The sequence below is a fragment of the Acipenser ruthenus genome, chromosome 1 (genome assembly GCF_902713425.1).
Source record: "Acipenser ruthenus chromosome 1, fAciRut3.2 maternal haplotype, whole genome shotgun sequence".
NCBI lineage: Eukaryota > Metazoa > Chordata > Actinopteri > Acipenseriformes > Acipenseridae > Acipenser > Acipenser ruthenus.
In genome coordinates, this window is record NC_081189.1 from 68,212,333 (window position 1) to 68,284,421 (window position 72,089).

Genomic DNA, 72,089 nt, shown 5'->3' on the forward strand with positions numbered 1-72,089 from the left:
TATTTTCAATGAGAAATAAAGTAAAGTATTTATGTACAAGTTTCCAGAATCTTTTCTGCTACTGCACCCTCCTCACAACACTGTCAGTAGGTCAGTTTTTTGTAAAATAAAAAAAAACAACAGATGACGTTTAAAACGGCCGATCCACACTAGACGCGACCGAGCTGCTGCTTAATTTACAGAGGGGACACCAAATATTCCAGTGACTGCAAAAAACTGTGCCCCTGGAGGAAAAGGTGCCCCTTGTTTACAGAGTGCAAATGCACACCAGAGTGACACAAACCTATTTAGAATGCAGGTGAGAGAGAAAGACACTAACAGTATAAGTTTGGTATTTTTGGCAAGCTCCTGCTTAATTTACGGAGGGGACACCAAATATTCCAGTGACTGCAAAAAACTGTGCCCCTGGAGGAAATGGTGCCCCCTTGTTTATTGAAAGCAAATGCACAGCAGTTACACAAACCTGTTTAGAATGCAGGTGAGAGAGAGACACACTAACAGTATAAGTTTGGTATTTTTGGCAAGCTCCTGCTTAATTTACAGAGGGGACACCAAATATTCCAGGGACTGCTAAAAACGGTGCCCCTGGAGGAAATGGTGCCCCCTTGTTTATTGAAAGCAAATGCACAGCAGAGTTACACAAACCTGTTTAGAATGCAGGTGAGAGAAAGACACACTAACAGTATAAGTTTGGTATTTTTGGCAAGCTCCTGCTTAATTTACAGAGGGGTCACCAAATATTCCAGGGACTGCAAAAAACTGTGCCCCTGGAAAAAATGGTGCCCCCTTGTTTACAGAGTGCAAATGCACAGCAGAGTGACAAAATATGTTGAGTATGCATTCAGATGGCAAATAAAAAATAATTATAATCTCCTTTCAAGTTCAACATTTCTGTTATTGGTTTATCAGTGTGTGTGCGTGTGCGTGTGCGTGTGTGTGTGTGTGTGTGGGGGGGGGGGGGTGACAGTTGTGAAAAGCTGTCAGGAATTAAATTACTTACAAATAAATAAGTAAATAAACATTTAGAAGATTGTACTGCATTTAAATGAATTATAAAATAACTGGGTTAATTTACACGTAGTAGATTACATCTGTAGTAATAATAATAAATAAATATAAACGAGAGTGTTTAATGTGTTTATTGTGCTCTGTGAAACATACTGGTACAATTCGTCACAAGACTTCATTTAATTACCGTTGCGTGTTGTTGTTGTTGTTGTTGTTGTTGTTGTTGTTGTTGTTGTTGTTGTTGTTGTTGTTGTTGTTGTTGTTGTTGTTTTTCTTCTTTTTCTTAATTTTCTTAGCAGACGCCCTCACTCAGGGCGACTTACAGTTGTCACAAAATATACATATTTCACAATGCAGTAAGAGCAGATAAAATATACAATAACTTCAGAGCAACTTTTACTAAAATATATACATGTACAGTTCGATAATCACAATATAGTAAGAGTACATACAATACTTCCGTCCTAATAGTAACTAGCTCATTTATACACATTTGAAGAAACACAATATATAGTTGCTGTTGTTGTTGTTGTTACTGTATTTAAACAATCTATTCTGGATGTAGAATCGCCGAAATCACAAGCTTATACAAACATTTTCCGTCCAGAAGCAATAAACTCGCTCCCGTTTGCAGCAGACCGCACGTTCACGTTGCAGCAGGCGCTGCTCTATCTAGTGGATTACAATGACAGGTTACGCGCTTTGCGTTGTGAGCGAGGAATCACACGCTCCCGTTGGCAGATCGCAAGGTTTGTTGCAAGCGCATGCGCACATCCACCGGGGACACATGAATCCTAGGGGGCACTGAATTCGTCGTAACACCTGTAACCGGCATAATGCCCCTAGATTGTAAACCAGCAATAGATCATCTGCGGACTAAACGACTTAGTGCTGCGGTTCTTCTCGTCCGCAACGAGCATAAATAGAATTGTAGCCGAACCAGACCTTGTTTAAAAGCCCAACGGTTGTGTCAGAAGAGAGCAGGAGAGATTTTAATTTTGTTTTGAATTTGTACTGAAATCGGAAGGTAGTGGTGAGATGTATCTGTCTAATTTAAACATTGCATACTCACTAGTCAGTTTTATAAGACGTGGTGATTTCTCAGATGGCGTTTGAATAAAGTGTTACTGTTCACTGCTTACTGAGTTTTCTTTGTTTTGTTCTCTGACTAAATGCCACAGTATATTTGCCATTTTTTTCTGTAATTCTTAGTGACAGAGATGGAAAAAACATTGTTTGTTGGGTGATTTAAATGCTGTTTTAGTTGTATGTTGACATTTTTACCTACAGAAACACTGTTTAGATAATTCTTGCTATTAAGGTGCAGTAATATTAATAGAACACGTAAGTTGGTCTATGATGTCATAGCCCTGAAGACAATGCTTACCGCATGGTAATGTGATCTTGTTAAGCCCATCACAACACTTAATTTATCCAAGCCTTTTTTATTATAACTAATTTTACTTCATAAAGTCAAATGAAACCTGTTGAATAATGTTAACTGACAAAAAATGTTAAATGTGACTATTCAAAATCTAACGCGACATACTGTACGACTATTACTGCTTCCGGTAGACTTTTGCGATATCATTGCTTTGTTTATTTGATTACATGATGTTAAATAAAATATCTAAGTTATATTTAGGGCTTTTGATTTTCTATTTGAACCGATAAAAAACGATAAAACACCCCATACAAAAAATAAGTACATAAATAGCTGGTGCATAGCCAATAAACACCAGAAAAACGCTGGAACTACTCAGTTTGTTGACTTTACCCTTCCACATGAAAAGAAAATAAAATAAAATACAATAACCTACAAAAAACAAACAAACAAACAAAAACTACACTATTTAACACAATTTTTGTTCCTGGGTAGTAAGTGTTATTTCCTAATTGCTTATGCCTCAAAAATATAGAAAATGGCTATTATTCCCCACAAACTTTGCTTTTGTGACCAGGACAGTGATATTTTGAAATTTACCTATTTCCAATGAGAAAACGGGCGAATTTGTGTCTTTTCGTTCACATAAAGTCAGAAAAAAACAACATATGAATCCAAATTAACATGTATTTATACTAAAGTAATACAAAAATGACTACAAAAGATTTAGAAGTGAGTAGTTTTTCGAGATTTACGATTATACTGTAAATCGCTTTCACAAATCAGCCCCCAAATGTAGTCTCCCATCATGTTCTCGTTATACTGTCCTTGGTAGAGGCGTTCAAAGTCCAGTATATCCTGGTGGAAGCGCTTGCCTTGCTCCTCCGAGTACGCGAGTATGTTCTCCTTGAATTTATCAAGATGAGCATCAAGGATATGGACTTTGAGGGACATCCTACAGCCCATTGTGCCGTAGTTCTTCACCAGAGTCTCAACCAGCTCCACATAGTTTTCGGCCTTGTGATTGCCCAGGAAGCCCCGAACCACTGCGACAAAGCTGTTCCAAGCCGCTTTCTCCTTACTAGTGAGCTTCTTGGGGAATTCATTGCACTCCAGGATCTTCTTTATCTGTGGTCCGACGAAGACACCAGCTTTGACCTTTGCCTCAGACAGCTTAGGGAAGAAGTCTTGAAGGTACTTGAAGGCTGCCGACTCCTTATCTAGAGCTCTGACAAATTGTTTCATAAGGCCCAATTTGATGTGCAGTGGTGGCATCAGCACCTTCCGGGGGTCCACCAGTGGCTCCCACTTGACGTTGTTCCTCCCCACAGAGAACTCGGTCCGCTGTGGCCAGTCCTGCCTGTGGTAGTGCGCCTTGGTGTCCCTGCTGTCCCAAAGGCAAAGATAGCAGGGAAACTTGGTAAAACCGCCTTGGAGACCCATCAGGAATGCCACCATTTTGAAGTCTCCTATGACCTTGATGCCATCTCAGAAAAATGCAGATATGTATCCACTTAGGCAGCTGGAACTAAACTGAACTGGTGGGCTTAAGGCCCATGTATTTATACTACTATTTATATTACTGGAAAGTTCTAGAAAGTTCTAGAAGTTACTCCAAGTTTACTCAGCACTGAATCTATCTGGAATGTTCTGGAAAATAGGTAAATTTCAAAATATCACTGTCCTGGTCACAAAAGCAAAGTTTGTGGGGAATAATAGCCATTTTCTATACTTTTGAGGCATAAGCAATTAGGAAATAACACTTACTACCCAGGAACCAAAAAAAAATAATAATAATTGTTACACAGTGGGCAATGTCCCCCTTCCTGACTTGTCTCGCATTGATTTGTTCTGAATACTTTAAACCCACCTACTGAGTGGCAGCACATTCGTATTGGAGAATTGTAACAAGCTTGCAATATTTAAAAGGAGATGTTCTTGCTCACGAGATTTAAAAAAATATATATTACAGTATGACAATATGGAGTATTTGCAAGCTCGAGGAATTTAAAACAGAACTGCAAATCATGGCGAAATGTAAAAAAATGCCTAGACACACACACACACACACACAAACTCCAGAATGATATGGCAGTTACCATACGGATTTCGTTGTAGGTACAATTAAGTGTGCACGTACTGTCGAGTTACTATACATATTGTGCCAAAAAAAAAATTAACCGAAAACAATGATTGTATTACAGTATATAAAAATCGAAAGCCCAGAAAAAAAAAATCTTTGAGCTAATATATATATATATATATATATATATATATATATATATATATATATATATATATATATAATGTCTTCATCCAAAAATTCTAGGTGGTGCAAAACGTGTGGACAAAAATTGTAAAAAATATAGTTTACAATATGGATATCTTATTAATGAATTTTTTTCATCAATTTAAGCCTATTTTTAACATATGTATAAAATATAACCTTCTGCTGGTCTACGTGTGCAGTTAATGGAAGTTCACCACAGTATATAGCAGCAGTGTGGAGTAGTGGAACGGAGGGTCGTGGGTTCAGTCACCACCTGGAAGTTGGTTACTTATTCCCGGTTCCTTATTTGCGATGTAGTTGACAGAGCAGTGTGTCCTTTTTCTGTGTGTATTAACTCACTTACACATCTTGATCAATTAATATATTGCTACTATTTAAAAAATAATCGCTCCTTCTTTAAATAAAAAAACGAAAATATTAATAACAAATCTGTATCAGCAGCATAGCGGTACCCTATATTACCTTAGACGCCTTGCTCACTAAATATCGAGGTATCCCTAGATAGGTTATAACCCCCTCTTTGCAAAAACACTAAAGATTTTAGTGAGCAAGCCGTACCCCACGAACAGCAGCACCCCAAAATGTAGCCGATTATAACCTATACAGAACGCATGGGGGCACGTCTTTTGATGCCACATTTACCCTCCTTAGACGGCTTGCTCACTAAATATCGAGGTATCCCTAGATAAGTTATCGTCTCCTCTTTGCAAAAAACACTAAAGATTTTAGTGAGCAAGGCGTCTAAGGGGGTAAATGTGGCATCAAAAGACGTGCCCCCATGCGTTCTGTATAGGTTTTAATCGGCTACATTTTGGGGTGCTGCTGTTCGTGGCGTACGGCTTGCTGCGGATACAGATTTGTTATTAATATTTTCGTTTTTTTATTTAAAGAAGGAGCGATTATTTTTTAAATAGTAGCAATGTATTAATTAATCAAGATGTGTAAGGGAGTTAAAACACACAGAAAAAGGACACACTGCGTTGTCACCTACATCGCAAATAAGGAACCGGGAATAAGTAACCAACTTCCAGGTGGTGGTTCATTCCGAGGTGGGGGGACACTGCTGCTGTACCCTTGAGCAATGTACTTTACCTAGATTGCTCCAGTAAAAACCCAACTGTATATCTGGGCAATTGTATGTAAAAAATAACGTAATATCATGTAACAATTGTAAGTCTGCTAATAAATAAATAAATAAATAGAGAGAGAGAGAGAGAGAGAGAGAGAGAGAGAGAGAGAGAGAGAGAGAGAGAGAGATCTAGATAGATAGCAGCCAATAAGAAAATAGGAGAGACAGTTACCCCTATACGATCCATAGACTGGACTGTGTTGACAGCATTGTATTTTTTCGAGGAGAATGCTGCCTTTCTATTCGCGATTATACGGTTAAACTAAGTTACAGCAACAGCAGAGGCGGCTCTGAACTCCCAAATAAAAAAAAAGTTACAGAGATCATTGTTCGCTACTGCGTTGGATTAGGGAGAACGTTCAGTTCAGTGAGTAACCCGGAAGGTTATAGGGAACGATTACATATTGTGGTCCGGTTAAGAGTTACAATCACGATTTGCAACGATGCATTTTGTAAAATAATTACTATTCTGATCTACGACAATGCTGGATATTACTAGTGAAACAAATTGTAGATATGCGTTGACCTGGTGAGGTGAACAAGACGGGTCGGATGAGCACTTTCGTGCTACTCATCACTATCGCGTTCATTAAATTTCATCTTCGGCACCGGAATTCCAGAAAGGTAAACTTTTTTTTTTTTTTTTTTTTAATGCAAATAGCATTTTATTTAATGAAGATTTTCCAGAATGCTGTATCTGTTACAACTCTACAGTTAGTAATACAGTGCGGACCAGAGAGAATTTTGAGAACAGATATCGTAACGAATCTGTGCAACTGTTAATTATGTAACCATATATCCAGTGGTGCAGTGCTATATTTAGAAGTGAGGGGTAGCTAGTATGATCTATCCTCAGCCCCACCACGCCGCTTGCCGCCCCCCGTTTTCACATGCACTCAACACAACCGCAGTTTATCAGTCTACAGTAGTTACAGTATTTGAAAAAGCAGCAAGTGTATCAATTCATTACAGTGACCGATTGTCTGAATTAAACCAAACGTACTGTATAGTGAATGATTTGGTCCAGAACCAGCTCGTCTCACTGTCCTATTGCAGCCGCTTGAGAACGAGTGAGACTGAGGTTTTGAAACAGTGCATCCTTTTGCAAAAAAATATTTGTGTAAGGCAGGTACCCTTTATTTTTTGTTGCGATTGAGTTTTAGCTATTAAATAAATGTTAGCTTATTTGATCTACTTGATTCCTAATATATGGGTCTAAAAATAAGAACTGTTCCAATTGTTACATCTAAATTGTAAAACGCTGGCAACCTTAGCACAGTGTTGGCTTCACAAATGTGTTTGTTTGGTTCACTTGCAACTTCTTCCAGACAAGAGTTCTATTGGTTTCACATTGCACTTTTCCAAACACAGTCTGCTCTCTTGCTGATTACTAGAGCGGAAGTTATCTCTGTAAAAACTGTTTCCCTCATGTTATCGTGATAACAAAGTCATTGCTGAAGAAATACGCCCGAAAGAGAGTCAAGAAGTATTTGTCAGAAAAACACTGTTATTGGAGGAAATGCTTGAGACAATCATGATTATGAAAAGAATGTACTGTACATGTAATCAACTGCAATGTAGCTGTTATTGATGATGGTAATAATAATAATAATAATAATAATAATAATAATAATAATAATAATAATAACAACAACAATGTGACCAGACGTCACGTTTTGGAAGGGACAGTCCCACTTTTGGAACACTGGTCCCAGTGTCCCCATAACCTTTCTTGGGACACTCATTTTCTCTCGTTTTTTTCAACAAGCATTGCCGAACAGGTAACAATATTGTATTTTATTGTATTTTCATGCAGGCTGCTGTGTTTATATAACATTGCAGTACAATAATACTTGATGTGACTAAAGGGAAAGTTGAACGACCAGTAGCATTAAGCGTCTGTACTCACCGATAGAGTTGCCAGTTCCGCTTAAACAAGCGAAACTGGTTTTGCCCGTGCAGGCAGTCGCTTACAATTTTCCTTACTTGCTTAGAGCACATATATTCAAAAGTAAAAAAAAACAAAAAACATAACAAATGTTTGTGGTCAATACATGCATAATAAACACTGTAGGTTCCCGGTCTCAGTGCGTAACACAGTATTATATTCTTCCACATCTGCACACTTATCAGCCTTAAATGGGCCATGGAATTTTCTTACTTTTATACATTTTCTGTTGTTTTTAGCAGTAATTTGATTTATTAAAAAATGTACTTACGGGCCCCCGAATGGCGCATCCAGTAAAGACGCTCCGCGTGGAGTGCAAGATGCACCCTATAACCTGGACATCACAGGTTCGAATCCAGGCTATGTCATTGCCGACCATGACCGGGGGTTCTTAGGGTGCGGCACACAATTGTCTGAGTATTTACATTGATAGTTAAGTACTGTATTATGATATAAAACCATAAAAAAGAATGACATCGTCATTTAATTTGACCTTTCTTCTTTAAAAATATATAAATAAACTGCCTTGGAGGCAGGATACATATCTTGTTAATTTGGTGACCCCTTATTTTTATTTCTGTGTTAAATGTATTATCGAAGTAGTATATTTTATCCTGCAAAGTAAAAAAAAGAGACAATCAAGTACTCTTATTTAAGATTAATGCTATCTGTTGTATTAGCCTAAGAATGAATGAAAATGATGGGACCGCTAACCTAATATTTTGTTGCACAACCTTTAGAGGCAATCACTGCAATCAAATGTTTTCTGTAGCTCTCAATGAGACTTCTGCACCTGTTAACAGGTAGTTTGGCCCACTCTTCCTGAGCAAACTGCTCCAGCTGTCTCAGGTTTGATGGGTGCCTTCTCCAGACTGCAAGTTTCAGCTCTTTCCATAGATGTTCAATAGGATTCAGATCAGGACTCATAGAAGGCCACTTCAGAATAGTCCAATGTTTTGTTCTTATCCATTCTTGGGTGCTTTTAGCTGTGAGTTTTGGGTCATTATCCTGTTGGAGGACCCATGACCTGCGACTGAGACAGAGCTTTCTGACACTGGGCAGTACGTTTCACTCCAGAATGCCTTGATAGTCTTGAGATTTCATTGTGCCCTGCACAGATTCAAGGCACCCTGTGCCAGGCGCAGCAAAGCAGCCCCAAAACATAACCGAGCCTCCTCCATGTTTCACTGTAGGTATGGTGTTCTTTTCTTTGAAAGCTTCATTTTTTCGTCTGTGAACATAGAGCTGATGTGACTTGCCAAAAAGCTCCAGTTTTGACTCATCTGTCCAAAGGACATTCTCCCAGAAGGATTGTGGCTTGTCAATATGCATTTTAGCAAATTCCAGTCTGGCTTTTTTTATGTTTTTCTGTCAAAAGTGGAGTCCTCCTGGGTCTTCTTCCATGGAGCCCACTTTCGCTCAAAAAGCAACAGATGGTGTGATCAGAAACTGACGTACCTTCACCTTGGAGTTCAGCTTGTATCTCTTTGGCAGTTATCCTTGGTTCTTTTTCTACCATTCGCGCTATCCTTCTGTTCAATCTGGGGTCGATTTTCCTCTTGCGGCCGCACCCAGGGAGGTTGGCTACAGTTCCATGGACCTTAAACTTCTTAATAATATTTGCAACTGTTGTCACATGAACATCAAGCTGCTTGGAGATGGTCTTGTAGCCTTTACCTTTACCATGCTTGTCTATTATTTTCTTTCTGATCTCCTCAGACAACTCTCTCCTTTGCTTTCTCTGGTCCATGTTCAGTGTGGTGCACACAATGATACCAAACAGCACAGTGACTACTTTTCTCTATTTAAATAGGCTGAAAGACTGATTACAAGATTGGAGACATGTGTGATACTAATAAAATAAACTAATTAGTTTGAAATATCACTATAATCCAATTATTTATTATCTTTTCTAAGGGGTACCAACAAATGTGTCCAGGCCATTTTAGAATATCTTTGTAGAATAAGCAATAATTCATCTCTTTTCACAGCTTCTTTGCTTTATTCTATGACATACCAAAGGCATGCAAGTACACATGATAAAATAGCTTTTAATTTCATCACTTTTCAGGAGGAATGAAGCATTATTTCAATGAGCTATAAGGGTACCAACAAATTTGAGCACGTCTGTGTATATATATATATATATAATCTTTCTTTCTCTATCTGGAGGAGCACAAGAAACAGGAACACTAAGGTATGTACTGCTTAATGGCGGATTCTCCATCGCTCTCTGATTCTCTGACTTACTGTTATTATGGTCTGCAAACTACGGGAATCCCACTAGTGTAAACTCCAAAGTCCTAACTCAAACCTAAAATGAACGACACATTTCTGTCTTGCACTAATTGTGCTTGCGAACGTGACAGAGTCACGTTGGCCAAATTAAACAAACGAGGACAATAAAGCAGACTGAAATAAAGTTCAGGGTAATTTACCCTTTCTCGGCTACCATAAACTGCAGTGACTGTCGTTCAATACTGAAAGTACTGTACTGCACTCTGTACATATTTTCTTTTCCCATTTGTAATATAGTAGGTGACGTACTCTGATGCTTTAATGTACAGTGATACAGTGTTCCCTGCTGGCACCTAGAAATTAAAAAGTAATTTAACTGTTAATTATTGTGTTTTTTTCATTACGAGTTAAATGTGACTTGCATTCGGGGTCATTTTTCTTTTGGTGTCCGTATTTGAGGTGCGACTTGAATTCAGAAGTGTCTCAAGTTTGAGTAAACACGGTATATATATATAAATATGCATTTAAATGAGGATTTTCTTCCACTTATCTACACACCATATGCCACACTGTTAAGGGGAAAAAGTTTTTATTGAGAAAAATATTATATATTAAAAATACAAAACTGAAAGATCATAATTGGATAAGTCTCCACCCCCCTGAATTAATACTTGGTGGAAGCACCTTTGGCAGCAATTACAGCTGTGAGTCTGTTGGGATACGTCTCTACCAACTTTGCATACCTCTGATTTGGCAATATTTGATCATTCTTCTTTACAAAACTGTTCAAGCTCTGTCAAGTTCCTTGGGGAGCGTTGATGGACAGCAATCTTCATGCCACAAATTTTCGTTTGGATTTAGGTTGGGGCTCTGACTAGGCCACTCAAGGACATTTACCTTTTTGTTCCTTAGCCGCTCCAGTGTAGCTTTGGCTGTGTGCTTTGGGTCGTTGTCATGCTGAAAGGTGAACTTCCGTCCCAGTCTCAAGGACTTCTCTGTACTTTGCTTCATTCATTTTCCCTTCTATCCTGACAAGTGCCCCAGTCCCTGCCGATGAGAAACATCCCCATAACATGATGCTGCCACCACCATGCTTCACAGTAGGGATGGTGTTCTTTGGGTGATGCGCTGTGTTGGGTTTGCGCCAAACTTAACGCTTTGCATTTAGGCCAAAAAGTTCCATTTTAGTTTTGTCAGACCACAAAACTTTTTGCCACATGGCTACAGAATCTTTTTGCCACATGGCTACAGAGTGTTTTTTTGCATACTTCAAATGGGATTCAAGGTGGGCTTTCTTGAGTAATGGCTTCCTTCTTGCCACCCTACCATACAGGTCAGATTTGTGGAGTGCTTGGAATATTGTTGTCACATGCACACTTTGACCAGTCTTTGACAGTCATGTTGGACAAATTAAACAAACGAGGACAATAAAGCAGACTGAAATAAAGTTCAAGGTAATTGACCCTTTCCCAGCTACCATAAACTGCAATGACTGTCGTTCAAAACTGAAAGTACTGTACTGTTTTTTTGCATACTTCAAATGGGATTCAAGGTGGGCTTTCTTGAGTAATGGCTTCCTTCTTGCCACCTTACCATATAGGCCAGATTTGTGGAGTGCTTGGAATATTGTTGTCACATGCACATAAAAGCCTGTAGCTCTTGCAAAGTTGCCATTGGCCTCTTGGTAGCCTCTCTGGTCAGTCTCCTTCTTGCTCGGTCATCCAGTTTGGAGGGACGGCCTGATCTAGGCAGGGTCTTGGTGGTGCCATACACCTTCCACTTCTTAATAATCGTCTTGACTGTGCTCCAAGGGATATTCAAGGCCTTTGATATTTTTTTATACCCATCCCCTGATCTGTGCCTTTCAACAACTTTGTCCCAGAGTTCTTTTGAAAGCGCCTTGGTGCTCATGGTTGAGTCTTTGCTGTGAAATGCACTACCCAGCAGAGGGAACCTACAGGAACTGCTGAATTTATCCTGAAATCATGTGAATCACTACAATTTAACACAGGTGGTGGCCACTTAACTTGGTGTGTGATTTTGAAGGCGATTGGTTATACCTGAGCTAATTTAGGATTGCTATTACAAGGGGGGTGGACACTTATCAAACCAAGCTATTTCAGTTTTTATTTGTAATTAATTTTCTACAAATTTCTAGAATATTTTTTTCACTTGGAAGTTGTGTGGCAGGATGTGTAGATAAATGAAAAAAAAGCTATTTTAATGCATTGTAAATCCAGGCTATAAAGGCAACAAAAGGTGAACATTTTGAAAGGGGGTGTAGACTTTCTATAGGCACTGTATATATATATATAATATAGTGCACGCGTTCCTGCGCCCCCGCACATTATTTAGCTCAACCCACCTTATTCTCCCTTTGCGCAGTTTTCTAAAAAGGCGTTGCCTTATTTTTAGCTAATAATATTAAAAATTTATGGTTTGCATTTACATGGACCAATCAGAGTCCAGAGTACTTTTGGATAACAACCATTTACGGTTATCTTTTAAATAAAACCCCTGGTCCCATAAAGTTTTAGGAGACAGCGACTAACAGATCTAGTGAATAACGGTTCATAATTTGTTTTGTCAGTTTTGACAGAGACTCTTAAGAGAACCCGTTTATTATTTAGAACAGCTTACATTTATGCTTCTATAAATTCCTTTATGGATATTAATTCCAGTTTTTGTTTTCTGAAAAATATAACCAGGTTTTGTCCATCTGGCTGATTTTATTTTCTGTAGCGAACAGACTCGTATATTTAGTAGAATGGTTTAATGTGGGCACGAAACGGGATCTTGACATTACAGTTAAAAGCCTGCTTTGAGATAACTACAAAAGGACTGTCATCTGCTGGAAACCTGGAAATAATAACGCTGGGATTCTTCATCTGTTTGAAGAGGATTTCATCATCGTTCCAGTTAACATGGGATTTCTCTAAGGAGTTAAAATCTTGCTGTATCTGGGCCTGCTTTCTGTATTCTGTGTTGGGCAGTGTCTGCGTCTCTGTTCCTGGCTGGGATGGGAGCAGTGAAGTCATCGGCTGCTCCAGTCAGAGACAGAGAGAGAGAAGGGATTGCTTGCAGAGTGAGTTAACAGGGTTTTTGAAGTTGATGTTTTTGTACATGGAGTTAAATTTAGTTAACTAGTCCCTGTTGAACTGTAAAATCATGCAGTATGGGGTGAAGAAGTATTATTTAGTTAGCTTAATATCCGCCGAGGCAAGTTTAAAAAAAAAAAAAAAAAAGTTTCAGAAGAAGAAAAAACAGTTTCACTTTTATTTTCTCAGTATTACTATTAACCACTTCAGCTCCAGATGTAAAAATGAAACCCCTTCCCAGGTACCAGATTTTGAAAATAATAATAATGTTTTCAAACCTGTAATTGCTATAAAATGTTAACATATGATGAATAAAACACAAATAAATGACTTAAACTGTGTTTTTCATTAACTCTTTATGCTGCTGTGTACTACATACCCATATTCAATATAGAGATAAAAACGTTTTTTTTTAACAATGAAAACAAAAACGTTTCTAATAACGATAATAACAATAATAATCAGTAAACAGTAATTATCAAATAAAAATCAAACAACATCAAAACATGTGCCATTATCGACTTGCTCTGTACCATTTATTGAAATGTTCAATACAACAGAACCCGGGGTTGCCTTCGCAACCACTGCACGTTTTTCTTGTGTCTTGTTTTCATTTTCGTAGCAGACCCTGTACCTTTTTTACGGTCTCTGCTTCGCTTGTGTTGGAGGGATAGTCACAAATGCGTGTACACAGCTACTTTGCACAGGCATTGTGATGGATCTGGCTGCCGCATTGCCTGTACCCAGTGCTGTGTTTTGATAGTATTTCGTCACAGCACTGCCATTTCAAACCAAACAGCTTCCCGTTTGCTGCTGGCTTACCTGTAAAGTAGCTGCATGCTCTTCTGTTTGTGCAGTTTGTACTGTTCTTGGCTCCACATCCTCTTCATCATCATCACTGAGTGATAAGTTAGCATCACTGTCGCTGGTATTGAAATTTTCCAAACCAACATCATTCCCGTTGCTCATTATAGAAAGACCACGTACGTTGCCATGTTTAGCTTTCGCTAAAAACTATATAAACTATAACTAAACAAGTAAAAATAATAATAAATACAAAAATAATAATTTAAAACACTATATATATACTTGTAAAATGGTGAATGGCTTCCTGCAATATATCTCAGCCTTCTAAACGCCCACAGTTAGATTGGAATCGCTACATGACACACAATTGGATAAAAATGTCACCTGACCCTCCGCCAACTTTCACTGCACATTCCACAGTACTAGCACTGCTTTAGAGAATGAAACCTGAAACACTAGACTGAAAAACCGATCATAGAATAGAATGGGAAACTTGACGTACGCAGGTACGGCATGGTACTGTAAGTGGGTTTCCAATTGACGTACGTGTGTACGTCATGGTGTTGAAGTAGTTAAAGTAATTTCATTAAGCCCTCTTGAGAACTTTGTCTAACTGCAAGAGCCAGACTGTTTTTTTTATTTTTTTTAGGGGACATTAGTTTTTTCTTGAACACTAAAATGGAGTCAGCTAAATTATGTTTTCTTTCTTTGACATTTCTTTGGATTACAATTGATTTAAGTTAAATTGAGATCTCCAACAGTTGAGTTTCTACATTTTTAAGTGCACCAACGATAAAACTGAAAAGCTTTATTTGAATTTGAAAAAAGGAAAAAGAAAAAGGACTCTGGACTTTTATTGTTACCTGTGTTTAAGTTTCCTTTATTTTTATTGTGTTTTTTTGTTTTCCATAAAAAGTATTGCGGTGCTAATATCATCTGAGTATTGGGTTTTGATTTGTCTGTTTAAATATTGAAAGTGCAAGTTTTTTCCCCCTTTTATTGCTAAAGCTGTTTGCTTGGGTTTTTTTTTCACACTGGCTTAAAGTAGTAAGGCTTTAAATCTGGTCTAATATTTTATTGGGTATAAAATATAAAGCGCTTTGATAAACTGCCTGTTTAATTTGGTGACGTTTTTTAATTGCTATTTTTAATTGCTATTTTTTTTTAAAAGCAGAATAAAAGGTTTTATTTTTATTTTTTATTTTTTTAAACTCCACATTTTGTGTGTTTGCTTTATTATTAGTTAGTGCTGGGACAAATATCCGAATATTCAAACGAATATTTTTTTTTACATGTATTTGGATACAAAAATCAGATGTTCGTATTCGCTACAAATGTACAAAAATACCTTGCAGTTATTTACGCCTCACCAGAATTTGCACAACAGTTTAAAAAAATGGCAAATGAAAAAGCGCTCTGTGTGATATGTGAGATTAATATATGTATATATAAAAAAAAACATCAGCTCTTGAGCCTCTATTTAAGTTTTAGACAGCAAGAAGTAAACAAACCAGATTCGGGAATGCACTCATAGTGATCTCTCTGGAAAGCCATCTGGGAAAAAAAAAGCATTGTGCTGGGCGAGCCAGAATCTCATTCTGAAATGCCTCGCTTACAATACCCAATAAACGTTGTGTAGTGATTTTTATATAGATTGTATATATTATCAAGGCTCGAAGTTAACGTATATTTGGTAGCATGTTGCTACCCCAAACTCTTCGTTTGCTACTAGTTTTTTTTTTTATGCAGCAGCATTTTTCTGATACCTTACGCTGCAGTGTATATGACGACCCTGAGTGAACACGTACATATACAGCTATTCATTTTTTTTTAATGGTACATTATTAGTATCTTTCATAAAGAAGGAAAACATTTCTAATAGAGCTTCCCGATAGATAACTGAGGTTTGTACCATCCCATCCAGATAGATGGAAAGACCAGTTCCACAGACTGGTTCATGTGGAAGGCTGATATCACCTTAGGAAGGAAAGCAGGGTTTGTACGTAGTGACACCCTGCTCCCATCATCCCAAATGCACATACAGGAGCTGTACACCGACAGCGCCTGTAGCTCATTGACCAGCTTTGCGGAGGTGATAGCCAAGAGGAAGACTGTCTTCATAGACAGATACTTCAACTCTATGGAGTGTATGGGCTCAAACAGGGCCTTCATGAGAGCCTCCATCACAATATCAAGGCTTCATTCGGGGAGAATGTCCCTCCATGGAGGGCGTAATCACCGAGCACCCTTGAGAAAACGGGTTGCCAAGAAATGCGCACCAGGAGATACAGAATCAACGGGGGCATGGCATGCAGAAATGGCTGCCAAATAAACCGTCAATGTAGAAGGTGACCTACTGGCATCCAGCAGTTCTTGCAGAAACTGCAAGATAACTGGCATAGGGCAAGATACTGGGTCATGACCTTGTGACAGAGATCGAATGATTCTTGGTGTTAGATCTCCCTCTCGACCTGTGAGGGCACGGTGCAAGAGGAACAGAGTACCCTTAATTAAATGGCACGACAGTTTATTCCGTAGGGTAGGTGGAAGTCTGTCATTTAGGAGAGGAACGGAGCTACGGTATCCAAACTCAGTGACCCTGACGGTAAACTGTGTGGCATCCGAGGATTGGAGGAGCGGATGCGCTCGTTAACTTAGGGGTCATGAGCGAGGATATAAATAGGGGGGTAGCGTACGTGATCGGTTCCTTTTTTGCATATGGTTAGGAACAACCTAGAAAAGGAGACTGTATATTGAATACCGTGAGTGTTATTTGTGAGTCTGTGTGTTAACACTGTTTGTCTTGGGTTTGTTGTATTCAAAGAATACTAACCCACACGATCCGGAGCTGCAGCCGCAGGCCAGCGTAAAAACCGGACATCACTGCTCACCTTTTCCACTACAGGAACCGTCTTTGCACCACTAACGAAATCACGCACTGTCTGTGTATATGTGTTTTGTGTGGGTGAAAGAACTGGACTTTGGGTTACGGGTCAAACCCGCTGGATTATAAACAGAAGTGTTACACGCCGCTGTACCACTTCTTTCATTATTGTTTACAGGTTTTGTCTTGAGGCTCTGGACATTTAATAATTTAAATAAACACCCTTGCACCTGTACAACATTGTCTGTGTGATTAATCCGCTCTGCACTGCACTCACCTGCACGTATTCACCACTTTGCCACAGACCTCTAGTCAGTTTTGAAAATATCTCCACTTATAGGCGTATAACGATCTAGTGGAGCCTGCCCTAGCATTCTGCAACATACCCACGACTGTCAGACTGACCAGCGGTTCCGTTCAGGGGCCAGACCCATAATTGGAACCTGCCTGGCTCTGGATGCCAGAGAGCACCTTTCGCCTGACTGAGGAGATCCAGGCAAAGCGGGATCTCCCATGGCTGGCCTTGTAGGAGCTGGCTAGGACGTTGATGCCGAGTGGACTGCCTAAGCGGTGGAGGGAGTATCACAGGGGGCAATGTGTCGTCCCTGCCGAGGGGAAGAGATCTACCTGCACCTTTCCGAACCATTTCCAAATGCACTCCACCACCTGCGGGTGGAGCCGCCACTCTGACGGAGGTCTCCCTCGACAGGAGGTCCGCTGCCCAGTTCGCTACTCCGGGAAGATGCTTCGCCTGTAGGGACAGCAGATTTCGTTGTGCCCAAGTCAGGAGCCGGGGACCGAAGGCCACCCTGGTGGTTGACATACGTCACCGCTGATGTGTTGTCCGTCCAGACCAACACATGTGCCCCTTGGAGCACTGGGAGAAAGTGCTGGAGAGCAAAGTAAACCGCCTGCAACTCCATCATGTTTATGTGCAGGGATGTCCAACTGCCCGACCAGGTGCCACGGATTCCTCTGCCTTCCCAGACCGCCCCCCAACCCAGTTTTGTAGCACAAATTGTAGCGCGTAACCGGTGTACACAGTGGCGAGCACCCAGGTGTCTGAGGTACAAGCGCGGCAAATATTGCAGCTGGTGTGTTGTGAAAGGATGGGTCCCTGCTGAGGCTGCTGAGGTTGGGGCGGAGCACGCTGAGGCAGCTGCCTAGAGCGATGGCCCTGGAACTTCCTTCTGGAATGCTGTTGCGTGGTGCGCCACACCCTGCTTTCCCCTGCCTGCGGGAGGGCCCGGTTGCCTGCTGCCATGGTGGAGTACAGGCGGTGCCTCAGGTCACCCAGCGGAGCCGTAGGGACCGGGACTGTCTGGGTTATAATGTGCGCCTGGGGAGACGGCCAACGGCTCGACCTGCCCCACGCCAGAATGCGGGGAGAACATAAGAACATAAGAACATAAGAAAGTTTACAAACGAGAGGAGGCCATTCAGCCCATCTTGCTCGTTTAGTTGTTAGTAGCTTATTGATCCCAGAATCTCATCAAGCATCTTCTTGAAGGATCCCAGGGTGTCAGCTTCAACAACATTACTGGGGAGTTGGTTCCAGACCCTCACAATTCTCTGTGTAAAAAAGTGCCTCCTATTTTCTGTTCTGAATGCCCCTTTCTCTAATCTCCATTTATGACCCCTGGTCCTTTTTTCTTTTTTCAAGTCAAAGAAGTCCCCCGGGTTGACATTGTCTATACCTTTTAGGATTTTGAATGTTTGAATCAGATCGCCGCGTAGTCTTCTTTGTTCAAGACTGAATAGATTCAATTCTTTTAGCCTGTCTGCATACGACATGCCTTTTAAATCTGGGATAATTCTGGTTGCTCTTCTTTGCACTCTTTCTACAGCAGCAATATCCTTTTTGTAACGAGGTGACCAGAACTGAACACAGTATTCTAGGTGAGGTCTTACTAATGCATTGTAGAGTTTTAACATTACTTCCTTTGATTTAAATTCAACACTTCTCACAATATATCCGAGCATCTTGTTTGCCTTTTTTATAGCTTCCCCACATTGTCTAGATGAAGACATTTCTGAGTCAACATAAACTCCTAGGTCTTTTTCATAGTTCCCTTCTTCAATTTCAGTATCTCCCATATGATATTTATAATGCACATTTTTATTACCCGCATGCAATACTTTACACTTTTCTCTATTAAATTTCATTTGCCATGTGTCTGCCCAATTCTGAATGCTGTCTAGATCATTTTGAATGACCTTTGCTGTAGAAACAGTGTTTGCCACTCCTATTTTTGTGTCGTCTGCAAATTTAACAAGTTTGCTTACTATACCAGAATCTAAATCATTAATGTAGATTAGGAATAGCAGAGGACCTAATACTGATCTCTGTGGTACACCACTGGTTATCTCACTCCATTTTGAGGTTTCTCCTCTAATCAGTCCTTTCTGTTTTCTACATGTTAATCACTCCCTAATCCATGTGCATGCATTTCCTTGAATCCCTACTGCGTTCAGTTTGAGAATTAATCTTTTATGCGGGACTTTGTCAAAAGCTTTCTGGAAATCTAAATAGACCATGTCGTATGCTTTGCAGTTATCCATTTTCAATGTTGCATCCTCAAAAAAGTCAAGTAGGTTAGTTAGACATGATCTCCCTTTCCTAAAACCATGCTGGCTGTCTCCCAGGATATTGTTACCATATAGGTAATTTTCCATTTTGGATCTTATTATAGTTTCCATAAGTTTACATATAATAGAAGTCAGGCTTACTGGTCTGTAGTTACCTGGTTCGGTTTTGTCTCCCTTTTTGTGGATCGGTATTACGTTTGCTATTCTCCAGTCTGTCGGTACAACCCCTGTGTCAAGAGACTGTTGCATGATCTTGGTTAGCGGTTTGTAAATAACTTCTTTCATTTCTTTGAGTACTATTGGGAGGATCTAATCTGGCCCAGGGGATTTGTTTATTTTAAGAGCACCTAGTCCCTTTAACACTTCTGCCTCTGTTGGGAGAGCAGCGCAATCACTTGCCGAGACGCCTCGCATTCCCGGTGGGAGTGCTGCAGAACTTCCTCCACTGCTGCGCTTAAGCACCGTCTGCACCGAGGTACTGAAGCACCGAGGGCACCACGTGCACCAGGCTATGCGTGCACCGAGGCAAACGTACCACATGCACCAACCAAACACTGTGCACCGAGTGTACTGGACACCGTGTGCATGAGCACTGCAGGCTTTTTGCGTACCGAGTTTACCGAGTACACTGAGCACCACGTGCACTGAGTACTGTATGCACCTAGTGTACCGAGCACCGAGGGCGCTATGCGGACCGGGGTACTAAACACTGTGCGTACAGAGCACCGTGGGCACCGAGTACCGTGCGCACTGAGTATCGTGCTCAGTGACTAGGTGTGTGCCTGCCATAACCACATGTAGTCACACACCTGGTCAGCGTGCAGCATACACCAGGGAGACACACAGGCTGAAGGAAGCCGCAGCGGATGAGTGAAAAAACCAAAAGGGGAGAACATCGGGGTGGGCTGGCCGAGGCAGCCAGTGAGGTCTACTCGACAGCGGGGCAGGTAGAACACAGCTCCAGTGGAGGAATTACATGGCTGACTGGCTGTTGTGGTTTTTTTTTTAACTGTACGCAGCCAAAATATACAGCACAAACACAGGAAAAGCAAGGGTGTGCATTCAGGGTCAACACACAGGTGGACACGCAACAACAATAGTTTCTACAATAATATTCATTTTTATTTCTATTTCGTCAAAACTACGCGAATGGCAGCCGGCGGAATCACTCAACGGCGGTGATACAGCAAAGCCTAGCGACGGCAGAGGAACAGTGTTCTCCCTAAGAGTGTAGGCTGAAAAGACAACACATACGCACTCCTAAATCAATACTGTACAAGCAGTCACTCACACACAACAGACAGTGTATACAGACAGCCTGCAACGCAAGCAAGGCAGGCTGTGAGGAAAGGAGCAGAAAGAAGCTAAAGAGTTAGAGCTGCTGATTCCACGAAAGCGGCAAGCCAGCTTTCAGCACAAATGCAAGGGAACTGCAGTCGACTCGGAAAAGCTCTTTAAAAAACACACTCAGTTCAGTAACACAGAAGCTTACCTTACCGTAGGTGAGAGACAAAAGAGAAAATGGTCGCCGTGGGTTGACTGTTTAATCCCTCAATAGGCGGGACCGATGACGTCACCGCAGGAAGGGGCCCATCGGCAGCTCTGATATAAAATGCTCAGTGAATACCTACCTATGGCAGGCATATCCCATAAGTATGTTGGTGGTCGTCTTCGAATTGAACAACGTGGATACAATTTAAAAGGTATGAAGTTTATTTTATAGACCAAAAGTAAAATTAAATAACTGTTAAAACATTACGATTTTATCGAGAGGAACAGTAGTTCCTCACGCCAAATTACAGCGAAGCACAAGAACTGCCAGTGACTATCTATATATCTATACAGCAAGGATAGTTTACGTGTTTTCAGGGTATTGGAGCAGCAAAAGTAAATCAGCCAAAAGCATTGTTCCACATTTAATTTGTAGTTCTCAACACTCTTACGTGAAATGTAGAAAAAAAAAACCTGTAAAAACTGTAAAAAACTTGGCTTGTGTTTTTGATATCTCTACTTTAAATGGCTGGGCACTTTTAATAACTTGGTGTTTTTTCACATTTCCAATGTGTTTTTGTTTCATAAGGTAACAGGCAATGACCCAACATGATATTAAGTTTATTCAGTGTCTATAAAATGCAAAATTAATCTGTCATGGAGATTATTTTGTTAACTGACTTCAATTTACAATACTACCAGCTGCACACAATTAACAATAATACAATTTAGTCTGGCAGGGAGGATTTTAACCCTGTCCCTGCCATACAATAAACATGTTTACCTCGCAGGGCTCTTGCCCTGCTACTATATATATATATATATATATATATATATATATATATATATATTAGCTCAAAGAGCCAGCTCAACATTATTAGGGCTGTCAATTAATCACAGTTAACTTCTGCGATTAACGCGTTAATTCTTTTGGTGATTAATTATTTTAACGCGCGTTAATCGCATTGCTGTGTCTTGAGCCTTTCGGCACACCATACTTCAATCCCAGCCGCAGCAACATTGTACTGAGTGTCTCTGAGTGCAGTTATTGTTTAAATAGATAAATAATAAGTTAGTCACTGAACCGCGTAATGGAGCAATGCACTAAAAATGAATGAGAGGTTTATTTATTTTTTTTAAATGTTCTAATGGCTCACGGACAGAAAGATGCTTACTTGTCTACTGTCAAAGTGAGTTCCAGTATCACACACGAGTGCATCTAAGCTGCTGCGTGCTGAACACGCCTTCGCTTTGTAACAGAGCAAGGGCTCTGAATGTAAATAGTTTGGTTGATGTTTGTGATTTGGTGGTGGTTGGCAGGGACAGGGTTAATTCCTCTCCCTGCCAAAAAAATGTGAGAATGTGGCTGTTCCCAAACAAGGTAATTGGTGTTAATTGGGAACAACCACATACTATAAAAAGAGAGCTTCCAGCTCCATTAAAGGGGAGATCACCAGGGAGCTGGTGTAAGGAAAGTTTGGCTGTTTAAAGAGAGGGAAACTGTTTGTAAAGGTGTTTGTTGACAGGTAAACGGCTTAGTCATCCTGTGTGTGAGTCAGGGACCTGTGTAAGTGAAGTTAGGCTCTATGTTGAGCTAGGCTTTTGTTTTGATTATTTGTTTTGTGTTATGAAAATTAAAGTGCGCAGTAGTGCTTCAAATCAAAGTTCTGTGTCTGGGTCTGTTTTAAGGGGCAAACAAACCAAAGACAGAGAGGCAACTTTACAAAAAATACACTAGCAGCTCTTCTGCTACAGACAACAACAATACAATAACAAATTAAACCCACCAGTTTTGACAGAAATTCAGGATCGCTGCACGATCATGAATCAAGCTAAGCTAGCACACAGGCCTACTCAAATCTGTGCTTATATGAATGCCAGGTTTAAGTACATTTATGTATTTGTTATTATTTTTTTTAAACTGTGCACCCCAAAGGCAGGAGCTCAAGTTTAGGAGAAAAGGGAGATTTTTTAACATGTCGCAGGCTTTAGCCAATCAAAGCAAAGTAGTTATTGTGATGCTATGTTTGGGTGGGATCTTCCTCTCTCACACACGAATCATGTGCAAGCCGCGTTTGATTGACAGCTTGTGAGGCAGCTGGCGCAGATCTTTTGAAAGTCCCAGACGTTTCCGTATTCCGACTTTATTTTAAATTTTTAATGTGTTTTAACCAATCTTGCAGACTAATTAGTAGTAGTGCAGCGGTCAACGTGGCAAAACAAATTAGTCTATTTAATGTTTTTAAAAGACAATGGACGAATTTACATCTACTTCAGCAGTGGAAATGGTAACATGTGAAAATAAATGTTGGAAGAGAAAATGACCAAATCGACTGGATGATTTGTTTGTTACTTCATCTTTGGGAAAGTGAACCAGGGAGCACTATAATTTATTTATTATTTAGCAGATGCTTTTACCAAAGACAACTTACAGAGACTAGGGTGTGTGAACTATGCATCAGCTGCAGAGTCACTTACAAGTGTGTCTCACCCGAAGACAGAGCACAAGGAGGTTAAGTGACTTGCTCAGGGTCACAGAATGAGTCAGTGGCTGAGGTGGGATTTGAACTGGGGACTGCTGGCTTACAAGCCCTTTTCTTTAACCACTGGACCACACACCCTCCGGCTGTATTTATAATGAAGATTTGAGAGCAATGTGGAATCATATTTTAGATTGTGAACTGCGAAGTGAAAAAATGACACATGGCCTCATGGAAGAGCGTCTGCATGCTTGCCAAAATCAGACACATTCGGCAATAGATAAAGTCTACAGAACTGGCATGTACTTTGTACAACGTTAATATGGAGGAAGCTGAAGTTTCAGTCTTCGTTCAACAAATAAAGTGCAAATCGACTGTGGGGAAAAATGTTAAGTTTTAGATTATTGCCACTTGTATACCGGTGTCGTAGGAAATAAGTTGATCACGCAAGCGCAGTAAGGCAGGGCTACTGTTTGATTAAAGGGGAGGTTCACTGCATGGCTTTTTATTTTTATCTGGCCATTTTATTTACTAGACTCTGTATGTTGGTGCGTGTTCGTGCCACTATATTTTCGTATGAACTTTAAAATGTGTGATCGACGACTGTTTCTATGGTAAACTGTTTTAAACATCTGTCTTTTTATGTTTATATAACATCGATGTCAATCTGATGTAGTTTATGTGTGATCGCTGAGATTTATTGATATATTAAATGATTTTACACGTCAAAACGTTGTCAATCTTTAATCAAAATTAAAATGTTTCAGTATTATAATCTGATGACATGCTGCATCCATCATATTAGTATGACAAGGTCGTATTTTTACATTTTAATATTAGTACAGCTGTAACTTTACTACAGTTTAGACGTAGCAAAACGTAGGCCTACACTGAGAGTTAAAAAAAAATGAATAGTATATTGAGTACCTTGATTTGTCTGCATGTCTTAAGCATTAACATTTATTGTTACACATACAATTATGTTTATTTAAAAAAGGTTCTAGGTTTTTAAATTGGGATAGGGTGAAGAAAATTAACCACAAACAGCCAGACGAAAGTGTTTTTTAGTAAGGAATTGTGTCGTGTATTCAGGTTGGGAATTTAAAAAAAATCTCTCATGTTGTTTGCACACAGTACATTAACATAAATGCCATATTCTTCGTAAACATGATAATTGTATTCCTTGCAGTAATGTATTACTAAGGGATAAGATCTGAAAAAAAAGGATCCTGTCAAATCCTCTTGATAGGACAAATACAGAAATGAAAAACATATGCCATGGTAGATATGATTGCTTGTTATGTCTTACATGGTTGTTGCACTTCAGGAATTTACCATTTTTAAAATCATGCTGATCTACAGTAGCCTACATATACTGTATGATCTCTTTTTCTTACAATAGCTATCTTGGTTGGTATTGAACTACAAGTATTTACCACGGTTTAGCAAAGACGTTAACTCTTTAGTTTTTAACTAATTAATGTACTGTTTCTTCCCACACTTGTAATTGAAATACATACACTATGATAACCAGTCTCCTGTTGGTTTTTTGTCCTAATTATACAAAGTACTGTATGTAAAAATAAATTAAACAACAAAGCACATAATACTAAATAATAATACTGTATAAGCAACATTTTTCAAGTACATGATGTGATTAATGTGCACCATCGCAGCGTCACACTGTCGCATATATCCAATCTATTCATTTTTAATTATTTATTTAATATACAAAGTACTTTATGTAAAAATAAATGAAAGAACAAATATAACATAATAATAATGTATAAGCAACGTTTTTCAAGTACATCGTGTGATTGATGTGCACCGTGGCCTAGTTCACAGCATGGAGCTTAATTTTTTCCATGATTGCAACTCATGCTTTAACTTTTGGAAAATCGCTCGCATACCTGCTGTCCATACTGTAGTGCTTCCCAAAACAAAAACACCTCCAGAAATGCAAAATAACGTTAATACGTAACACATTTTGCTAGTTGTCTGCTTTGTAAAACGCAGACCTTGTTTTCTCTCGGTTTCTTTATTATTATTATTCCAGTTTCCAACAAAATTCCGCACGCATCTTCTCCTAGAGCTTTGAACTGATCAACTCAAAACTTTGCACAACTACCGCACTCTATCTCACTTGAGTTGCTATTACTTTTGGTGGCGATCGGACTGGTGGATTTGGGGGTAACAGGTCATGACCCCCAAAAATTAAACGGCTTATAACTCCTTTTAGGAGCAAGATAGGGTCATAGTTACAATTGAACATGTATAGAAAGCCATTGGTTCCCTAAAAGTCAACGCGGGATTCGTTGATCCCTTCCCAGAGCTAGATATGGACATTTTTCTGTTTCAAGAATGACAGCTAAAAACTGGACATCTCCTACTCCTACAGTTTTCATCCGATCAACTCGATTTCTTCGCTCAGCTCTTCCAATAGGTTTGAATTTGGTTGCTATTAATTTTTGTGGTGATCGGATTTGAAATGTGGGCGCAGTGCTCACAAAAATGCCACATTCCAACTTTCTCTGTCTGCCCTCTGGTGGTCAAATCTTGTAACTGCAGATTTGACAGTATTGTGCTCCTTAAACACTGCAGATAGTCATGTTTACTATAGAATCTGTATAGAAATCCAAGTATGCCATATCCAAAAATGACCTTGACCTGTCGTGTTTTACAACGCAGACGAAGTTTCTCCAGTAACTTCCATTCTAGTTAACGTTTGTTACACAAACAGAAATACACAATCAGAAATGTACAATCATACAATTCATTTTAAATTATTTATTTGCTGCTAATATATATTACAGCGATATTCACATTCCCTTATCTAGCGTACACTGTTGAATATATCCAATCTACATGTTAATGTAAATTATACATACAAAAGTCATTTTAAATTATGCATTTTTGTTAGGCTAATATATCGGATCTAAAGCGATATTCACACCATCTTATCTAGCAGCACACTGCCGAATAAATCAGATCTACTAATTGATATAAATTATATTTACAAAATTAATTTTAAATTATTTATTGTTCATTAATATATCCAATCAACGTATTATACTGACTAGGCAATCGTAAGTCATTTACTAACTTTCATTGTATTTAATACGTGCCTAGCAGGCCTTATTGACAGTCCTGAGTCCTGTACATTCTTACTATACGTTGCTTGCTGTTGCATATGCCTGGGTTTTATCCCTGTGCCAGCAGCTTCAGGGACCGGTACAGCCAGCTGTGCCTGCGGCCAGACCGCCCCCCGGCGCAGAGGCAAGGTGTTTAAAAGTAGTCGGGTAACATGGTTTTGTATTGCATATAAAAGTGCCGCCATTAGGGTTGCCCGGGAGGGGGTTCTATTTGTAATTTTATTTTTATATAGATGCTCAGAAATCGTATCCTGCGAAGGAGTAAATTACAAAAAACTAACTTTGCACAGTGGAGCGTTGAGAGAGTAGCTCATACCCAAACGGCAATTAACAGTGATAATCCTATTATTTAATCTAATTAGTAATACGGTACCTTACTGGTCCATATTTCTTTGCGCTCCTGGTTGTTTGAATGGGTGAGTTCTTTAACACTAGCACCGCAATAGCCGCTTTTTGAACGGCTTTTGCAATTCAAATTTAAATATCTCTGCATATGTGAATATCTTGTGCATGTCCATTCTTAAGTGTTACTAAATATTTGAATTAAATACCCGTACGGTGTTTCAGCTGCAGAATCGTAAAAATTAATAAGTTATAAGCAGTTGCTTCTTCAACCGCCAGACCAGCAGTTTATGCAGCATATTGAAATCAATACAATATAGCCGACAATTTAGTCTAGGCTTTGTAATAAAATCAACGTTGTTGTGAAATAACATATTATAATCCTGTTGAGTGCTTGAAACACTGATGAAAGTCATTCTACACATCATATATTATTATTATTTACACTACATTTCTCAGGCAGTGTGACGGTGCAAAACATTTTTTAAAAAATGTGACCATTGGGACTGATGCTAAACAAAAGCCATTTTACAATGCAACAAAGTACGGTGTGGATACACTGGATCAAACGGCACGGCTGTATTCTGTCAAAGGTGGTACTCACAGGTGGCCTGTGTCTGTTTTTTATAATGTTTTGGACCTAGCAGCCATCAACGCTTTGGTTTTGTACAAGGGGTTCACCGGCAACACAATCACTCGGAGGGACTTCAATTTGCAGCTAGCCCTGGAGCTACGGCAGAAACATTTTGATAAGAGACACGAAAGCCGGCTGGCAAATGCCCTTCAACCTTCAGCCAGCGCTGCGCCCACTGGCACATGGAATAAAAGACAATTTCAGGTTGCTAAATGCAATAAAAACAGTACTTTTGATGAACACACCCGTTGTGAAAAGGCAAGTCTGTGGCAAATGCTGTAAATGATACAAAACACGACGCAAAAAGCATGCAAATTCGAAAAATGGTAATGATTCGTCACACACACGTGACCTTTCCTTAGCCCTACCTTAAATTAACAAAATATTCATCTCAGGAGTCATTTACTCGCCACCATCCATGTTTTCATCGTGTTTAACTGTAACTCCCCTTTTAAAATGACCCTGAGCACTGTTTAATGTGTTTTGGTTTCTGAATTAAAACAGAGAAACTGTTAATTGTGAAATGAATTCGTAAAGGAGAGGCAAAAAGTCAGAAGAAAACACAGAATGCCAGAAGCCCTAGTGTGTGTGTGTGTGGGTTCGCGTGCGCGTGTGTATAACTCGTCTCTAAGAGATAGTCTGTTTTTATTTGTTTATTTAAAAAAAGCAACACAGATCTAAAGATCAGTCTATTAATTTTCCTGAAAAACACTGTACAACTATTGTTTTTTTTTTGTAAATTCAGATTCCTTGCACCTATCTGCGGACGCCCATGATCGGAGCCTGTTGTGTAATTTATGGTTGCTGTGTAATTACGTGGTTCAAGGCAATAATTAACAGATATAAACTGACAAAGATTCATACGCTAAAAAAAAATGTCACACTCTCTAGCAGTATTGATAATTATAGTAATTAAATGGGGGTTCACTAGGTATCTGATATTGTAGTTTATTAATTTAAAAACACTCAATAAAAAAGGTAAAGCACTGGAGATCAAATATTGTTTATTTAGGTAGTTCAATACTCCCAACAAGCTTCAAATGTGTGCCAATGAAACAGGGAGTGTCGTATTATGTCAATGGAAGGCATTGTTAAAATGAATTATATCAGGATATCATATTGACTATTCTTAGCAGTTCTTCATGCAGTACAAAGAGAAACTACTATAAATAAAACCCCTTAGAGACTATAGGTTAGCCAATGTTCTGTATTCAGGTTAGCTGTGCTAGTGAATAAACTTTGCAGTTGGTAACATTTTTGTTTTAACAAAAAGACAGCACAGTATAAAAGCTTATTGATTGAGTCGCCACTTGAAAAGATGTATACTTGTTTTCAGTCACTTATTATGTTCACATTTTCATTTACAGAAAAGCCAAGTGAGACACGTTTATATCTACTGCTACCTCCACCTTAGCTTGGACTGCCTATTGAACAATGAGGCTTGGATCTCACTCTTTCTTCTGTGGTAATAAAACAATCTTATTATATCATTCCATTGAAATACCTGATGTACAAATTAATATAAATTACACATCTGAAATGAAATCATAATCAGCTGTGTATTTATAATACTTTTTTAAAAAAAATAACATAGCGGGTATGGCACTGACTGTCACATAATAAACTCCTACCTTCAATTGGGTTACTTATGGTTATAGCATAGCTATCATTTATATTAAGAAAGATGTTTAGAAGTGGAAGTAATGAAAAATCACTTTTTTGTATTTTGTTTCTATTTTGGTTCTTGCATTACTGTATTATTACCTGTTAACAACTAGCTTACTAACATGTTAAACATTTGTGTATGTTTTTTGTTACTTAATATATATATATAAACCTATTTTTAAACTAACAAAAGATACCGGCATGCCCAAATTAAATGTGATTTCATTTGCTAAGCCTTAGTAATGTAACATCTTTAACCAAGCCTTTAAATAAATGTGATCACATTTTTTCAATGGCCTGGTGTTTGTTGCAATGTAGCATTTTTCCTTAATTTATAAATAGGTTACTATGTGTGTGTGTGTGTATACACACAATATATATATCAATTTCAAAACAAGAAAAGCTATCCTTCCATCACCTATACAGATGTTAGCCTTAGGGCGAAATTCTGGGTATGGTAGCTGGGCTGATTAATTAATTAATGTCTATCATCATTAACCTCCTATTTAAACCCCAATCTTACACCCCTTCTCTGTCTAGCGTTTCGTTTTCTTCCATATGCTGCGATCTGTTCTCTGCACAAAATTTGGAAACCTCCCTGCCGGTTTCTCCTCAACAATATCTCATTCATTCTCCATTGGAAACTCAGTACCGTCTGCTTCTAATGCAGCTTCTCCCAGCAACCATACCAGCTGCCCCGGCATTAAGGAGATCAAAACGCCCCTGCCAGCAGGCTCAGCCTCCAGAGCAGCTATTTTACAAGGATTGGTCTCTCGTCTAACTTTTAAAAACCCTGTTTGACAACAATATCAACATCCTTACTGAGCCATTTCACATCATCCCCCAGGGTAGAGCCTTCATTTCACATCTCCTTGCTCCTTTCCACAGCATCAAGCCAGGAAGCTCGGAAAAGCATATCTGCGGAATCCAGGAAGGACATCAAAATGTGTGCATTATTAATTCAAAACTGGAACGGGCTTTCACTATTCTACGAAGACTGCATCTCAGCCCCCATGACTCGTCCCTTTTCACAGACGCCTCATTTCTAGGATTCAGGGGTTTCATGAATCACCAGATTCCGCACGCTCATCGCAGCAGCAGCTCCAGTGCCATTGCAGGCGTTCCATCCACAAGGTTGCCTTGAACCGCACGCTGTAACTGCCATCGGTCTTCTGTGCTCAAAACTGGATTCTTCCTATCCGTTCAATCAAGACTGGATCCTTGATTTCATTGCACACACAAGAGACTTTCTCCATCTGGCTCTAGGCACTATTAAATCATACATTAGTGGGATCCAGTATCACTATCGTTTTATTGGCAGTTTTTTCCCCCTATCTTGCTGCCTATCCCAACAGTCCGTCTCACACTGCAAACATAGGCCGAGTACAATTTGGCTTCAATAATTGCATCCGGTTCTCATTCAGCCTCTAACATTAGGCACCACACTCTCTCCAAACATTCGAAAGCAAATAATAGAAGATACAGACATGCTCAAATTTGTTGGTACCCTTACAGCTCATTGAAATAATGCTTCATTCCTCCTGAAAAGTGATGAAATTAAAAGCTATTTTATCATGTATACTTGCATGCCTTTGGTATGTCATAGAATAAAGCAAAGAAGCTGTGAAAAGAGATGAATTATTGTTTATTCTACAAAGATATTCTAAAATGGCCTGGACACATTTGTTGGTACCCCTTAGAAAAGATAATAAATAACTGGATTATAGTGATATTTCAAACTAATTTGTTTCTTTAATTAGTATCACACATGTCTCCAATCTTGTAATCAGTCATTCAGCCTATTTAAATGGAGAAAAGTAGTCACTGTGCTGTTTGGTATCATTGTGTGCACCACACTGAACATGGACCAGAGAAAGCAAAGGAGAGAGTTGTCTGAGGAGATCAGAAAGAAAATAATAGACAAGCATGGTAAAGGTAAAGGCTACAAGACCATCTCCAAGCAGCTTGATGTTCCTGTGACAACAGTTGCAAATATTATTAAGAAGTTTAAGGTCCATGGAACTGTAGCCAACCTCCCTGGGTGCGGCCGCAAGAGGAAAATCGACCCCAGATTGAACAGAAGGATAGTGCGAATGGTAGAAAAAGAACCAAGGATAACTGCCAAAGAGATACAAGCTGAACTCCAAGGTGAAGGTACGTCAGTTTCTGATCGCACCATCCGTCGCTTTTTGAGCGAAAGTGGGCTCCATGGAAGAAGACCCAGGAGGACTCCACTTTTGAAAGAAAAATGCATATTGACAAGCCACAATCCTTCTGGGAGAATGTCCTTTGGACAGATGAGTCAAAACTGGAGCTTTTTGGCAAGTCACATCAGCTCTATGTTCACAGACGAAAAAATGAAGCTTTCAAAGAAAAGGACACTATACCTACAGTGAAACATGGAGGAGGCTTGGTTATGTTTTGGGGCTGCTTTGCTGCGCCTGGCACAGGGTGCCTTGAATCTGTGCAGGGCACAATGAAATCTCAAGACTATCAAGGCATTCTGGAGCGAAATGTACTGCCCAGTGTCAGAAAGCTCTGTCTCAGTCGCAGGTCATGGGTCCTCCAACAGGATAATGACCCAAAACACACAGCTAAAAGCACCCAAGAATGGATAAGAACAAAACATTGGACTATTCTGAAGTGGCCTTCTATGAGTCCTGATCTGAATCCTATTGAACATCTATGGAAAGAGCTGAAACTTGCAGTCTGGAGAAGGCACCCATCAAACCTGAGACAGCTGGAGCAGTTTGCTCAGGAAGAGTGGGCCAAACTACCTGTTAACAGGTGCAGAAGTCTCATTGAGAGCTACAGAAAACGTTTGATTGCAGTGATTGCCTCTAAAGGTTGTGCAACAAAATATTAGGTTAGCGGTCCCATCATTTTTGTCCATGCCATTTTCATTTGTTTTATTATTTACAATATTATGTTGAATAAAAAATCAAAAGCAAAGTCTGATTTCTATTAAATATGGAATAAACAATGGTGGATGCCAATTACTTTTGTCAGTTTCAAGTTATTTCAGAGAAAACTGTGCATTCTTCGTTTTTTGTGGAGGGGTACCAACAAATTTGAGCACGTCTGTATATGTTTCCACCAACTGGAAATATAGTTTAAACAATAGCATTCAGATATTTTACTAAATAAATAATCGACGGTAAAGATAGCAATGTTACACTCAACTCACACAACATTAAGTTCCACACCACCGTCAAGAGCCGGATCAATATTTATTCTACATTGTCAAGTGCTCAGTTAAAGACGGGGGTACTATGTTCTATGAGTACTATACAACATTCTCCGCTAAAGCCGCTGCCATCTCAGCAGCAGATAACCATTTTGTCGATCGGTCTTCCCCTGATTTAGTCATCTTTTAACTGCATTTTCAGCGGTTCACAAGCAGAGTCCGCAGGCGTTGGTACATTCACAGCCCATTCTACCTCCATATGTCTGAAAATACAATCACGATATAGCATCAGAGCATTTGGGATAAACATTCCAATCACAAGGGCTATTCACATAATCAAATATTCTACCCTGCATCACTTTCTAAAGTCAACGGTTTTATTCTAATCATAACCTCTAGAGGGCAGTATAACACCACAAGTTCTATAAATTTTAGCAGGTCCTCTTTCCCTGTGAAAGTCATGTATTTTCAAATCAGGATCAATTTTACTTCAGAAGTTAATATTTCATTCGATGTGAGACACATGTTGGATGCAGAAACCATGTCCTACTATTATCAACGTTTCAGTCATGGCACCCTCCTACCCTGCAATGGTCAATACACTCATAGACTGCTCCTAATCAAATCAATAGGTTTCACAGCAGCCTCAGAGCAATGCATTCTTCATCCTCAGGTTATGCAGCGGCTTCAGATCTTCGCATTCTTCATCTCTGCCCGAAGCCAGACCTATCTTCAGCTCCATCTAAACCCTCAAAGTCCAATATTCACATTCAGCCGATCTCTGCTCACTACAGCAGGCCACTGCACACTACTGATGGCAGTCCACCGTTCACTAGTACATATAACTGCTTCAGCAGATCTCTGGTTTCTACAGCTGGGCCACTGCACGCTACTGACAGCACTCCATCGTTTACTTCCTTAGAAATCTGCACTGCTCAGCAGATCCTGCCCTCTACTCTTAATCGCTCCTTACTGCAGCAGATCTCGGCTCCCTCTTCAGATCTGCTCACTGTTGCAGCATGCAAAAGTTGCTTTAGTTTACCGTTTAATTCTACAACTGTCCTCCTCCAGAGCTTCCAACGCTCCAGCTTGCCTCCAATACTCGGATCGTGGTAGCCATTTCCACTTGACTTCTTCAGCAATCTAGTCGTATGTCCGCTCATCCTTTCAAATACCACAAACATTAATACATGGTCAGAGACATGGTATGAGACTGGAAAACGAATGTGAGTTCACCTTTTCCATTCCAAGCAGACATGATAGTAGCAAACCGCTAATCGATCCCATATTAACTAACACATAGGATGGTCTCACCACTCTCGTCTCCAGAACCACCTTTCTCCACAATCATTTCAGATCGAGGAGCTACTTCCACAGCCAGAGCCAGCATCGATCTCCGTCCGGTCGAGGAGCATGGGGTGATGGTGCTCTGCAGCAGTCAATTCATACATCTGTTCATCCCCTACCGACATAGCAATAGCCATCAAAGACTAGTTGGCATGCCCGGAGTGGGGGCTACCTGACCTCCGGGATCACCAGAGGTTTTCCCCTTCTAGGAAGGGGTTTTTTTCCTCTCCACTGAGCGGCAGGTAATCACATAACCACACCACACTAACACTATTTTAACACTTGAACCACCACGGTAATCATTTTGTCAGTTTTCACTTTTAAAATGTAAATGACTCTGCCTGTGTTAAAGATCCATGGTTGTCTGTTCTTGACTTTTCTTAAATACATGTATTAATTACCTTGACGGCATTTGAAAGTCAGAATCGCAAAAATAAAAAAAGTTATAAGCATTTCTACCTAGAACCGCCAAAAGTAGTAATTTTGACGGCTTGTTACAGTACATGCTTTTATTGTTAGTATAACCTACAATACGCTGTTTTGTATATGTATACAAGCCAGTTTGTTATCTGTACCTCTGCTGAGTTTACAGCAGTATGTATTGAATAGAATATTGCTCTTGAAGTCAAGATATGTGTTATCCAAATATCTATTATAGTCCTATCAATTCCTTGGAGTACTGCCGTCTGGCTGTCTACGTGACCATATTTAGTCTCCTGTCCTTTAATATTACTATTACAAGAATTTTTTGAGAAATCTTGAGATTTTTGCGTTTTGATTTGAGAGCAACTACAGATATATTTACCTTGGCATCAGAAACTTGGAACGACTTCATTGAAAACAGCATTGCCTGCTTCAAGTAAAACATAAAACATTACATGGACAAGCAGCTGTTTCCGACAAAAGCACAGTGTTGCTGGACACAATACATGTCAAACAAACCTGTCAAATTTGGAATCAAGTTTTGGCTGGCAGCGGACCCTACCCTTACCTGTGCAAAGATGAAACTCGCCCAGCTGGTCAGAGACTGGGTGACAATGTGTTAGGCTGATGTAACCGTGCTTAGGAAAAGGGATGAATGTTACCAATGACATTTTTTTATTTATTTCACTGTAATTAGCAAAACAGTTGAAGAAAAAAAAAAACAGCCTGGTTGGAACAGTAAACAAAACGAGAAGACAGTTTCCACCCTCTGCGCAAAACTCAGTAGTCAGTGAAAGCAATCACCGGTGTCCAGTTGCTGTATTTTACAATGTACTGGACATGGCAGCCATCAATTCCTTCATTTTGTACAATGAATGCACCGTGGAAAATAGCAGCAGGAGAGATCTCTTATGATGCTAGCCACGGAGCTTTGGCAGAAACATTTCGATCAGAAAACTGCAAAGCGGCAGAGAAACGCAGCTTAACCTGGATACAGTGCGCATCAAGTGACACACGCAACAGAAAACAATGCCAGGTAACTAAATGCAAAAAAAATAAAACGTCTGATATCTGTGTCCAGTGTGAAAGAGCAGCATGTGGTAAATGCACACAACAAGCTGACAAGCGTTACATCTGTGTGGATTGTGCTAATATGGGGGCTACTTTGAAGTATGTTTCCCTGAATGCGCGTTCCCGTTTTCTTTTTTATGTTATTTTTTATAAATAATTATTTCGATTTTACAATTGTGTATGTAGGCCTACATATAACCAGTTTACAGCTGATTACACACTATTTTCTTTTGAAATGTTTATTTTATTATAGTTTTTCATTTCGTGCTATGCAGTAGGCTAATGTGAAAAAAGCCTTTTTGTATATAAATACTTCATTTTCACAATTTTGTATGTGCATATAGCAGTTTACACCTGTTTACACAATATCTTCTTTTGAAATGATTATTTTATTATAGTTTTTGATTTTTTTCCCGAGTTACAGAATCTAGCCTTTATCCTTGGTTCACTCAGCCCATCTTACTAACAGCTCATTTCTGCTTCCTCTGCTCTGACCTCATAGCCCAGTTGACACCCCATGAATTGAGTATCAATCAATGGCAATTAACTTCCACATTGAGTGTTTTGAAAGCTGATAGGAAGAAGCAAGTTTTCTCCTCATTGGGGGTGCTAACATTTTTACAATTACAATTACAGCAAATTGTAAAATACAGTAAGCTGTTTTAAACTTAAAACATGTTGTCAGTACCCCAGATATGACCCACTTACTTACTACCAATGCGGAATGACTAGATGTGACATTTCTATTCTTAGGTTCTTGCCAAGGACACCACTACATTGAATACTGTACAAGTCTTGGCAGACACCACTCAGGAAAATAGATTTTTTTGGGTAAAATAGAAAATGCTTCACCCAGCCATTCTCCAGTGGTTGTAAATTAATCATATTTAAGGTACCACTGAACTTGTTAGACAAATTGCTCATTAAAATCCTTTTTTAAGAGGAGAGTCTAAAGTGACTACTAAAGTGTACACTGTTCATGAAGTTAAGTACCATCATTATCTCCTATGAGTTCATGCCACTTGCTTCTTTATGAGGCAGGGGTTTCTAATGTACTGTAAACAAACTGGCCAGTCAGCAAAAATGGGTAGTATCAGTGGCTTTGGATAAATACAATTTCATAAATCAAACAACCAAGTGTGCTAAATAAAACCAGATGTATTTAATCTATAACATCTTTCCTTTGTGAGAGCGTAACTAAAATCCTTAGCATTCACATGTTTGTTTTGCATCTCTCGTTGTTTACGGCTCAAAAACACGACACTGTGAACCTGCAGCCAGTGCAAAAAATGAAAAGTGAGTAGAAAGTCACATGCCTGTTGTGTGTTATTGCTTTCATATTTTACTTTTACCTCTATGTTTGAAGTCAGTGAATAACATAATATTTGATGTGCTGTTTTTTTTCTGTTTTTCTTTTAGTTGCCTGAGTGCTTTCATGCCTAAAGCAGTTGCTGAAGCAGGTCCAATGTGGTTAGGGGAAATGATACAAATATTGAATAAGAACAATTTAAGCACATTTGTTGTAAGTAAATATGACTTACTTGTCTTGGTTTCTTATGTTATTTAGTTTTGTTTAACTGTTTTACCCTCAAACAAACCCAGAATAATTTCTTAAGTAGGTACAGAAATATGTTGTAGAATACAGTACCAAAGCTTAATTCTCAAAATATAAAATAGCTAAATTGGCATGCTTAGAGTACATATTACATTTGATAATATATAATGCAGAAATTAATTCTTATATATGTAATTTGCTCCTAACAACAGATGAATACAGAACAACTGGGTATGGGACAATGAATTACTAAAAAACATTGTATCCCTGATTAGATAATACTTTCTTCAAAGCCATCAAGTGCAGTTGTATCTCAAAATATGATCAATTTTCTAGAAATGCCAAAATTAGGTATTTATAACCAATTTGACCTCATTCAGACTCAATCGTCGCAAATACCTTATTCACAGGATGTCAGATCGTCATGACATGAAGGTTCACTACTTCAGAGACAATGTACTATTCTCTTATATACTAGAAGGAGGTCTTAAAAAAAAGAAAAATAATGTATGTTTGTGTTAAGCTGTGTGTGAAAAAAGAACAGCACTTCATTCAAACACTGTTGTACAGATGAAAATAGAGCCTACAGATGGAATGTCTCCATATTTAAACAAAAAAAAATGTATATAACAAAATATGTCTACCGTATTTGCTCAAAATATCTTCTGTTTACCTGGGCCGTTGTTTGGATAAGAGCGTCTATTTGAGAGTAGGCGCTAATCGTCCACTGTGAAATCATCAGCAGCCTACATGACCAGGATCCAGTATTTGTCAAATGATTTACCCTAATCTTTTAACGTGGTTGAATTCTGATCTCAGCATCGTAATTCCTAAAGTTAAAGTGCTTTGTCCAGTGGCTCAGACCAGCCTCATGTGCAGATTTCGCATTTGATCTCAATACCATCAAATGCTGTGAATGTTTAATTTTAAACAGACTACAACAGGCTATAAATATAGATTAATAAAACAGATTTAAAATACGGTAACTGACTCACCAGAACAGGGATACACTGACAGAATGAGCTTAGGGATTCACCTATCTGCTGCTCAGTCTATTTTTTTCCTCAAATAATACAGCTTTCAGTGAAAAAAAAATATGTGATAGGGCCAATTCACACCGGAATGAAATAAATAAATAAACGTATTGATTTAAATGAACTAATGCACATCACAGACACAGCTTTTCTGTGAGCTGCAAAGTAAGTGGAAGCGAGGGAATAAGAGAACTGAATAGAACACTGTTTTTGTAATGCTGTGTCACAAAATAACTAACATTTTGCTTATGTTTGAACATATGGGGGGTTATTTTCAAAGGAGATCCACTGGATGATCATATTATTTCAAAGCGTTTTTTTTTTTCTGCAGCACTATTTTCCCACCGATTTCAGTATTTTTTAAAGCTGCGGAAAACACGGCGGGACTCTGTCCATTAGTTTGGTTCGTGTGTGTGTGTGTGTGTGTGTGTGTGTGTATTATGATCCCAAGCTGAAATACAATCTCATTGCAATGCACACAATTCTCTTTACCTCAAGCGATCTGAAGATCCAACCATCCCTTCGTGTCAAAGTGAGACTAATTTGAATTATTCTCCAGGGTAGCCACAAATGTGTCAAACTATAGGCTACTTTAGAAAATTACAAAATGTAAAAAAAAAAAAAAAATCTCCTGCACTCAGCCCTAAGCCCTAAGCCCTCTACTAAATTTTCAACTTTGTCCTCTATTCCTAGTCCTTTGTGTTTAAAATATTTATTTTATTTTTGTATTATTTAAATAAACGGCGCCACCGCGTCTTTATTTTTGACTGAAGTATCTGTCAGTGTTTTTTTCTTTCCTGACTCTGGCCTGACGTCACCGCACAGCCACCCTGTCACACGTGGTGTCCTGCGTGGGATCACCAGCGCCTCCTGGACGCAGGCAGAGTAGGATACTGCAGTGTTTTTTTTTTTGTTTGTTTTTGTTTTTTTTTTTGTTTTTGCTATTTTTCTATTTCTTTTTTTTATTACTTGTGGAGTGAAAAGGAGAGTGAGGAATAAGGATGGGAGGAAAAAGGAGGAAGAGCTGCCAGGAGAAGCAGCAGCAGAGCAAGAGGTGGTGGTCCCGGGTGCTAACTCAGTTTGGACCTCCGGACTGGGCAGCTGAACAGGAGCAGTGGAGGATGGAAGGGGCTCCCATGTGTGGCGCCTGTGGCGAGTTTGGGCATGTCTGGGAGGACTGCCCTTATGGGGACCCCCAGTATGAAGAGGCATGGAACCAGGGTCTGGTGGGGGATGCTGCAGAGTGGTTCTGGGCAGTGGACCAGACCCGGCAACGTCCTGCACCTGAGAGGGGGGAGCCTGAACGTCCTGCGCCTGAGTGGGAGGAGCCTGAACACCCTGCGCCTGAGTGGGAGGAGCCTGCACGTCCTGCGCCTGAGTGGGAGGAGCCTGCACGTCCTGCGCCTGAGTGGGAGGAGTTGGTGCGTCCACAGCCCAAGAGGAGAGGTCGTGCGTCCACTGGCCAAGAGGGAGGAGTAGGTGCGTCCACAGCCCAAGAGGGGGGAGTCGGTGCATCCACAGCCCAAGAGGGAGGAGTCATTGCATCCACAGCCCAAGGGGGGGGGAAGGCCTAACGTCCACAACCCAGGTATCCGCCAGCAGAGGGTGCCACCTCCACCTCCGTGGGAGGACTGTGTGTCGCTCCCACCTCCGCCAGCAGAGGGAGAATACCTGCTGGTTCCGCCTCCACCTCCGTGGGAGGACTGTTTGTCACTCCCACCCCCGCCAACAGAGGGAGAATACCTGCTGGTGCCACCTCCACCTCCGTGGGAGGACGGTGTGTCGCTCCCACCTCTGCCAGCAGAGGGAGAATACCTGCTAGTTCCGCCTCCACAGTCGTGGGAGGATGACTTGCCACTCCCACCTCCACCAACAGAGTGGAGAGTATCTGCTGGTTCCGCATCCATCGCTGCCACCAGCAGAGGGAGCATGCCTGCTGGTTCCCCCGCTGCAGCCAGAAGGGGAGGAGCCCCTGCCGCCTTCGCAGCCAGAAGGGGAGGAGCTCCTGCCGCCTTTGCAGCCAGAAGGGGAGGAGCCCCTGCCGCCTTCGCCAGGAGCAGAGCAGCAGGAGCTGTCTCTGCCTCCACCACCACCATCCGAGGGAGAGGAGCAGGAGCTGCCTCTCCCTTCAAGACAGGACGGACCGGGACAGGAGGCTGGCGGTCCGCAGCTGCCCTTGCATAGGTTGCTGAGCCGAGCAAGGGGGAAAACCGCCGGGTCGCAGCGGCTGAGAAGAGGGCCAACCCCAGCACCACCGCTGGTCCTGGCTCCCCTCCTGCAATCGCCACCCGAGGGTCCGCTGCCACCGTTGCATCCTGAGGGACCGCCGCTGCCCTGTCGTGCATCGCCTGGGGATGCCTGCCTCGCACCGCTCAGGGATGCCTGCCTCGCACCGTTCAGGGATGCCTGCCTCACACCGCTCAGGGATGCCACGCACGCTCCGCTCAGGAATGCCACATCTGGATCGCCTGGGGCTGCCTGCTGCTCCGCATCGCCTGGGGCTGCCTGCTGCTCCGCATTTACAGTTACAGGGTATGAGGGAGAAGTGGAGCTCCTGCTGCCTGCTGAAAAGACCTGCTGTTTTAGCTGCAAGTGGTGGGTGTTCAGAGGAGGAACTGGAGAGCGAGAGGAGAGAAACGAAACTAAAAAAAAGAAAACTATATAGGAACAGTGAAGGCGATAGCCCAGCCTGACCTATTCAGTTTTATATTTTGTGTTCGTGATTTTGTTTTGTTTAAAAACTTTTATTTTGCTCTGTGAGTGTTTTGTGTTTAAAATATTTATTTTATTTTTGTATTATTTAAATAAACGGCGCTGCCGTGTCTTTATTTTGAACTGCAGTACTTCCTTGGTGTCAGTTTCCTTCCTGCTTCTGGCCTGACGTCACGACTCAGCCACCCTGTACATGGGGTTATAGCCCCATCCCACTAAAACCCTGTGCAGAATGTGGCCATCTCCAAATTCATTAATTGGTTGTTAATTGGGAGATGGCAATGCTGTATATAAACCCTGTATATTTGGGTGGGTGTTTGAGAGGAGGAACGTGTGTGTGAGAGAGACATGAAAAATGAAACCAAAAGTAAAAAGAAAAGAAAAGGCAATTGCTACTAGTACAGGGCAGACCAGCATGGTATTTGTTTGTTGGATTTGTTTAAGCTCTGTGAGCAGTGTTTTTGTTTAAATATTTATTTTATTTTTGTATGAATAAAACCGGTGCAGCAGCTCTTTCACCAGGAAGTACCTGTTTGTGTCTCTGTCATGTGTCTGGTCTGGGAACGTCATCACTCGGCTTCGTGTCACATACCATAAAAGACAAGGTTGCTTCCGGGCTCGAAATCGCAGTGGCAAAATGTTATTTTATTACAAATTAGACACTAAACTAAATATATGTCAATAATACTTAATTCGATTTATTAGGATTAAGAAAAGCATTGTTTTTGATTACTAAGTAACATAATATTTTAAGATACTGAAAAAATATTGAGCATATACAGTATATACTGTATCTTCTTTTAGTAGTATAATACAACCCATGGTCTACAAAGGTATTTTTTCTTACAAATCGAAAATATTATAACAAATAGCTTAATTAGGCCTTTTTCATTGTTCTCAGCTTCTAAAAAGTTGCAGATTTCAAGTTACTTCTAACATTTTATAGTTGAGCTGAAACCTCCAACTGTTTAAGAGCAGAAACAATTAAAAAGGCCTAATTAAGCTAAGTATTAGTTCAATTAAGGGTTTAGTTAAGTAATTGAGAGCTCAGTTGGAATGAAAACCAGAAGACACAGGGGTCCCCGAGGCCAGGATTGAGAACCACTGTTGTAGAGACCAAAACCTGAATAAGATATACCAAGCTGCTCGGCAAGCCTGTGGTGCAGTCATGCCCCTCCCACGAGGGCACAAAAGTACTGCGCTCACAGATCTCAGTGTCAATTTTCCTTCAAGCCTGCTGCAATCATGAGCGCAGTGACCTTGAAGGTTAATGGTTACATTTCTATTTCATGGAACCAGGGTTATGTAATAAGCTAACGTTCCCTTTCAAGTATGAAATATAACCATTACTGTATGGGTGAGTGTACCAAAGCCGTCGCAAGGGCAATATTGCACAATGACTGGCTAAGCCAAAGGGCTGCCTTGTGCATTACCATACGGAACCCCAGTAATGGTAGCTAGGGCAAAACAACTGAGGGAGAAACTCACCTCTGTCTGTGTTGTAAGCTGCCCTTAACACTCTAGTTCCAAAACCACGGTTTTGAGGATCCAAGACATTCAGTCTGTAGAACCTAGTAATGGTATAGGGAGTAGCCCACACTGCTGCATTGCAAATGTCCTTGACAGATGCACCCTGGAATAAAGGCCACGAAGTTGCCATGCCCCTGGTGCAATGGGCAGTGAGCTTTTCTGGAGGGGGCAAGTTGACTCACTCATGGGCAGTCATGACCATGCCTGCTATCCACTTGGACAGCCTTAGACAGGGCTTGACCATGGGACTTTTGCCCCATAGCAGACAAAAAAAAATATTCCGACTGCCTCCAGCTTTTAGTCCTGTCAATATAGTACGCCAGAGCCGGCACTGGGCAGAGCATATGGAGCTGACACTCTCTTTCAGACTGGAAAGGAGGTGGATGGAAAGCCTCCAATTCCACAGACTGGTTGACATGGAATGCCAAGATTGTCTTCATCAAAAAGGCAGAATTGTTACGAAGCGTAACCTTTGTACTGGCTGGTAAAATTAAGCAGGCGATAACAAGCAAGAGAGCCGCTTTAAATGATAATAATTTCAGCTCAGTTGAATGCAGGGGCTCAAATGGAGGCTTCATGAGTGCATTAATCACCACGTTTAGCCTCCAGCAAGGGACAATATCCTTCATAGGCTGCTGAGACCCTTTCAAAAATTGCCCCGCTAGGAAGTGAGCTCCTGGGGAGAGTCAATCTTGACATGGCAAGCTGAAATAGCTGCCAGATAGACCTTTAACGTGGAGGGGGATTTCCCGTAGTCAAATAGGTCCTGCAAACATTCTGCCTGTAGCTCTAAAACACTGATGTTGAGACCCTGCCATAGGGGGTTTCACACATCTTGCGCACCCCTGCCATTCTACACAGCGCCCTAGCCCAGGCTGGACACGTCCATGATGACGACCTCTCTTCTGGTGACACTGCCCAGCGCTGCACCAAGAGAGTGCCTTTAGACAGTGATGAGATACCGTCAATAGGCGGTTGTAGTTCAACGCGAGCTGAAAAAACCTTCTGTTGAACCAAGCCTACAGAGGACACATACGCAGGAGACCCAATGGAAGGGTTTGTTGAGCTGAAAGGGCCCCAAACAGGCGGGTATTCTCTGCACTCTGCCATCCGACAGAGTGGACAGCATGGCCCTGGAGTCCAAGCACACTCCTAGATTAACCATAAAGCCCAACCGTGGAAGGTGGCTGGTGACAAGTCTCATGAGGGCCTCTGCCTGTGCTGGAGACTAGGCACAAATGAGCCAGTCGTCCAAATAATTGAGCACTCTGATGCCTTTGAGTCTCAGTGGGGCCAGGATAGCTTCTTGTCCACCGCGGGACCAAACATATGCCCTGGTGTAATTGGGGCGTCTAACGCGTGCCTGGGGAAGCCAAAGCTGCCTAAGTGCAGCTGTCAGCGCAGCCATGTTCCTACCCACAGCCTACCCATTGAGTTTGGACACACGGAGCAGGGTCTTGTTAACCAGGTGCAGCGCATCCAACTGTTGTGGTGAGGGCCTGTGGTTCTGGTAAATGGCACTGGTAAGCTACCAGGATGCTATTATAATTGCCCTGTCTTGCGGCGAATCAACTGGCTGAATAGGCGCGCTTGAGGATCACCTGAGAGACCTGGCACTGCTTGTTGGGGCAGGTAGTGTCCTTGGACAGGAGCGCTAAATTAGGCGCCTGGACCAAGGCGGAATAGAAGCCTCCACCAGCGGAAAGCTTCTCTGCATCATGTACTCTATATAGGGCATCCATCAACCGGGAAACAGCAGGAGCTGTTGCCGGGTGATCCCAGGAGGACTGGATGGGGAGAGCACAAAGTCAGCCGACTTATGTTGCTGGATCCCTGGGAAGAAGTGACTCTAGCCACTGGCTTCATGCGGGGCACAAGGCCACAGTGGGATATAACAAGCAACAGGCTGTAGTTCACAAATTACGCATAATTAATACAAGCTATTACAGCGATTATATTAATATAACATATAATTTGTGTAAAAACACAATAAATGTGAAATATATAGCAGATTGAAGTAGCAAGTACTTATCTGAACAAGGCTCTCCGGTCAGGTTTGTCTTAAAGGGGAAAATGGCGCTGAGATCTGTGAGCTCAGTACTTTTGTATCCTCGTGGGTGGGGCTTGACTGCGCCACAGGCTCGCCATGCAGCTTTGGTATATCTGATTCAGGTTTCGGGTCTCTACAAGGTAAATACCCATACGGTAATGGTTACATTTCGTACTTGAAAGGGAACCATCTGATGGTTCAATTCGTGGGTTTACGTAGTTCACCGTTGATTTATAATGGACTTTTTTTTTTCTCCAGAATTCTGAAACTACTTTGTACACTCCAGAAATTCCTGGAAATGTAAGTGCTGTTTACTGTTTGAAGATTTTAAAACAAAAGGGAATGGTTTTGAAGCTTACAAGGCACTGCACATTGCTTTGCATTTTTGCATTTCTTTTGTTAACTTTGCTTGACCAAGGGCTCCCGACATGGCACATCTGATAAAGGCTGATAAAGGCTATTCCACAGCTGACCATGGACGAGAGCTCCCAAGGGGCAGTGCACAATTGGCCGAGCGATGCCCGGGTGGGGACGGCTTAGGTTGGCCAGGGTATCCTCGGCTCACCAGTGACCCCTGTAGACTGGATGGGCGCCTGCGGGCTTGCCTGTAAGCTGCCCAGAGCTGTGTTGTCCTACAATGCTGTAGCTCTGAGGTGGCTGCATGGCGGACCTGCAGAGTTGGCTGATAACACACGTTTCCGAGGATAGCGTGTGTTCGTCTTCACAGCTTCCAAGTCAGCGGTAGCGGTGAGCTTAGCCTAAAATAATGCAATTGGCCATTTCAAATTGGGAGAAAAATGGGGTAAAAATCAATTGGCGACTACTAAATTAAAAAATAAAAAAAATAAAACTTTGCTTGACCAAACAATACTTTGAATTTCCTTATTTGCTAATCTATTACTGTGTTTCCGCTATGATTTACTGTACTGTGCTAAGCTATTCTTTTACCATGGTATTCAACAGATTTTTGCCAAACAGCAATAATTACCTGTGATGGGTTGTTTACCCTGCAAAAACTCAACACTGTTACTGAATGGTCTATTTATGTTGCTCTTACCATAGATCTGAAAACAGATTTTGTATGTATTGCTTATACCTGTTGATGAGAAATCTGTAAATTTAAGACAAATCTTTAGACTTATTACAAAATATCCTGCACTTTTGTGATGCTATAAAAGTGTTTTGTGCTTAAATACATTTTAAATTTTGCTTTTCAGGAACTCTGTTACAATGCCTCGCTGAATTGCTTTTTTTTGGAGATGCACGTTTATTTTTTTGAACATGAAGAAGACATTTCACTTTCAATTCTGGAAGATTATATAACAGAAATTAAACCAGTGGTAAGTTTTGATAAATGACAATGTGTGCACACACACACACACACATTTATATATACAATCCTCAAACAGGCGGAAGGCGGGTGCGAACCCGGGACCTCTCGCACTAAAGCATAGCGCCGATACCACTGTACAAAAGTGCCGGCTCCTTTGCAAGGAGCGTATATCAGGCTTATATCTTTGAGAGTGATTACTTCACCTACCAGTCCTGTTGCTACACTCTCCCCTGCCAGCCTCAAGCCCGCCCCGGACTTGCTCACCAGGCTACAGTCTGACGAGTGCGTGCCGGGGTACCTGCATCCCACTACTGTCACCAGTGTAGCGATCTCAGTTCACGCAGGCAGGCGCATTGCACAGGTCGAGGCAATCCACACACAGGCGGAGGGCGGGCGCAAACCCGGGACCTTTCGCACTAAAGCATCGCGCCAATACTGCTGTACAAAAGATCTGGCTTTTGTACAGCTAGCCCTGTTGTCGTTGCAGCCAGTCACAGTAAAAATAAGAACAAATCGAAACTACACAGGTTGAAGAGGCAACCGCTAAAAAAAGGTGCCTATAATGTTTAACAAACTGTTTCATAACTTATTAATGCATTTTCTTATTTTATTTATCTGTATGGCTTTATATTGAAGTTTTAACATGTTCACTCAGTGTAATGAATGTAATATAAGTAAAATATAAGTAACGTAATTAATTTGCGGAGTCAGTGTGATACCTCAAAAAAATGTGCTGAGCAGATAAAGAACCGTGTAGAACACACGGGTGGTTGTATAGTAGTTCAAAGTAACATTGCAGTTAAAATGGAAGGCACTTTTTTAATGCTTAGCCATTACCATTAATGATTGAGATATAACCCTTTGCTGTCCATTTATTCAGCACGTCTCAGGTGCGTCAGGTCCAATTTATTTTCACATGCACAGTTTATTTTAGATGTTTAAAAGTATTTTTTTCACAGTAAAACAGGTTTAAAAGGCACTGCATATCAACAGGACACTCAGTACTGCATCTCCAGCCCCGCCCCACCTCTTGTTCGCTGTATTTTTCACATACCACTTCATACTGCTGCATATTAATAAATCATCTCCTGATCACTCGTTTTATCACCAAACTCCTAAATAATGCAATCCAAGTCATTATTTTACTACTATAACATCTCATAAAGCTCTGCAAATGTCTGTGGTGTTCTTTGAGTGCTGGATGCGGAAGCACCTATCTTGTTTGTTTATGGCCGTGTTAGATCTGTGGTGCCGGGGCTATGTGTATTGCTCAGATCCGCCCCTTTTTTTCGGCTTCTCCCGGCTCCTATTGGTCTCACTCGGCCATTGAATGGTTTTCTTTGCTTTTTCTGGAGAAAAAACGACTAGAGGCCTGTGTTTTACGTCTTTTTGATGATGTCGGACAGGGTCCGACATTGGATCGGAAAGGGAAAATTGTAATGTCGGACCTGGACATAGGACAGCAAAGGGTTAATCAAGATTACTCATGACTTCAAGGTAATGTTGCATTTTACCCCCTGAAAATACATTTTATTCTCTCAGTGTTAATATTAGAGGGCAAGTTACTCCCATACCCAAAACCTTATCTGGGGCAGAGCTGTGGCCGATGGTGCAAACTTCTGGGCTCCAGGTCTAGCTCAGGGAGGTCCAGGCAGACCAGCAGAGTATCCAGGAGCAAGGGGCAAGGGACCACATGCAGCAGCGCTGGACCGGATCGCAGGGGTGGTGGTCAGGTGTAGGTGGGCTCCTCACCTCCTCCCCCTTCTCTGTAGCTGCCGGTGGTACCTCTCACTCCGTCGACTGCCCAACCTGCTTCTCTGCAGGCAATGGCTCCACCTTTTCTGGGGCTGGAGACAGCGGGGCTTCTCTCGCCTGCTCCCACTTTGGAGCAGCAGATCCAGCTCGGTTGGCTCCCGGCTCTGGCAGCCCTCGTTCCTGCCTCCAGTGCTTAATCTGCACCACTTGAGCAGTGGTGTTTCTGTTGATCTTTTCGATCAGCGCTTTTTTATTATTATTATTATTATTATTATTATTAATATTATTATTTATTATTTATTTATTATTTATTTATTTATTTTTATTTAGTCGTTGCCAATTAGTTTTTATTATTTTCTCCCCAATTTGAAATGCCCAATTATTTTTAGGCTCAGCCCACCGCTACCACCCCTGCACTGACTCGGGAGGGGTGAAGATGAACACACGCTGTCCTCCGAAGCGTGTGCCTTCAGCCGCCCACTTCTTTACACTCTGCAGACTCACCGTGCAGCCGCCTCAGAGCTACAGCATCGGAGGACAACGCAGCTCTGGGCAGCTTACAGGCAAGCCCGCAGGTGCCCGGCCAGACTACAGGGGTCGCTGGTGCGCGGTGAGCCGAGGACACCCTGGCCGACCTAACCCTCCCTCCCCCCGGACGACGCTCGGCCATTTGAGCGCCGCCCCCTGGGAGCTCCCGTCCACGGTCGGCTTTGGAATAGCCTGGACTCGAACCGGCGACGTCCAGGATACAGAGCGCATCCTGCACTTTAGCGAGTGCTTTTGTAACCAGAAGTGACCTCCTTGTTACAAGCCCTGTTCTTTAACCACTGGACCACACAGCCTCCTTGAGGTAGGAGTCGCCGTGAGGATGCTGGGACTCGGAGAGCCCAGAAGTAGGTTAGTTTAGGGGAGGTTGATCCCAAACAGTGTATAGAGAGGATTTTCATAGTGTAGTAGGTTCCTGGAGCAGGACGTTTGTTTTAGTGAGACTAGCGCTCGCCTTGTATTTTTTGCTTTGTTTTGTTTTATATATTAAATGTGACACTAGGGCTACCATCGCTGGTACCCTTTAAATCTGCAAGCATATGCGGCATGTCAACACCCAGTGCTCTCTGTCTGCCTCGTTATTGTTCAGTGACGACCCACATGTAACAAACCCCTCTGTTACACCTCCCAAAAAGTGAAACACCCCTGCGTTAAATCTCTCCTCCCATTTTGCGGTACCTTAAATTTTAGGAATTGTTTGATTTGATGATGCGTAAGAAAAATCGCCAACCATTTTCATAGCTTCTCAGAACGTACATCCGCTTTAGCTTTTGATTTAATCCACCTCCATGTTTCTATCTTCAGGCTTAGCCAATGAAACTTAGTGCCACTGTAGCAACCGCTCCATGTAAAAATGTAAAAATATTATGTCAGCATTAGCACTGAAGCTCAGTTAGGTCATATCTTGCAGATACAATAATGGCTGCATTGGGTAAACTGCAGGAGTAGGATATTAATAATTTGTATATTAATTACTTAAAACATAACTTCCACCCTACCTCTGTATTCAGCATATTCAAAATGATATCACATAGTTATGAACTGATGTGTTTTACAGTGTTAAGCTTGGAGAATTACTCACAGTGTTATATTTGTCGGAAATGTATAAATTCAACCAATCTCAAGATATGCAGGATAAAGGAATGTTTTAATTAATTTTGACATACAATTTCTAAACATTTATCTTTGTTTTTTTTCAGGTTCATGCAGGCTGCAAAGAGTGTGAAGAATTTACAGAAAGTAATTGTGAAACTTTTCTTAATAAATTCCTGGTATTTCTGGAATTTCTGAAATATAAGTCATTTTGAGCAACCTCAATTGATAAAATGTTGTATAAAATGTGAAACCAAAGATGTTTTTTTATTGTACATAGCCTTGTAAATGCTTTAATAGCCTTGTAAATGCTTTGATACACACTTATAAACACTCTCTCTACATGATATACAAACAAGATATGAATTATCTGTGTTACCTTTTAACACCTTTTTGTATTTGTGCAGACCAGTGGCGTAGCTAGGGGGGTCGTTTTAGGGGGCAATGCACCCCCCCCCCCCAACCCCCAACTCCCAACCCCCCCCCCCCCGAAATGAATTATTCAACTACGTGGGACAATAAAAAATATCAGCCATGTGCAAAAATTGTCAATCCATCACCAGCAACCCCCACCCCATGCAAAACGAAATCCTGGCGATCATTCACTAGAACCACCCCCACCCCCACCCCCTGGGATGAAATCCTTGCTACGCCAATGTTATTAACCATCATAAAAATAAAAAAAACACCGCAAAATACAATCCTGGTTACGCCATTAGTGCTCGCGGTGCAAATACAGTTTATCGTGAACAATAGTGCAACGATGTCCGGGTAAGTGCTGGCCCTTGGTGACAGCGCCGGATCGTGTTCAGACGTCTAATAATAACAAACAATGATTCTTTAGACACGACAGAACAAAACAAACAAAACACTCGATTATAATACACAGTCTCCTTCCGGTTCAGCTCTAATCATACAAAGGAACAGATCACTTAGCTACGCCCACTTTTGTATGACCCCTTGGTTAACTAGTGCAACCGCTCCTCCAATCCGCGGCTGCCACGTCGTTTCCCTTCCGGGTCGATGATTTAGTGTATCGTAGCTCCGACCCCTTTCCAGATTACCGACTTCCTTTTAACCCTGGGAATGATTTGTCTGGCCATCCAGTCCAGGGCACGCTGTTCCCTTCACACAGCGCCCTCACAGGTCGGAAGAGAGATTTATCACCAAGAATCATTCTGTCTCTGTCACAATAATAAAACTGATGATGCTACTAAACTTTGACTCATTGTTCATTTATTTGGAACACAACACAGTAAGTGTTTCATTGATGACGGTTTCTGGGCTGCAGTATTTTTGTTCAGTGCATTGGTGTGGCTTTGGTTTTACACTGCCACAACAAATTAGGGAAACATCAAGACAAATGGGAAATTAGATTGCAAATCCATTCTTTTTAAGATTAGCAAATATTCAAAGCGAAAGCAGTTTCCTAGGTCACCGTGACGACTGGCGGTTTTAGTTGTTTATAAAGTAACATGGGAAGGATTAATATGGTACAGCAATGTTAATTATGCTTACAAATGAACAGCAGAATATACTTAGGCCTATATGTCCTGTAAAATTAAATGTACAATTACTTACAGGACACAATAGGGCCATATAATACAGCCAGTACAATAGACATTTCTGTTCGCCTGACATTTTCACTGTGTTTACTTAAACATACTTACTTATGTCATACATACACTTACATGCAAAAATGACACAACATTGCTTCAGGTTGTTTCAGGCCACAACAAAACCCCTACAGATCTCATGGACCTTTACTTCTTCAAGCAAATACTGCAGGCCACATGTCATTGTATCCGTAGAGGGGAATTAGAGCTCTCAACCTTTTTTTACAATAAAACAGCGTGCAATTATTTTAGCCTGATTTTCTCCTCAATTTGGAATGTCCAATTACTTTCCCTTTGTCCAGTTACCACATAAATTCCCTACAACAGCTCAGGAGAACTGACCGTCAGGTGTCCTCTGAACCCACGACCAAGTGATTGCCTCTTTACACCCAGGAACAAGAGGAGATATTGGCAACCTACAGCTTCTAGAGGACAAAGGCCAGTCATGCAGATGTCCAAGTCTGCACAAAAAAATGTCAATTTGTTATTCAATGGTGTAATTTCCATGCATGTTTTTTTTAGCTCAAGACATTTGCTCGAGTGAAATGTCTCGTGCAAAATGCTTTTTCGGGTTTCCATTCGCTCAGTTTATTTTACTCGAGAAAATCCGGCTTTTCACCCGACGTCATGCAAATGAAAGGGAAAGGTGGGGGTTGATATGTAAATTAGCTGTGCGTAAAGTTCTCGTGCTGTTTTCGCAAAGTGCTCATGTAAATGTTGTTTCCATGTGCACAGAGAACTGGTACAAGAGGTAATGTAAGCTGATGTAATAAAGCTGTGATTTCTAAATACCTCGTGCATGGTTGTTTAATAATATGTTTTGCTGCTCTTGCCCAAATTGTTTTTCAAATGTCATTGGTGGGGTGGCAAGTCCTTAGTAGTGAACACTGCTTCAACTAATTTATCTTACGAGTTAAAAATTAACTCAGAAGTATAAAATGAAACTGACCAACACAGGTATTGCAGATCACCATGGCTGAAAACCGACAAGACGTAGGATTCTAAAGCTGTGTGCCAGACGCCTTCCACGTATGCTCCCAAGGCTGTCTGGATTGGGAACAGTGGATGTTTTGCCTTTGTTTCTGGAGCTGGAACCTCCAATCACCAAATCCTTATGCCTTGTTATTTAATGCCAATGGCTAGCGAAAGGACGGTTTGGACACATACTCGTCCGTCTTGCTAGTGGGAAGACGTTGTGCTGCATCACTCTTTCACAGATCTGCAGTGGATAGAGTCCTTTAGCGTCACCAGGGCCACATTCCGCATTATAGTGGAACACATTATAGTGCTAAAAGAGGATATGCAGCCAGCAAGGAATTACGTACGGGCTCCTGTGCCTGTGGAGAAAAGAGTGGTGATTGCTCTGCATAGGCTGGCATCCTCAGCTGAGTACAGGGTAGTTAAACAATGTGTTTGGGGTGCATAAAACCACAGTTTATCGCTGTATTTACAAATTTGTCAACTCCCTTCAGAGGCACTGCAACACGTACATATGTATGCCAGATGTAACTGAAGCAAAAATCATTGCTCTGTGTGTCGCTGAAAAGTTCAGGTTGCCCCAAGTAATTGGATGATTGATGCTACCCACATTCCCATCAAAGCACCACGGTACTGTCTGCGAGAATCAACAAACAGCTGCAACAAAGTCTTCAGTCCTTGGTATAGGATCCACAACAGCGCCCGTCCGCTCTGTCCTCTTCGCTGAATCTTTTAGCTACGCAGGTAGCAGGGCACAGTTTCATTTGGATACTGTGGTTTTAGGTGTACAGCAGACCCAGACTGGTTTGTCTGATAATAGTCGCTGGCCTCAGTCTCGTTGCTTGTGGTAGTGACTTGCAGATTGCTTCCTCGTCTTGGGTCCGTTTTTAGTCCCGGAGTTGCAGTTTTGCTTAGCAGAGTGACAGCACCTTGTTTAGCATTTGATGTGGAGCGCAAAATGTTTACTTTTGCTTGGATATTTATAGTCTCTTCAGTCTGCTAAATAGCTACTTTCATGAGATCATTTGTGTATCTTGCCTCTTTAAACTCCCAGTCCTTTGATGTTTTAATGTCCTTTTCCACTGGGACACCACTAGTTTATGTCTTCCTTGCGTCAAAACGATTGTTGTTGCATGTGTGAATTATCTGTACATAATTCAACTGTCCGCTGAGCCTAATCCACTTCAGGGGTGTGGCAATGTGCTTTATGTGTTTTATGTTGTATGTTGCGTGTGTTAATGTTGGTGTATTGTAGTTGGTACACGGGATATAATGTGGGACTTGAGCACAAGTGTTTAAAATGTATAATTGTATTTAGGCACAGGGATTGCACTTCACTTCACGTGCATTTAAAGTATTTAATATGTGAGCACGGGGTTTTCACAGATTAGTTCACATAATAATTAGTGAATAATTAATTGGTAATTGAATCCCAGCACAATTGTATCTATAGATGCACATTTCATTCACTCGGGGTTGTGTGTTTGGTGAGTAAAGTAAACTAAAAGACACTAGAAAATAATTGCTACAACGTGTTGGAAGCACCAGCACGGTACTTGTTTTGTGTTTAGCGTTTATCCACCCAGGTTGTTAGTGTCTATTCGTTTTGTTTGTCTATTTATTTTGGCCTCAAGTGCCGTTTCCTGTTTTCTGTTTTGTTCAAACCTTTTTATTTTCTGTGTGTTATTAAAACACTGAGCGCAACAACGTCTCAGTTTCAACTCGAGTACTGTCTGTCTGTGTACTCCTTTCTGGTCTGACGTCATCACTAAAGCCAGCCTGTCACAAGGCGTCACCTAGCCCCGGTCACCTCGTTCAGTAGGTCACATAGTTCAGTATGTCTGCAAGAGACACTGCAGTTTGCCCTGTTTCTCAAGACATACAGTTTAATTAATTAATCCAGTTACATTTCCAATACACCTTCATTATTATTATTATTTATTTCTTAGCAGACGCCCTTATCCAGGGCGACTTACAGTTGTTACAAGATATCACATTATACAGATATCACATTATTTTTACATACAATTACCCATTTATACAGTTGGGTTTTTACTGGAGCAATCTAGGTAAAGTACCTTGCTCAAGGGTACAACAGCAGTGTCCCCCACTGGGGATTGAACCCACAACCCTCCAGTCAAGAGTCCAGAGCCCTAACCACTACTCCACACTGCTTCATGATGTACTTTTAGTGTGATATAAAGCAAATCAGTTTACAAACTGTCAATATTGATAGGAATCTGACACTGGATTATGGTTGGATTATTTATGCATATGAAAGCTATTTTAGGTCATTATCATTAATGAATTAATTAATACTACTACTACTACAACTAATTAATAATAATAATAATAATAATAATAATAATAATAATAATAATAATAATATTTTTTAGGTCAGATTCTGATCTAATCACAATGTTATTATTCTGACGTTGTTATAATGTTCAGATTGTGACGTTGATACAAGTTGTGGTTCAGCCATCAGAAAAACTTCCATATAAAACTTATTCTGACCAATATCCAATGTCAGAATCTGACATCAATACGAAGTCACTGCAACCAACTTTGCCCACTGGGTTGTAGATACATTAGTGCAGGCATCGTGCAGGTATCGCAAAGTCCAGAAACAAAATGTATAAAACTCAGCTTATTTTGCCACTGCCTGCTAGTCTATTAACCAGTTTGAAAATATTTTGAAGCAAATAAAAGCATTTTCATTTCAGCTTTATTGTTAAAGATTTCACACATGGCAATACTGCCCTACAATTACTGCATAGTAGTACTGTGATTGTTCCACTGTGTTATATCGTGAACCATAGTTTTAAAACTGAGAGATAGCAAGTGCTTATCATAAAAGTTTACTGATTCTTAAAATTAAGGTTCATACAAGAGCGATAAATACTGTAACTGATTAGAAGGTCTTCTTTGTTGGTCTCCAAATTGCTGCAGTTACATTGTAGATGCTATATCGAGTTACTGTAAATGAGATACTGTTTTAGCAGACACATTTAATTAAGTAAACATTTATTTAAATGTTTTTGGAATTAAAAATATAAATGCAAAACTAACTTTTTCAAGTACCACAGACAAGAGGCAGTGGGACATGGCCCAAAAAGTTTGAGAGCCACTGGTCTAGCGCAGGGATGCTACAGATCCCTTGAGCTAATCTCAAAACATTCGGCTCAAGAGCTTTCTGCTGTTATGCCCCAAAAGCCTGGAATGCCATCCCAGACTCGACTTTTTCTTTTAGTCGGCTACAAAAAATCCATCTGTTCAGAGCTGCCTTCAACTGTTAGAACTGTCCTTTGTTCTTTTTTATGTGAAGCTTTCTGTGATGTGAACACACGACGGGTGCAATATAAATGCAAGATAGATAGAAATTATCAATTATAGCACTGACAGAAATATACCACGGCAAACTAGTTAAAAACTCAGCTTGCGTCTTAAACAGCTCCAACCTCTCCAGAAACAGATGGAGACTGTGCTGGGGTATTTTCTGTTGTATTTGTGTTTCATGCTTTTGTTTTTTTTGTTTTCATTTTTTGCATTTGAGTTTTTCAATTTGTATTTGTGTTTTTTAATTTGCATTTGTTTTTCAATTTGTATTTCTGTTTTTAATCTGTACTTCTGTTTTTCGATTTGTGTTTTTTTATTTGTGTTTATGTTTTTTCTATTTGTATTTGTGTTTTTCTATTTGTATTTGTGTTTTGCCCTTCAGGGCCACCATAGGCCTCCACTCCCATTACTAGCAGTACATTCATTCTTAAATTTTACTCACCTTCACTATTTCGTATCTAATAAAGGACAATTAATACATATTATAATTATTCTACACTGTATCTTGCAACCTCGCATAATCCTTTTCCTCTTGGTTTTGGCTTGCCATGGTGAACGCAGACAAAGTCGATGTATGCAAATTGACATTTTTTGCTTCTGCCGTTGTTGACTTATCAACCCTCATCATCTGAAAGTTAAAGAAACAGCGCCAAACAATGAATGTCTGTGATTGGATGAAAATATGGTCTATGATTGGATAAAAAATCTGCGGGGACAGTAGTGCCAGAGACTGGGTTTTTCTCCCTGCACCTGCGGGGACAGTAGACACTCCCTTAATAATAACATATTGTAGATGGCATTTAAAAACAATACATAATCCGTAGCTCTGGCTGAATGTGGTAAAATCATCTAACTACCCCCCCCCCCCCACCCCAACTTTTTCAAACCACTTTAAACACTGCATATGTGTGCGAAGCCAGCTTTTCGGCAATTAACTCAATAAAGAACAAGTAGAGTAACAGACTGCGACACGACCGCCTTCAGCATTGCCTGTGTACCGCAACCAGATCCTACAAGCCACGTTATCAGAACATTACAATTTCCGAAGTTCCAACAAATAAGGGTAAGTTAAAAATGTATTCAGTTTTTAATGTTTGGGGATTAGGAGGTTATACTTTTTATATGTGGCCCGCCAACGATCGCAGAGCTACTTATGTGGCCCGCCACAATATTTTAGTGGGGAACACTGGGGTATTCTGGCCATAGCTGTACATTTGTATGCAAAAAATACTATTTTGTATACTGCAGGATACTCCATAAAAGCAGCACAGAGGGATTTGCAGGCTGCATTCAATATTGTACAGCACAGACTATTTCAGGACAGATTATTACTTAATGTATGCAAGACAAAAATAATGCTGTTTTGTTCTCATAGGAAGAACATTAGAAATCTGACTTGGTTTATTGTTACACTTCATGGAGAGTTGCTAGAGAAAGCTTAGTTTTATTCATATCTAGGTATATTAATTACCATATTGATACATTGGCTTTAAATTTAGGACCTACATTAGGTTTTCTTTTTAGGAACAAGAAAGTTTTTTTCCCTATCTGGTAAGTTAAAGTCAGTGACTGCTGCTAGTTTTCCTGTTTTAGATTATGGTGATTATATTTATCAGTTTACTTGTACGCAGTCTCCACATAAATTAGATGCACTGTATAATTCATGTGGCAGAATTGTTCTAGTGTGTTCTCCCCTGACATAATATTGTCATATGTACCTTAAACTAGACTGGCTCTCATTTAAGAACCAGAAGCTTTTTCATTGGTATTGTTTTGTGTTCAAGGTTTTTAAAGGTTTGGTACCTCCTTATTTTAGTGCACCTGCCAATGCTTCTCACACATAGAGAAGTCTTATTTATTCTACTACTTCATCTCTGTATGCTGCTGATTAAGTTTGAACCACACATGTTTTTATTCTGTTGGTAGTACATTGTAATTGTCTTTTTATTGTTTACCAGGACCCCTTGTAAATGGTAAATAAGTAGAACCTTGGCCCTCTATGTGTTTATTTCTTTATTCTCTTTTCCAGCACTTTTGTTCTCCCTGCAAAGATTGCAAGGCTCTTCGTGCGGCCTCGGAGTGTCAGCCGAGTCTGATCTCACTCAATTTAGATGTCTCAGTAAGCCAGGGAGACCTTAGTTTGTCTCCTATCCTCCCTTAGTTTCCCCCTGGAAGAAGTTACCTCGCTTCCTGGCCTTGGAAGTCGATCAGTTCGGCCTCACCTCAGCGAGGGCGGTTCTTCGAGTAGTGAAGGGGAAAACCCTATTCTGTTGCTAAAGTCACAAGCACTTAGTCTCTTTATTCTAGTAGACCCTTTACGCAGGCCTGGCTCTTGCCTCAAATACATAATATACATAAAAATATAGTTAGGTTTTGCACAAGATTCCTATGTCTTAGAGGAGACACAAATGTAACATGGAAGGATACTTTGGTTGGCAAGATACCAATCAGCCAACTAATAGACCCAGGTAAAACACTTCTCAAAGTGCTGGGGCAACAACAAGTCAAATAATATGTTGGCCTGATGAGCCCAGTGGGGCTTCATCTGAAACAGCAAAAAATATATGAAAGCATGGCCAATTATAGTAGCCCTAAGTGTAACCTGTGGGCTGACTAACAAGCTGGTTTAGACCTAAACATTAAAGGTGGTTTAAAGGATCAGTTAAATCAAAAGATTGGAATGTAACATTAACCCCCCCAATATGTAACAACTTGCAATCAGCAAAAATATAATGTAAAGCCTTGACTAAATTGGAGAATAAAGATGGTGATGAGTTTACTGGAGGGGACCTGTAATAAAGTACAATATAGTTGAAGAGTTCACCCTTTCAGGGCACCGCAGTCACTGACTTTAACTGAGGGTTTCACTTTGTGAGTTGTAAGGCATGACACAGACATTAAACACACATAAGACAACATACCATGAGACAAACACAGAAAAATCATATCAAATTTATTAAATAGAAAAGAAAATCAACACACACAACTGTATAGTACAGAACATCTTGATGGTGTCCAATTTACAAACAACAAGGCAGTCAAAAATAATAATTCACAATAACACTGAAAATAATGTCAAAGATTGTTTTGGCAATGAGGAATGACAGCTGCTTGTTTATGACGTTTCACAGTAAGTGCTGATGTTGGATATTCAGTCACTTTTGTTTCGATTATAACATAATTACAAATGCGGGGTAAGTGACGGGAAAATGCTGGGTAACCTAGTAGTGAACTATCAGTAAGCTGCACCCAATGGCATTCGACACTTAATAGAGGAAATACAACAGCTGTAACAAGTGAGATGTTTTAGATCTTGCTGCCTTTTCATATTTATGTGATAGTGAAGCTTGGTGACTGTGTTTCATTCAAGGCTGCTATCCCAGATAAAGGATTATTCTTCACAGATCAGGTAGCAACAAAGTGCATCCTTGGCTGCGCTTATCTATTCATACTTGAGTGTACACTGGCATAGATCTTATATTAAACCATGGCGGCACTCTAGATCCCCCTAGCTGCTGTAGCTATGCTCGCTACACACCTTACTCTGGTCTAGTTTATGCTATGGATGTGTTGTTTTACTCAATGCTATCCAAACTCCTTTGCCTAGCTTTATCACTTTAGCTTTTAACATGTGTGTAAAATCCTATAGTTCTTATGTAGACAAATATTTTCTAATGTTGATCACTCTAAATAAATATGATACACAACTACGCTGCACTTTTGACATCTGAAACTAAGCTGCAAAGTAAAATAAGAAAAATAAACTTGTATAACAGCTCTTGTGAAAGCAAGCGCTCAATAAATCAATTGCATCCTCAACACGAACATAACAATCACTTCACAAGAGCAGTGCATAAATAGAATGGCTAATAACAAAGCAAGTTTAACTTAAAATGAATTGCTTTACAAAAGAAACACATCAATCTGTACAGTGATTGACTCTTGCACAGTAAATATTTTACACTTACTACTGGTAATCTACATACCCTCCATTTGTAGTGTACACAGCCTGGTAGAATTTATTTTAAAATACAATCAGTTTGTCATTTGTATGTCTTACATATTTTATACAGCATTTGAATAGCTGTCAACCAAAAATTCTGAGGTAAAGAAAGTAAAGAATTTTTTTTTTTTCTGTTGTTTCTGATATTTACCTACTGGCCTATACCTGTCGAAGATTGTTTAGAGGATAATTCGAATATCTAGTATGTTAACACATCCTGTACCTCAGAATATATATGTGGTTCTGGGAGTGTACTATTGTATAACAGTTTTTGTACAGAATGAATAATAAAAAATAATAATAAAAAAAAACAGAACACCAGAATAATTTCCTTCCAGCTAGCAATAATTTATTCCACTTAATCATTTTGCACTATAATTTTGCTAAAATGGGGCATCTTTCAGTTAGAGAAGAAGGTTTAGAGCACCTGAAACTATCTAATCTAAAATGTAATCTATTTTCAATAGTGTTACCTGTTCATTTTGTCCTACGTCCTCCTTTGTTAAATTTACACTGTAGCAGACAGTGTAATAAATATAGGGACTGGGTTAACTGTCATACTCTACTTGATTACAAGACGCAGTGGTTATGACTTCAAACTCATAGTTGAATGAACTATTTACAATCTTTGTACAAAACAACAGGTGACTCATTATATACAGGGTTTGAAACTAACATAAGTCCTGCACCCAGTTCTGAGTTTCATAACTGCACTCAGTTAAGTGTATTACTTAAATGTTTAGGAGCCAGGAGCAATCAGCCCCCTAATAAATACCCGTATCTATCTTCTACACCTGCACAAACAACAGCAGACCTACAGATTCAAGCAGTAGGAGCTATGAGTTAAGAAAAAATGCAGGGGCCTGAGTGCTCGTATTCCTGACGCCTGGTCATTACCTTAAGAATATACCAGGGTAGTTCCGAAGCCCAGAACTGAGTTTGGGGTTTGTGTGAGTTTTATAATTGATGTGGTCTGGCCTAGCTTAATACTGGTAAGGAATGATGACCAAAAATGACATGAAAAAATGTTGGAATAAACATTTTCACACATGCATGCAAAACATTATGGATTACAACATGTTTCAAATAATAATAATAATAATAATAAAAGCTTAATACTGCCAGTGCTGCGTTTCTCTGTACATTAAGTGCATTATTCTACAGCCTTGTTCTGGTATATAATAAAAACACTATACCACACAATGACATTTACTTTTATAAAGATATTTTTTGCATAGCTGAAGGTGGCTGAGTGACACTGAAGTACTGGTCAGTGCTGGTTATTTTCTATACAGTGTCTTGTATTTTACAAGAAACGTGTTTGTGTTATGAAAGAAAATACTTATAGTGATATTTATCAACCAGCATATGCAATATATAGAATGTTCTATGATATCTCTGATGTCTGTAAAATATATATATATGTTTATATCTTGGCTGAAAGCTAATTGCCCAAAAGTAAAAAAAAAATAAACAAACAAAAAAACAAAAAAACAACAACTTTATTTCCTTCACTGTACAGTATTTTTAAACTGTGTGTCTGGCAATACAGTGCTAGATTTGAGATTCCCATTGTTTAGCAAGTTGATGGATTCCAGGTTTTATTTGCTACCCTCTTGATATTTTCCTTTGTGTATTCTTTCTAATCTAGCTGTGATTTAGCTCACAGTGCTCTATGCAATGGAACTCTATTTCACATAACCAAACACACCACCAAGATAACTACGGTTTTTATTTAAGGTTAACCCTATTCCAGTGTTTGTACCTGTCAAGGGCAGAACAAGTGTTATTAGGAGTCAACTTTTCCATACGTTCCCTCAGGAGGCCTGTAGAACTTTGGAAAAGCCATGAGCTGCAGCATGTTGAAAGCATACTTCCTACAGCGGATATTCTTCTGCACATTCTCAATCCGGCATCCTTCTCTGGTGAAAAAGCCAAGAGAGAAACAACACTCATAAAAACAAAGGAAATATAAAAGCACATCCCAGTGCAAACACAAACTACAAAAACAGTAGGAAAGCCTACAGTTAATATATATCATATTGATGCTCATGTGCCAACATCTGCCACCATGCAAACGCAGTTATTGTCATTTAAAACTTTATTATTATTATTATTATTATTATTATTATTATTATTATTCTCGATAACTAAAAGGCAATAACAAGGTATGCTTATAATCAACCAAAAAATAAATACATTTTTAAAAAAGCACTCAGGACAAATAATTGCACATAACCTCCTTGATAACTTACTGTACTCCTGTAGGAAGTGTGTTTTACCTTAACAATAACTGACCATGGAATATACCTATTTTAAACTGCCCTGTCTTTCAGTACTAGACAGTTCAAATCTGGTGCAATGGCGCTAGATTTTAGCGCCAGCGTATCTCATATAGTGCCAGCAACATTAAATTCTGGCGCAATTTGTTTTTATTTTTATTTTTTATTATTTCTTAGCAACCATAGACAACGATAGTTTCTCTTTGGGTCTGGGCTACTCACATGACCCACCCACACTCCTCCACATACACAAGAGAGAAGATTCAAAATAGTTGCTGTAACACAAAACACTAAAAACTAATTGAAGAGTGGGGGAGGGAGGCTTGATTAGGCGGGGTTTGATAATTTAATACCAGTAGGCTCTCTGGTGCTAAACCTTCAAAACCGCACTAATATTCAAAAACATTTGCATCCGCTGCTAAACTTACCCAATCTCAACAGAAACAGCGGACAGCTGTTCTTCTGAGACAGCTTCTGATAACTAATTCCTTTGGCTTTGAGAAGATTGTGTAAGGCTTGTGTATTATCGATACACAATAAGTGGGTTCAAAAGGCTTTATTGAGAGAGTACACAGTATGAGGATGTGTACAGAGCAAAAGGGGGAAGTGCACCTGTTTAGTCTTGCTTACAGTCTCACTCATATTTCTCTCCCATTCTCACTTCCTGTGTCCCCTACATAAAGGTCAACCCCCAATCAAAACCTTAATTGTCAAAATGCAAACCTGCATTAATTCAAACCTGTAATTTAAAGTGTAGACACACATTTCAAACATAGAGAAACCAATACAAATTATTTATTTTGTGTCTTACAATTGTTTTACAAAAATCTACTATTGATTTCTGGTTGCTTCTCTTAATTTGTGTAACTTTGCTATTTTTAAAATACTCAATCAGTGCTTTTTTCAGCAGGAATGGTTGTGTTTCTCCAAGCACTTTCAAGAAAAAGAGTGGTTTGAGCATAGCAACGACAATGATGTCTACGTACTGATGCTTTAAAAAAGTGTGTTCTCATCATCAGCCTCAGTAATAAAACAAATTTAAATTCAATGGATGTAGTAATTGTAACAATTTAATATGTGATTAAAACCGAGATTAAGTAAGATTCATTTTTTTAATCGTGAGATTAATCGCGACTAATGTTTTAATCGTTTGACAGCCCTAATCAATATATATATACATATTGTAACACATCAGGGAGGGGGTTAGTGTCCTCCCTGAAGAAAACGTGTGCGTATTCACATTTTGTTTTATCGTTTATTGGTTAATTATCACCCGCACCTGAGCGGTATTGTAAATTAATGCCAGGCGCGGGGTATTTAAGACGTGCAGCCTGTCTGTAGGAGGCTGCTGAGTAGAAGGAGACAGAAGACGTGCTCTGTTTCCGAGCAGTCCGAAGAGTAAGTGCTGTGTGCAGTTTATTTGCGTTTGTGTTAGCAGGTAAACGGCTTAGCCGTCCTGCAAGGTAGTAAGGGAAATACCTGTTTAGTAAGCACCCCCTCCCTGATGTGTTACAATATATATAAGAAAAGAAGATACAATAAGAAAATTCTTTGGAAATTCAATAACAAGGTCTTACAGTTCAATCTGAAAGCAGAATCAGATACAAATATGACTACTTGGCTTTTTTGTTGTAAAACTTTGCAAGACTTTAGAAAGTCTAAACACTTGCTAGACCAGAAGAGGTTACTTCAGGTCAGACAGCCAAGCAGTGCAAACAGATGAAATGTCACATATCACAAGGGATCAGCTACCATAAACAAGGCATTCCTCCTGGGGGGTAATGTAAGGGGAATAACATGTAATGCCCAACCATTTTTCTATTAACTAGACTCCATTTCTTGTTCAAAACACAATTTGTTTTTCTGTCCAGCAACACCTAATGTACTGCATATGAAAAATTCTGGCTTGTGAGGCTGGATTTTATATACTACAAAGGGGTGGCTGAGCATTGTATCATATGTGATACAGAAACAGGCATTTCAGGGTTAATGGTTTGTAAATCATATCTTGAAGTATGCGGTCTCTTTGTTAATCTCACAATTATGTAAATACATTACCTTAAATGGTCTCTATGCTGTAGCTTTGAAGCCTTGACAGCTTTATAAAATTACTGCTAAAAATGACTTAATTAGCCATTATCAGGCTGAACTTAGAGAATCATAGAATAAAGGTGTGTACCAAATATGAATTCAACATCTCAAAGGAATTAATCATCAGGAAACCAAAAAGCCAAATGACCACAGTATGGCAGCCATATTAGGTCATAGGTCAAAGTGGTTTTCAGTAACATTGAAAATATGAAGAAACAAAGTGACACTGTACAATGACAAAGTCTTTATTGCAGAACATAAAAAAGCAAACAATTATCTAAGTGTAGGATAGTGTAACTAATAATTAAATATAAAAATAAATTTCAGAAAGTAAACACACTTCTAAATTAAATCTGACTTTGGTTAAAAAAACGGTGCATATTTTTCCAAAATGGAGGTTAAATACATCCCCCCCAGACAAGCATTATAAATAGTAGTGTTTGGAAGTAACATGTGCATAAAAATGTAGTGGTGTATGTTCTTATTGGCATGTATAACCAAAGTGTAAACTGCATTCATTTGTCTAATCAGAAGAACATATCTGTATTTTGTGTACACAAATACGAAATGGATACATATTAATAATTTGATATAGTAAAAACATATAAGCAAGTTAGTCTTCGTCCATCTGAAACCAAGATGTGTCAAATGTTATTCTGTCCCAGAACTATACAGTACCAAACAAGTACAAAATGACAGATTATATGGATAAAGTGAAAGGTAAAAATAAACCAGTCTATGAGGTATAAATTAAACAAGACAAACAGCACTTCATTGATACTTAGCAAGAAGAAAAACCAGACTTAAAATTAGCCACACAACCAGCAAGTGGGAGCTGACAAGCAGGAGAGCGATAGGATAGAAGTGGCGGGAAGTTGACTTGTTATCAGCTACAGAAGCAGCCTCAGGGTCCTCCCACTCACTCAAGCCTCCCTGGGTGTATCTACTGTTAAACAAGTCAAGAACAGACAGAACACCAGCAGGTTAGTAACACTAGTCCACTATAAATCAGAATGACAAAACACCACTGATGATGGACTGTGAGAAAAAAGAAGAGCTGGACAGAGGTGTATATTTTATATATAAATATCATTATATAAAGTGATTAGTAATTAGAAGTTGTGACTGGAAGAATTATAGACGGAGTTGTGTTAATGGACATGAGAGATGAAAAGAATGTGTTGTTATATTTTGTCACCTAAAGTATTTCAAAGCCCTTCAAACAAATGATGTGCTCTTGTACCGACATTCTTTTTTACACCACATTAATTTGCTTTTGTTTGTTGTTGTTATCAATAAAAGCAAGAGTAGTATTCAAAAAACATCATTAAAAAGGTACGAAAAAATACAGGGCTGCTGTAACTTCTCTACATGAGTGCTGAATTTTGGTAGTGGCATATAGAGAAATAGTGATGACAGTTACAAGGGTTCAAGGCCTGAAAACCATTAATCAAGCTCTCCTGATTGAAGACTCATTTTAATTCATTATTTTTGACATGCCTGTGATTTGATTTTAAACAGTACAGTCACAAGGCTGCTTCAACTATTGCTCAGGACGATTTCAAGTCTCTGGTCATGTGAGTCCCTGACTATGTTTTTAAATTTCAAGGAAGAGTGATTACCAGAGTAGAATTTTTCTCAAATGCTGCTGGACTCATCACATTGTGCAACTGTTTCCTTGTGGTCGCGAGACTTAAGTTAAAAGAGTATATGTAAAAACATATTTAAGGAGGCTATGTGGTCCAGTGGTTAAAGAAAAGGGCTTGTAACCAGGAGGTCCCTGGTTCAAATCCCACCTCAGCCACGGACTCATTGTGTGACCCTGAGCAAGTTACTTAACCTCCTTGTGCTCCGTCTTTTGGGTGAGATGTAATTGTAAGTGACTCTGCAGCTGATGCATAGTTCACACACCCTAGTCTCTGTAAGTCGCCTTGGATAAAGGCGAAAATAAACAAATAAATATTTATCAATGCAACGATTATTTTTCATACTCAATTTAGAGCACTTCCAACAGTAAAACACACATTAAGAAAAACTACGGCCACTTCAGTTGGTAAAAAAACAAAGACGTAAATTAGTCAAAAATGCACTTGTACAATCTGAGTACCCATATGACAAGAAAATTGCTCCTCAGCAGCCCCTAGTGTACTCATTTGTGGGTAGCATTGGCTCTCAGTTTTAATTTTATAAAACTGTGGACATGTAAAATGAAATAAATAAGGTCTGTCTTTTAAACATTTCCCTGTGATTTTGCCCAATAAATTAGATTTCTACTCTGTATAGATCAGTTATATACATAACTTGTTTTTGATAAATAATAAAGCTTAACCATATGCGATATGCTACAATCTGAGCATAAATAAGTTTCAGACATGTTTTGTTGCAGAAAACAAAAACAGCCTCATTCAGACAGTACACACATATTTAATAGGACAGGCAGCATTCTCTCTCCTGCTTTGCAGTTTCCAGATTCTCACTTCTAAAAGCTATACTGTATAAAGCATTTCACCCAAGTTCCAAGGAAACAAAATACATCATAAAAACAACGTAAATAAATACTTTTATTTATTCATATATTTAAGAGTTGCAGCAACATCTCCAAAAGTAAAAATAACAAGATATACTTTTTTTATTATTATTATTATTATTATTATTATTATTATTATTATTATTATTATTTACAAGTGATGATACATCTTAAAAAAGCAAATCTTTGGCCAGGCTCAAATAATATCCCCCCCCCCCCAACATACACATTTCTCAATACCTTCTTAAGTATTGCAAAACTAATCACCTCAATATACCATTTCTCCCAAGTGCCTAGGTAAATACCTAAAGGGAGGTTTATTGTATATCAATGAAATAAAACAGAATTGTAGTTCATAAGAGATTGCTATATTGACATATCTGAATTAGAACTACATGTTATAAAATCATTCAAAGTATAAACTGTAACTCTAACAGTAAACTTGTTGAAGCAATACAACTGATGTTGTAACCTCGTTCTCACCTGCTTGTAGTAAAAGCAGTGTTGAAGATGACTCATTGGTTTTGGCCGATGAAGCTGGGATTTTTGGTGGTCAGCGATTTAAAAGCCAAGATCATCTCTATAATGAGCGATCTCATTAATATTAACAAACGGAAATACCTTTGGGATAACAGAAGATAGGCGTTTATCTTACAATAATCATTTTCTATATTTTTTCTGCTAAATAAACAAATAAATTGCAACCATATTGTTGACACGTTTACGATAATGAGCATTTCATTTAATCAATTTAAAAATAGTTCAGTTTCTCCAACTAAACAAAAAGTATTTAGACATTACTATATAAATTAAACCAAAGAATATACAGTGCCTTGCGAAAGTATTCGGCCCCCTTGAACTTTGCGACCTTTTGCCACATTTCAGGCTTCAAACATAAAGATATGAAACTGTAATTTTTTGTGAAGAATCAACAACAAGTGGGACACAATCATGAAGTGGAACGAAATTTATTGGATATTTCAAACTTTTTTAACAAATAAAAAACTGAAAAATTGGGCGTGCAAAATTATTCAGCCCCCTTAAGTTAATACTTTGTAGCGCCACCTTTTGCTGCGATTACAGCTGTAAGTCGCTTGGGGTATGTCTCTATCAGTTTTGCACATCGAGAGACTGAAATTTTTGCCCATTCCTCCTTGCAAAACAGCTCGAGCTCAGTGAGGTTGGATGGAGAGCATTTGTGAACAGCAGTTTTCAGTTCTTTCCACAGATTCTCGATTGGATTCAGGTCTGGACTTTGACTTGGCCATTCTAACACCTGGATATGTTTATTTGTGAACCATTCCATTGTAGATTTTGCTTTATGTTTTGGATCATTGTCTTGTTGGAAGACAAATCTCCGTCCCAGTCTCAGGTCTTTTGCAGACTCCATCAGGTTTTCTTCCAGAATGGTCCTGTATTTGGCTCCATCCATCTTCCCATCAATTTTAACCATCTTCCCTGTCCCTGCTGAAGAAAAGCAGGCCCAAACCATGATGCTGCCACCACCATGTTTGACAGTGGGGATGGTGTGTTCAGGGTGATGAGCTGTGTTGCTTTTACGCCAAACATAACGTTTTGCATTGTTGCCAAAAAGTTCGATTTTGGTTTCATCTGACCAGAGCACCTTCTTCCACATGTTTGGTGTGTCTCCCAGGTGGCTTGTGGCAAACTGTAAACGACACTTTTTATGGATATCTTTAAGAAATGGCTTTCTTCTTGCCACTCTTCCATAAAGGCCAGATTTGTGCAGTATACGACTGATTGTTGTCCTATGGACAGAGTCTCCCACCTCAGCTGTAGATCTCTGCAGTTCATCCAGAGTGATCATGGGCCTCTTGGCTGCATCTCTGATCAGTCTTCTCCTTGTATGAGCTGAAAGTTTAGAGGGACGGCCAGGTCTTGGTAGATTTGCAGTGGTCTGATACTCCTTCCATTTCAATATTATCGCTTGCACAGTGCTCCTTGGGATGTTTAAAGCTTGGGAAATCTTTTTGTATCCAAATCCGCCTTTAAACTTCTCCACAACAGTATCTCGGACCTGCCTGGTGTGTTCCTTGTTCTTCATGATGCTCTCTGCGCTTTAAACGGACCTCTGAGACTATCACAGTGCAGGTGCATTTATACGGAGACTTGATTACACACAGGTGGATTCTATTTATCATCATTAGCCATTTAGGTCAACAATGGATCATTCAGAGATCCTCACTGAACTTCTGGAGAGAGTTTGCTGCACTGAAAGTAAAGGGGCTGAATAATTTTGCACGCCCAATTTTTCAGTTTTTTATTTGTTAAAAAAGTTTGAAATATCCAATAAATTTCGTTCCACTTCATGATTGTGTCCCACTTGTTGTTGATTCTTCACAAAAAATTACAGTTTCATATCTTTATGTTTGAAGCCTGAAATGTGGCAAAAGGTCGCAAAGTTCAAGGGGGCCGAATACTTTCGCAAGGCACTGTACATGTTTAGTTTGTATAAAGATTTTACTGCAGTAAGAAACAAAGGTATTTATTTACAGGGAAACTGTAAAGTGAAAGAATTCAATGTTTGTCTCAGATACACAGTAGAATTCTGGAAGGGCATTAGACCTTCAAAAAATAAAGCTTAGTCTTTGGCACCTCAAAAAAGGATTCGGTGTTGGCTCTTAAAAGCGGGATTTGCCAACCTTGAATAATAACCAACGGAAGATGCTTTAAGAAAGACAGGATTATGTATCTCATTATATTATAAGAAAATAATGAGAGCTGAGTTATAAAAATTAGGATGCAAGCTTTTTTTGGTATTATCTGAAAAGATACCGGTCCAGGTGTCTCTTGAATCGGCCAAAAAATTACTTCATGTGGTGAATTTGGAAAAGTGCTTACAGTGGAGTTTCATATTAATTAAAACACTAGTCTTGGCAAGTAAACACGGTGTCTGAATCCTGCTTGAGCAGGCAACTTTTAGAAACAGAGAGAGAGGTCAGGCATGGTCCAAGAATGGAACAGTTAAATAAGGCTATTATATTTAACATGTTTATTATAGCTTAAATTTAAATTAAACTAATTGAACTGACCACTGTATGCTTATTCAAAGGCAGTCTTTGTCAAAAACTTTGTTAACACACATTTGTATATGAAGTTAAACTGACCCATTCACAACACACTGAAAAGGTAATGTAATATGCGGCTAAGAGGGACATATAATTTTTGACTAAATAATAATATAATTTTAGCTAAATATAATCAAATAAAGCTGGTTTTACATATTAAAAACATCTCTCATATGTACACATATATGTGTATTGTATTTGGTAGCAAGGATTCTGTGAACTTTGGTCCACCTGACTTTTCAGTAAAAGGAGGAGTTGGAAAAAGAGAGCGATGAAATCATGTTTCAATATTTTTGGCAAGAAGTTATATTCAATCAGTTTTGAAAAATGAGTTGACCAGATCCTTCTAGAATGTATCATTAACTTAAAGATAAGAAATGTCAAGGCCGAGTGATGATTAGATTTACTTGGGACCTGATGTATTCAATGGAGGGAAAATCCTATAAAAACCAAGGTAAAACCCCAGTCAAGTATCGCTCAACTTGCTAACTACAAGCTGATGTGATCCATGCCCTGAGGATCTCTGAAAAACTGATTGCTGTTTAGTCGTATTCACAAGTCTCTGCCTTTTGAAGACAGTTCTTATTTGTCAATATATCCTACACTACACTTCCATATACTGGAAGGTAAGCATATATTTGAATTTAATATCTCTTTTATATTGATGCATTGCTATAAGGTATAGAAATTATGTTTTAGTCTTAAGAGAGTGATGATATATATTGAATGTTCTAAAATTTAGCGGTGGGCGTTTTTAGCTTTTTGCATTTTATAGCCTAAGAGCTAAATATATGATAACCATATTCGTATCACTGTATTGAAGTATTAATGCTGTAAACCTGTAAAGCACAGGATCGCCCAGACTGCTTTTTACTTGGGATTTATGGTGGTCTGCGCAACCAACCAATCCAATTTTTAACATAAGCATTTAATAAACCGAAAAGAGCACAATTACTGCTCTGATTCGTTAAAACTTCAAATTAAATGAGTCTGTGTGATTTTCTTGATTATTAAAAAGTCATCTGGACATGTTGCAAGCCCAGTGCATGAACAATCCACTACAGGAGTTTTAAACATCTTCATGTCCTCCTGAACGACTCCCCTGAGTATAAGAATGTGCTCAGAGCATATATATAAATAAAAAGAGTACGTTGCGAAAAATTCTTGACTATATATATATATATATATATATATATATATACTAGAAAACATTGGGCTATGTTTACATGACCACAGTGGCAAAGAATTCTAGAAGAGAGCACAGTCCATGCAAATTAACTGGTCCTGCGTATAAATATGACACACGTTTAATGAGCACAAACATGCTAAAATGTTGTTTTTTGCAGTCAGGTGGCAAAAACCTTTTTCTGGATCTGTTTTTTTAAAATGTCTTCACTAATATTTGGTCAGCTACTAGTTTTTAGCAAATTAAACTTAGATTTACGTTACAGTCTTTCTTTTTTCTGTTAGTATTGTATGGCTTTTTAAGAACTCCCTGGTCATTAGTAAGCAGACTCTTTTATTGAAAATTTTGGACAGCTCTGATCTGTAGAACACAAGTTTTTTGACAGCTCTGGACTCCCTCCATCTCCTCTTAGCATTAATGTCAACCCTGAAGTAATCACAGTACAAACTGCTTTTAACTTTTTCATGTTGTCTTTATAACTTGTGTAGTTTACCGAAGGTATATTTGTTATCCCCATTCATTCATACAGTATCTTATCTAAACTGATACTTACATTTACTGCTACAAAACAAGCTCTGCAATAAACACAACAGGTGTTTTTGCAGAACAGGCAAGAAAGCTGGTAAACAATGCAATTACAGGATGACCTGTAGAAAACGAGGGTATCAATTTGGGTTACAATATAAAATGTTGTTCTTAAAAGCGGGGCTGGGGGGGTGTGGTGTTAAAGCAAACTAGACTGAAGCATTCAGCAGACTGGACAACATTCACAAAATCCTTTTTTTTTTTTGCAGTTCAGCTAATTGGTTGAGAATGCCTACACCTCACATGTCTCAGAAATACTTAACATTTTACTTCATTCCCCCCATCAATTGTTTTGAAATATATAATCTACAATTCTCACTGGCTACAGGAAGAGCAGACAGTGGAATAGCCTCCTTTGCTCCATGAGAATAGAGGCAGGCTAGTAAGATCTCAAACCCAAATGCTGCAGCTACAGTATAGACATTTGACATGCTTAATAAACAATGTGAAAATAATAACCCTAATTATTATACAACACAAATTGGAATGTCCTAAAAACAAATACGCTCAAACGACAGAGTTGGGGTCAATTCCGAATGGAACTGGAATTTTTTGGACAATTCCAATTAGGAAACACATCAGCCAGACACTTATTCCTCAGCACACTGCCAGCATCCTAGATCACCTGAGGAGTCAAATGCAGCAAGCCCAAGACATCTGCCTAACCATAGATCTGTGGTCGAGCAGGGACATGAGGTCATTTTTCTGGATCACAGGCCACTTCATTCAGGATTACGCACTACAAAGTATCATGTTGACCTGTCGGCGTTTTAAGGGTAAACACACTGCAGAAATCTTCAGAATGTATGAGGAGATAATGACATGCTACAACATAGCAAACAAGATATCTAGCATAGTAGCTGATAATGCTGCCAACATGCTGAAGGTGTTCACCATGTTCCCACCATCGGATGTCCAGGACAGTGACACAGATCAGGATGTGTCAACCGACGTTGTTGATTTGGTCGATGTAAGTGAGGAGTTGGATTATTTTCCACTTGAACAGAGCCCCTGCTTTGCTCACACTCTACAACTTGTTGTCCGTGATGCCCTGGAACAGACTGGCCCTATAAAGGCAGTGATAGCAAAGGTTTCCAGACTCGAATGATTTTACCACAATTCCACCAAAGCCACTGAGGTCCCAGAAGGACATTTCAAACTGCAGATTGCAAATGCCACTAGGTGGAATAGCCAATTGAAGATGATGAGTTCCATCCTGCGAGTCCCTGCAGAAGTTCTGTCTGAGCTTCATGCCACGTGTAAGTTAACGTCTTATGAACTGAAACTCATAGGGGAACTGTGTGAAAAACTGGAGCCCTTTGAGGAAGGCACCGTCAAGTGCCAGGGAGATCAGGTAGTCACTACCAGTTATGTCACTGCGTGTGTTCAGGGTCTACGGGAAACCTACAACAGCAAGTTTGTGGTAACCATGCAATCTTCCCTTTAGAAATGCCTTGCCAAGTTTAAGGACATGGAGTGTTTCCAGATGGCTGCCACTCTGGACCCACGTTTCAAACTGGATTGGTGCATGGGTGAACTGGTGAACAGTATCAGAGAACTTTTGACCAATAAGGTCATCTCTGTGTGTCCAAAAGTAGATGCCATAGCAAGGGATTCAA

General features: G+C 39.8%; 2 protein-coding genes across 8 annotated transcripts in view; one reads left to right on the forward strand and one right to left on the reverse strand.

The window, feature by feature from the left end:
- Positions 1-5,999: 5,999 nt before the first annotated feature.
- On the forward strand, positions 6,000-50,001 carry LOC131737690 (interleukin-15-like). Its single transcript, XM_059028310.1, has 6 exons — positions 6,000-6,435; positions 28,842-28,939; positions 36,587-36,689; positions 44,307-44,348; positions 45,266-45,388; positions 48,882-50,001. Exons 1-6 carry the CDS (start codon positions 6,364-6,366, stop codon positions 48,987-48,989), a joined length of 546 nt encoding a protein of 181 aa, XP_058884293.1. The 5' UTR covers positions 6,000-6,363; the 3' UTR covers positions 48,990-50,001.
- Positions 50,002-57,643: 7,642 nt separating this feature from the next.
- LOC117421560 (type II inositol 3,4-bisphosphate 4-phosphatase-like) overlaps positions 57,644-72,089 on the reverse strand; it is a 353,781-nt gene continuing 339,335 nt past the window's right edge. For 6 of the 7 annotated variants that reach the window (XR_009329315.1, XR_009329316.1, XR_009329317.1 and 3 more), the window contains 2 exons: positions 68,070-72,089; positions 63,313-66,442 (listed from right to left, as the gene is read on the reverse strand). The exon at positions 68,070-72,089 is cut by the window's right edge and continues 1,501 nt beyond it. Coding sequence is in view for 1 of the 7 variants with exons in the window: in XM_059028317.1 (XP_058884300.1) it covers positions 60,500-60,632 (133 nt within the window). In the remaining 6 variants the exon portion in view is untranslated. Of the gene's footprint in view, positions 60,633-63,312; positions 66,443-68,069 lie in introns of those variants that run through there. The other variant, XM_059028317.1, reaches the window with a different exon arrangement.

Excerpts from the sequence above, each read along its gene's own strand:
- LOC131737690 (XM_059028310.1), top strand. The coding sequence starts at position 6,364 with ATGAGCACTTTCGTGCTACTCATCACTATCGCGTTCATTAAATTTCAT. Across the intron at positions 28,940-36,586 it reads ATCTCACTCTTTCTTCTGTG|TTGCCTGAGTGCTTTCATGC; the intron begins GTAATAAAACAA and ends TTTTTCTTTTAG. Across the intron at positions 45,389-48,881 it reads TAACAGAAATTAAACCAGTG|GTTCATGCAGGCTGCAAAGA; the intron begins GTAAGTTTTGAT and ends GTTTTTTTTCAG.